The following is a 72,089-nucleotide window of genomic DNA, read 5'->3' as shown; positions in this document are numbered from 1 at the left end:
AGGAATGTTAAATGTCAATAGGCCCAAATTTGTATTATATCGCGAATTTCAAAAATTCTAAATTATTTGATATCAAAAAGACATTCCTTGTATTCAGAATGCAATTTGATATGTCTGATGTGCTCTCATGTCCCACAAAAATACTGTGCTAACGTTGCTATCCGATCCCTTAAGTATTGTACAAATAATTATTTATGAGTTATCGCAATCATTTTAGTGTGTGCGTCCCGATATGCGCAATTGATATATGTGTGGATGTGGTGTAGGCATGGGGTGGGGGTGTTGGTGTGAATATAGTGTTTTACGACGTATATAAGTTGTCAGATACACATTAATGCATAAGAGAAGCAGGAGTTGTGATTTTATACCAAGTTTAAAAATGCTTTCATCTGCTTTTGTAACGTGCAATGCACATACATCAAATATACACATCTTTATCATTGTATAATTATTTTCATGTCACAATTTGCAAAACGTATGCGCATAAATATGAATTTATTATATATGTATATCTTTGATTTCACCAGTAACCGTTGATTGATTTTGTTTTGGTTGTGTGCATGAAAAATTATAATTCCTTACAGTTTGCAAGAGTATTCTTCTGAATAAAATATATTTTTACCAAATATATGGTTTGTGTTGTGTATTCATAAATGTGATGCGATCAAGCAAAATCAGTCGGAACTCGGAAATACTGAATTTTCAGTTTCTTATAGGATAGTAAACAGCATTTACAAATCTGGATTTTGGAGAAAACCCCATTGAAATTGAAGAACCAGTTCCAAAGATATGAGCAATTAAAGAGTTTCCAAAACAAAAGGAAACAAAAGGAAATATTTCCTTTGTATGGCTATATCTCAAAATCAATATGCCCCAGTTCCGACTGATTTTGCTTGATCGCATCACAAATGTCTTTTATTTAGGTTTCAGCGTAAGTCCATTATAATTATGAGCATTGAAAGTCACAGTTAGAAGGCAGTAACGTGCCTGGCGAAAGAATCCTTGTTCTTAGCACTGTTTAAATTAAAGCCATAATTCCTCCGCGTTGCGGATTTTCCACGAAAATCGCGTAATTCGGGAAGAAAAGCGGAAAAAGCAGTTTTGCTAAAAAGAGAAAAAATAAACTGAAAAAAGCCTAAAAGCGAAATTAGTAAAGAAATATTTTTTAATGACTAAATAATAAAATCTGCTTCAAAATTCAACATAATAAAGCGAAATGAAGTGTTATAACTGTTACATAATTATTGTGCATAACTAATTTGACGATACAGTTCACTGGCAGTTAAGGATTTGAAAATAAATTGGTCAGTCGAAAGAGGAATTGTCTCCGTACCACTTGTTTCACTACCATGTCCAATACGTCTAAATTACATACATTTTTGTAGAGTACACAAAGTTCTGAATAAAGCATTGTAGTTCAATAATATAACTCGTTCAAAAAAGCTCACAAATGAGCAGATTTGAATCAAAGTTCTATAAGAAAATGATGTTTGTAAAATACAGCAGACGGTACTTTTAAAAGTGCTCAAGGTTTAATATTATGCATATTATAATACGCTTGGTTTTAGCTTTAGCTTATACCTAGATGTATCACATCTAGTTCGTTTCTCTTTCGGGTTGGTAACATAGTCATGATGATGCATCAGAGAGGTACAGACATCATAAAAGAACCTTAATATTAGCACGCCTCGATTCTCTTGTCGTTTTGTTTATCACAATCATCCATCTCATTTTAGAAAGCCGATGATAACTTTAATTATAAACGTCGCCGGAGATGAAAAAACTACTTTACTTCCGTGCTAAATTTGTCACATCGTTTTAAGCTTATCATCACAATCCTGGTAATGTGTTGGTAAATGTTCGGTTACGTACAATACTTCACCTAGAAGAGACCTCTCAGTACCGCCGATAACGCTCGGAGAAAAGATACCTTATATATTAAGGTTTCGGCCAATGAAGGCATGCTGAAATATGATATGGAGCAAAGATACATCCCACTAATAATGAAAACCTTTTTACAACCTAAGATTCGTTAATGCCTATAAAGCAGGTGCAGTCAATTCATAGGGAGCACATAGGTATCGAGAACATCAATTGTTTCAAATCAAATGCTTTTATTTGGTAAGCATATTTTGTGATTAAAAACAACATATAAAACAAACATCACTGAATCGTTGATTAGAAATAAGGGATTGGGGCCCACGGTTACCAGCCACAAATATATTTCTTTGTGCCTTTGAGATCGAGGTAATGCGTTGCCTTCTTTAGGTCTAGGCTTTAAAAATCTATCTACGGCATTCCAAGAACAATTAAAGCATGACATACTGTCACCAGATCAAAATTTCAATATTATGGTCAAGTCTAATGCTGATCATCATAAGATATGCGTTCGTGTCATTCTCATTAATACAACATGTCTAGTTTTTCTTTAACTGTTCTTAGAAATTCTTAGAATGCCATAGATAGAATTTGAATTTTGTAAAGCCTAGACCCAATGAGCGTAACACAATCCCCGGCTAAAGGCACAAAGAAAGGTATTTGTGGCAATGATAAGCTAAAACGATGTGACAAATTTAGCACGGAACCCAGCAAACACAAAAACGTTTCAAAAACGTTTTAAATAAGTTATATTTTGGATTTTGGTTTAGGTAAAAACGTTTTAATAACATTAAAATGTCGGGTTATATAAAGGTCATGATAACGATTTAAAACGTTTTGTATGAAAACACACTACAACAATATTTTTAAATGTTTTCAAAAATGTTATTGTAAACTATTTTTGCAAACATTTTTGCCAAATATTGTGTCAATACTTAAATAACATGTTAAAATATTTGAACCCAGCAAACACAGAAATGTTCTTAAAATGTTTTTTTCAAAACCTTTTAATAACATTTAAATGTCGGGTTATATAAAGGTCATGAAAACGTTTTTAAAACGTTATTGAAAATATTTTGGGCAAACATTTTTCGCAAAATATTTTTTCAACCCCAAAATAACATTTTGTTTAGAATGTTTTGTATCAAGTTTTCAAGAATGTTTTTGGAATGTTATTAAAACGTTTTTATACCCTTTATATAACCCGACATTTAAACGTTTTTTGTAAACCATTTTTGTTTGCTGAGCAGTAGATTATCAAAAAATGTTTTTTAAGGTTATGACAACGTTTTATACTCTTAATATACCCTTTATATAACCCGACATTTAAACGTTTTCTGGCAACCTTTTATAACCTTTTGCGAATGATGTCGAAAACGTTTTGTGTTTGCTGGGAAGTTAAGTAGATTTTTCATCTCCGGCGACGTTTAGGCTATAATTAAAGTTATTATCGGCTTTCTAAAATGAGATGGGTGATTGTGATAAACAAAACGACAAGAGAATCGAGGCGTGCTGTTATAAAGGTTCTTTTAACATTGTTTGTCCTGAAAGGGACCTCTATTATCGCCGATGCTGGACTTAAAAAACATACCTTATGCGTTGAGGGTTTGGCCAATGAAGGCAGATGCTGAAATATGATATGGAGCAAAGATACACGTGACATCCCACTAACAATAAAAACCTGTTTACAACCTCAGATTCATAAATGTCTATAATGCAGGTGCAATCAATTCATAAGGAATATGTATCAGGGATATCAGTTGTTTGAATTCAATTGCCTTTCTTTGGGAAGCTTTTATGACAAAAAAGAACTTACAAAACAAATATTACTACTGAATGAGGGATATGGGCTTACGGTTACCAGCCACAAATAAATTTCTTTGTGCCTTTGGGGTTGAGGCAATGCGTTGCCTTCTATAGACCTAGACTTTAACAAATCTGTTTATGGTACTTTAAGAACATTTAGAGCCATATAAAGCATAACTATATGTTTGTATTGAGCCGGGGTATTGAGCAGAATGATGAGAGTACATTATCTACCAAAACACGTTTCAAAACGTAAAAAGGGGCCAAGTTTAAAAAATCTTTCCTGTGTGGCTTTTCACCCTTTTTTAAACTTGGTCCCATTCAGTAAAGTGGTACCGTAATAACATGAAGAATGAGTCCTAATTTCTACATGCAACAATTAGGTTTAAGACTGTTCGAAAGCGGTGCAATATGACGTAGGCTTGATTATCAAAAACATTTGAAGGTTTATGTTTCATTATATTGCGTGTTCATAAAGAGTAGGCCTAGTAGAGTATTATATATACTTAGCAAATTGACTGTCTGTCAACCTGTTACATATTATAGGCCCTACATCTGTACATAAGGCGCAGGATCGCACAAGACGATGAAGAATTTAACAAAGTGAGTATTTGCTACTTTTGCTTAAATCAAAATATATACATTACTAGAGCGGTTCTCGGGCTTCGCGGTTCTCTGCTTTGGTGGTTTGTTTTGGTACTGAATGGTACATGTGTTTGGGTGATCATTGATGGTGTTTGTGATTGATTGGTTTAGGTTGGGTGATGTATGTTTTGTTTCTGTTCAGAACCTTGTGGGGATTTGGCGAGTGGATGGGTGGGGGTAATTAGTTAAATGTTTGTAAGAAGGGAAAGTGAGAGGTTAGAGAGTTAAAATGAGGTAGACGGTAGAGGTTTGTAAAGGTTGAAGGGAAAACATAGGAGCATGGACACTTGGCCTGGTGAAATAGTTGTTGAATAGAAGTTGAATGTATAATGTTTGTTGATGAATGAGACCGATTTGACCGAATTAATTACACGTCTGTCTGCAGTGGATACTTTGAAGGGAAGTGACGGCCCGGGTTGGCAAAAGATTTCAGCCCGAATTGCGGGTCAAATAATCGAAAAGTCGCCCAATTTTTCTCTTTACCATTGGTTTCTATGGGACATGAAATGATCGGAAGTCGCGGGAGCCAATGTTGAAAAGTCGCCCAATTTTTTTTTCTTAACCATTGGTTTCTATGGGACAGGAAATTGTCAAAAGTCGCGGGAAAATCTTCAAAAGTCGCCCAATTGGGCTACCAAATCGCTGGTTTGGCAATCCTCACTCACTGACGGGCGCATGTGACGCTTTCTTTGGCGTGGTGTAAACAAAAACATGGAATATAGCATAGGCGTGCGCAACATCATTTAAATTAATTGGTGTGATCCGTGAGGAAATCACATCTTTGTGATCCGACCAGGTGCATCTTGTTCGCACTGAACAGGCGTAACTAGGTTGTGTTATATTCTATAATTTTCCTGGTGTGTTAACTGTGATTACATCTAGACACCAGTTTATTTTTGAATTTAAACGGGACCCTAATTTAATGCGAAAAACGCCAAAAAAGAGATGCACATCAGTCATGACACGAGTGGCTTTTTACGCATCATTATTTGTTTTCAAAACACAGCTGCACAAATCGAAATTGGAAGGGTTTATGCTATTTTGGACGCCTGTTTGAGAGAGCTTATTTATCGTTTAGGCAATCATTCCTTGTGATGGCTTAGTCTCTGGCCAGACTGTGTGTGGCTATCCAGAACAAACATGTTTGTAATAGGAACGGCGGCTTTGTAAGAGACTAGTGCTGGCTCTAAAAGTAAACACAATTAGCACTTGATTAAGTTTATAATGTTTGCGCTGGGTTAAGGGCTGGGGTATGAACGTTTGGACAGTATTTATTTTGGGACATTAGAGCACATCAGACATATCGAATTGCATTCTGAATATGAAGAATGTCATTCTGATATCAAATAATTTTGATTTTTTGAAATTCGCAATTTAATACACATTTTATGGCAAATCATTAAAAATTGATATTTTTGATATTTAACAGTACTTGAAGTAAACTTTATAAATCTGATGATTTATACTTAAAGTGTATGTAGGTGGGATGAAAAGCCGACGATCAATTGAAAATTTTGACCTTTCGTATTGAAGATATGGATTTTTTCCCCAAAACACCAACAAAAATTAGGTCTCATTTGGGAAAAATTTGAAAAATATCAAATTTTTATAATTTGTCATAAAATTTGTATTATATTGTGATTTTAAAAAATGAAAATTATTTGATATCAGAAAGACATGCTTCGTATTCAGAATGCAATTCGATAGGTCTGAGGTGCTCTCATGTCCCACAAAAAATACTGTCGAAACGCAATAAACGCTCATTTTGGATCCCTTTTAAGGGTGCATGAATGTTAATGGTTTGTGTATACCGATGCTATTAAAATAGCATCGGTAAATATGATAAGGCCGAGTAAAAAATAAAACTTGTTTCTCATCCCCTCCCGCTTCCTTTTTAGAGACCGCTTCAAATTTATTTTTTTGTTTAAATACCTACCAGAAGAATACAAAAACTGCTTCTTCTTTGAGGCCGCTGCAAATTAATTTAACTTTTTTAAATACCTAAACAATAAAAAAGTCCTTTTGCACCTATTTTTTCGATGAAACATTAAAATCCTCTTTTTTTTAAAATCCAATATGACCAAACTTTGATATGACTCACACCGTTTGTTATTGTAATAGCATTAGTTGATATGATAAGGCCGAATAAAAAATAAAACTGTTACTGGTCCCCGTCCGCTTCCTTTTTTGAGGCCGCTTCAAATTAATTTTTATTTATAAAATTCAGTTATAACATTATTTCTATTTATTAAAATTTTGAAAAAAGATGTCGGGGAAGCTGAGATATTTTCTATTAATTAATTATTTTGTATTATTTTTAAATTGAGTCATAACTTTATTAATTTCTATTTTTTTTTAAATTTTGAAAACATTTCTTGAAGGTTCTGTGATCATTAGAGGGTATACCAAGAGTTATATTTACCAGAAGAATAGAATTTAAGAAGAAGCTTTTTTCATGTATTTTTATACGCTAAATACAGGGTCTAATAGGACCTATGGGTATTTGCACCTATATTTTGCGATACAAAGTTTTTAAAAAAATTTAAAAAACCTTATCCTGTTTTCTTTTTCTGTTTTTTTTTTTTAACCTGGACGAGAAACATGTTTTTATATTAATAATTGGTCCAAGAGTTGTGTTCTTTTAAAATAGGCCTAAGTTGTAAAGGACTGCCGACTCTACGGGGATAAACCTGACTTCAGTTGGTCACTGAACTGACATTGTAATGTCCATTTGCTCTAAAAAGTAAAACATTTCTATTAACATGATTAACATTCGGCAAATGTTCGGTTTCATATTCTTAATTTTGTCACAAAAACTTATTGCATGCTAACTTGCTCCATAAGATATTTACTGTTTGTAGTCTTTATTAATTGAATAATGACAAACAAGAAATGTCTTTAAAAAGACAATGCCACTGATGAAGACCATGTTTCATAATTTACATTGGTAGTCCATGATATGCTGGTGTTTTATGTGTAAATTAATTTCCGGATGGGACATATGGGTATTTATTGGTAAATACCACAAAGAATATAGGAAATACAAATTTACTCTTAAAATGTGTGCTAAGCATATCTAATTCAGAATTGTATAACAAAAATCTCCATGCATATCAATCCAAGCAAGTTTCCTGATAATCCGACAATCAATATTCAATTGACCTCAGATAACCTGGAAAATGTTCCCCACTGAAAGATGATAACACCCACCAAGTTTCATTACCGTCCAACAATCCAACAGCAGACCTCAGATGACCTTGACATGGCCTTGAATATGTTTGGCGCTTCATGGTGATCACATCCACCATATTTCATGAAATGCTCAATTAACCACATATGACCTTGACATGACTTTAGCAAAAAAAATCATGAAAATGTGAAATGTGTATGATGATATACATGTACACTTAAAGTCTGCACAAAAAGAAACGCAGTTGTTATAAAAACGACTGTAGCGTCAGAACTAATAATTGTTTTCACAATATTTCAACATAAAAGGAAGGATGATTTATTTACGCGCATTTTGATACCCGATTTGTCTAATTTTGTTCAATATCAACTATACAGCGGTGTTTTAAAGAGAAATACCCAAATTTAAAAGTTGCAGAAGATATTAAATGACGAGCTTTACGTGCAACCTGGCATAATAACTATTGATCGCTGTAAACTGTAACTTTTAAATTCGGACATTTTCTTAAAGCACTACTGTGTTGTTAATGTTGCACGACATTTAATAAACGGGTTATCAAAATGCACGTCCTTCCCATCATCATCATCATCAGTCGGCTGCGGAGCAGGCGACTACAAGCTTTCTCCAACTGTTGCGATCTTGGGCAAGCGAAACAATTTTGTTTGGCTGCAGCAACCCTTCAGTATCCCCCAGGAGGTGCTGTGCATACTGTAAGTATAGTGTCCGCGGCCGTCCCGGTTTCCTCTTCCCATGTGGTGGGATATACAGGGCATATTCTTTCACAGGCTCGTCATCTTCAAGACGCAGTATATGGCCGAGAAATTTGAGTTGATGAAAAGATTTTAAATCCATGTGTTTAGCTGCGCGCAAATCCTTTTTACCGTTACTGTCATCTTCAAATCAAACTACAGGGTGTTGCGCCCTCTTTTTCTTCTATTTCTGAAAAGTTGATCTAATATATTTTGGTATGTAAAGAAGCCTTGAATTGTTAGCTGTAATAAACCAAAACAATTATATCAATCGGCTCACAACTTTTGAAGATATATACCCGTTTTTCACTCTGTCCACGGAGAAGGTTTGGCTACTTCAAAGATTAAAAAGGAGTACACATACCATGCATGAATATCAAACATTCTTCAATGATAACTTTATAAAATAACTTTATTATGGAATGGGCTTTACCGGTGGGTTTATGGGCAATGGATTTTGTTAATAGTGTCATTAGCTATTTGTGGGTAAAATGGATGTCGAATGGGACTTCTTTTGCTTTACTTGCAATCACTTATTTTTCTTGGTTATTTTTGCCTTTTTGTTTATTTATGTTTCTTACTTTCTTGTTTCTTGCTTTCTTTTTTTATTTACAACATAAGTCATTTCTCTTTTTAGGATAAAAGGTAGCCCTAAAAGGACGGTTTGGGTTTTCTTTGGTTCTTTTGAAGTGACTTTACTGTGCTGCTCTACCCTCTACCTGGTTGCCTCCTTGGCCAATACAGGTTTCAGCCCTGGTCCTCATTAAATCAATTGCGTTGCGTACCATCCTTGTGCGCCGGATACTTGCGAATGCATTCAGTAATACGTTTGCGAAGATCTTGGATTTTGCCACAAAGGAAAAAATCAAGTGGTGTGAGGTCTGGTGGTCGTGCAGGCCACTCCATAGCATGAGCCATCACAACCACTCTGTTTGCTATCCGTGGACAGAGTGAAAAACGGGTACTTTTATTCAAAAGGGCATATCTTCAAAAGTTGTGAGCCGATTGAAATAATTGTTTTGGTTTATAAAAGCTAACGATTAAAGGTTTCTTTACATACCAAAATATATTTAATCAATCTTTCAGAAATAGGAGAAAGAGAGGGCACAATGAGGGGCCTCTTGTTTTTGGGACACCCATTATGATGTTTCTTGCATTGGTTAGTCCAATTGCACAGTGTGATAATTTGGTTCGAGGTTTAGGCTTGGAGAGGGAGTCAATAAGGTGTCATTATCCAATTACTTAGACAATAAAGAGTCGAAACACATCGTGTAGATTTCCATAATTATCTTCATAGTTCATAAATAATATCAATGCATAAACACTGATCTTAATATTCGATGTGAGTATACGTGAATCTTCAATGTTCACTTCAGCTAATAGCTGTTTATAAAAATACGTGACTGCTCTCCTTAAACCCGAATCAAAGAATGCTCCTTTTTCTTTCACTCAAAACAATTAGAATTTATTCCAGTCGCGTCTCGCTTGTTATACTCACGTAAGCTTAGACACGCTGGACGCTGAAAGACCACGCAACAAATGGCGCGATTAAAAACGCTAGATATGTGGAGCTATTGATCAATTTGATTGATCATGACACACAGGCAGACAAACAGGGCCTATAGATTTAAAACACATCAAATACCACAAAGAAAACAATACACATTCGGATCACACAAGGTTCTGAACAGAAACGACACATACGGGCCAAAACAGCACAAAGATATAAACCAATCAATAAAACACACCATCCAGGATCACACAAGGTTCCCCTACCCTATACCACAAACCCACCGAGAACCGCGAATGCTGAGAACCGCCAAAGCCGAGAACCGCTCTAGTTATTATTTACCGATACAACATTGTAGGCGTTTCAATGTACAAAAACTTGTGTCATAGCGTTACGTAATCGCTATCATCATCATCAATTCGCTCAACACGATGAGTCATTCATCAAGTCAAGTACCAATTTCCTTGATGTGTTTATTATACAGGTTTGGGCAAAATCGATTTTTCTTTTATAATATCCCGTGGACGGCAATGCACAAAACGTACTACGCCATAATATAAATAAGGCTAAATAAAAATAAAATGATGTTTCCGGTAACATGCTCTGAAAAAATTGGGACGGAAGGAAGGAAAAAAATTATTTACACATACTGAAATTTCGACCCAATTTAACACTTGAAGGCTAGCCAATAGAAAAACAGTATGACTCAGGGTCTCAATCGCAAAAGCTCTTCTCATACTACACAAGTGTGTCGTACTGTCCAATATCATTTACCTACTCTCTGTCATTCACTGTTCTTGTCTATATATAAAAGCTTTTTCTGTTTGTGCAATTATAGAAAACTGCTACATACAATTTGGAAATTTATGCAATACAAAACACTAAACAGATAAAATAATATTTTGAAATGACCATAATTAGGGGTAGAAAAAAGTAAGGAGTCCAACCCTCTTATCTTAAATCCAAAAAATAGGGGTCCATAACCAAACTTTTGGGATCCAAAAATAGTCAAATATAATATTAACTTGTAAACAGTTAATGACTTGAACGTGAAATCAATAAGTGTAAATCAAACCAATTTTTAAGTTTACCTGACTTGGGGATCAAATCTCGACAGAGGTTTCTTGCCAATACAACATTTTACTAATTTGACCTCAGATGACCCCTGGTGACCCCCAAATGACCTTACCAAAATATGGCTCTAAATGGTGACTGTATCCACCAAGTTTCATGCCCATATGACAGTTTTTACTAATATGACCTCTGGTGACCCCAAAATGACCTTCAAAAAATTTGGCTCTAAATGTTGACTGTACTAACCATGTTTCATGCCCATATGACAGTTTTAACTAATTTGACCTCAGATGATCTCTGGTGACCCCAAATGACCTTCAAAAAATTTGGCTCTAAATGTAGACTGTATTAACCAAGTTTCATGCCCATATGACAGTTTTAACGAATATGACCTCTGGCGACCCCAAATGATCTTCAAAAAATTTGGCTCAAATGTAAACTGTACTTACCAAGTTTCATGTCCATATGACAGTTTTAACTAATTTGACCTCGGATGACATAATGGTGACCCTGAAATGACCTTAAAAAATTTGGCTCTAAATGTTCACTGTATTAACCAAGTTTCATGCCCATATAACAGTTTTAACTAATTTGACCTCAAATGACCTCTGGTGACCCGAAATGACCTTAAAAGAATTGGCTCTAAATGTTGACTGTACTAACCAAGTTTCATGTCCATATGACAGTTTTAACTAATTTGACCTCAGATGACCACTGGTGACCTCAAAATTACCTTCAACAAATTTGGCTCTAAATGTTGACTGTATTAACCAAGTTTCATGCCCATATGACATTTTAACCTAATTGACCTCAGATGACCTCTGTTGACCCCGAAATGACCTTCAAAAAATGTGGCTCTAAATGTTGACTGTATTAACCAAGTTTCATGCCCATATGACAGTTTAACCTAATTTGACCTCAGATGACCTCTGTTGACCCCTGAAATGACCTTCAAAAAATTTGGCTCTAAATGTTGACTGTATTAACCAAGTTTCATGCCCATATGACAGTTTTAACTAATTTGACCTCAGATGACCTCTGGTGACCCCAAATGACCTTCAAAAAATTTGGCTCTAAATGTTGACTGTACTAACCAATTGTCATGCCCATATGTCAGTTTTTAATAATTTGACCTCAGATGACCTCTGGTGACCCCAAAATGACCTTCCAAAATGTTGGCTCTAAATATTGACTGTACCCACCAAGTATCATGCCAATGTGATGTGACAGTTTTACTAATTTGACCTTTGGTGACCCCTGAAATTACCCTCCACAAATTTGGCTCTAAATATTGAATCTACCCTATCAAGTTTCATGCCCATATGATAGTTTTTACTAATTTGACCTCAGATGACCCCTGGATGACCTTGACCCATTAACCAATACAAACTTGTTCTGTCTCGGGTCATGATGAACCCCCATTTAACATGTGCTTAATATCTGTATCATCCAAGTATCCTCATCTTCAATGCAACGTTCACTATTTATCGCTATGGAATTATATTTACATGTTGAAAAAGGTAGGCCTAGGGTTGAGTATCTGCCAGGTTAGTTATTTTAATTTTTATTATATCGGTGCTGACAAAATGCACAACTTCCTCAACGTTTATAAATTGAAATGAACAGTCTTTTATTCATACTTGATAGGGGTTTATCGTTGAGTGTCTAGGACAAGGAAGATTACACACTTTTTCGGCCTACATCATTTTTAGCATTTTAACTTTTTTATTACTTGCTCTTTTTAATACGAGCTTTATGGGAATTAGTTCGACAACAACACCGATTTAATGAGCGTTAGGCCTTTGTCTTATAGTGTTAGGCCTACTATTACCGTTTTATCAAATTTTTTGCGGACACAGACAAAATACCCAGCAAACACAAAACGTTTTCGACATCATTCGCAAAAGGTTATAAAAGGTTGTCAGAAAACGTTTAAATGTCGGGTTATATAAAGGGTATATTAAGAGTATAAAACATTTTCATAACCTTAAAAACATTTTTGATAATCTACTGCTCAGCAAACAAAAATGTTTTACAGAAAACGTTTAAATGTCGGGTTATATAAAGGGTATAAAAACGTTTTAATAACATTCCAAAAACATTCTTGAAAACTTGATACAAAACATTCTAAACAGAATGTTATTTTGGGGTTGAAAAAATATTTGCGAAAAAATGTTTGCCCAAAATATTTTCAATAACGTTTTAAAAACGTTTTCATGACCTTTATATAACCCGACATTTAAATGTTATTAAAAGGTTTTGAAAAAACATTTTAAGAACATTTCTGTGTTTGCTGGGTTCAAACATTTTAACATAATGTTATTTAAGTATTGACACAATATTTGGCAAAATGTTTGTAAAAATAGTTTACAATAACATTTTTTGAAAACATTGAAAAATATTGTTGTATTGTGTTTTCATACAAAACGTTTTAAAACGTTATCATGACCTTTATATAACCCGACATTTTAATGTTATTAAAACGTTTTAGCTAAACCAAAAGCCAAAATATAACTTATTTAAAACGTTTTTAAAACGTTTTTGTGTTTGCTGGGTAGTTCAATAGTTTTTCAATAGTTGTAGGCCTACTTAATATTACGAGTCCTGCTGCACGCTGTTTTCATAAATAAAATAGTTGTGCATAGGCCTAGGCCTATATCGCGATAAATATTATCTATCAATTCAACTGTATTTCTTTAATCATTGAATGGCAGAAAGTCGGGGGAAAATAAAATAATGTGATTTCCAACAATATCAGAATTTCGACACGGACGACTCTTGAAAATTTTTATTTTTTCCAAAAGTGGCATAAATTATTTTTTTGCGGCACCAAAAAGAGGGCGGGCGGGTTACCGGAAACCGAATTTTATTTTAGTAGGCCTAACAAGATGAGTCATACATCATAGTTTATTGGTATCACATTGATACAACCTGATTGGTCCCCATATTTTACTGCTAGAAAGCCGATTGGTCAAAAAGCCACTTGAACATTTGCCCACACATTGATCAGCCACTTTGACCTTTTTATCACGACTTGATCACGCGCCACGATTAGTGTCAAGTAGGTCTATTACTAGTAGGGATTTTACGATTTCAATATTACATTCGCATGGACGGTCATTTTTTTGCGGGGTCGCTAGGATTCTAGCGAGTAGATTTCTTGCAATATTTGGCTTATTTACCATCCAATTTATATCCTACAATGTACCTGTATATCATTAGCATATCAAGCGCGGCCCAACAAAAATAGTTTTTTGCGGTTTCTGATCGTCACGCTGAAACACTTTTAAGGACACAATTTCCTCCGTTTTCCCAGCCATTTTGTTTACTCGTTGAGTCGTTGTTAACGACGTAACTGATTAGTCTCGACCCCAGAGTGCAACGTGGCTGTATCGCGAACATGACTTGAAGACAGAAACCGGCTGTAAAAGAGGTGGGTCATCTCGCGAGATCTTGTGACTTGCATTGTTTCATCTCGTAAGGTCGATGGCTCAAAAATTATCTTTGAAGTATCACAAATTCCAAGTGTAAGGTACTTGGATACATTAAACAGGATAATTATGATTTAGAAATCAGATATGTGAGTACCAATTTTATATATATTGACTCAATTGCAAAAAAAATGTTGCTACGTTTGTATAGATCCCAATGACACACACAGTGGCATAAGCCAGTCTCTGTGTACAAACGGCGTACACGAGACTGGCAAGTCTATACCACATCGTTACGACTCTAAAAGCGACCGAGTCAATGGGGGATATACTATCATGACTATTGGGCAACTTCCACTTGATTGGCCCTCAGCCAGTCTGAGATAGAAGTATAAATTCGTAACCAATGGCAACGGTAGGCAAAACCGGCTATGCACGACTATGTGCACGACTATATGGACCAACCTCTGGTTGGATCGCACGGAATACAGAGTTGCCAATGCAGATTAATAAGGTATAATATTGGGTGACTTTGTGAACGTCCAACTAAATTAGTACAATTCTGAATACTTCGTTATTCTTTTTGTAGATGTCGACTACCATTCAAATTTAATAGGTTTCATCATTAGCACACACTTGACATATCCTGAAAGTGTCACTGAAAAAAAATACTTCGTTTGTCTGCTTTTTTGTATACAAGAAACACATGAGACATCTGTTTGTGTGGACTTTGTGCAAGGAGCCCAAATCCCCACAATAACGTCTTTACGGAAAAACTTCAATCAAGCACGAACATTAATTAATTTACTCTACAAAATGAACACTGACAACTAAGAAAACAAACAAGTAACCTAAAGATGACTTCGTATGGGTCTTTAGAAACTTTCATAAATGGGACCAAATTTAAAAAAGGGTGAAAAGCCACACAGGAAAGATTTTTTAAACTTGGCCCCTTTTTACGTTTTGAAACGTGTTTTGGTAGATATGAATTCTTTTTTTGAGGTAAAAAGATATTGCGCGGTAAGTGGTTCTTTGTAGCCATGCGAGGCGAAGTAGTTGGATATCCATATTTCGCGGTTAATGGTTCTTTGTAGCCCTGCGGGGCAAACTTGTTGGATATCCATATTTCGCGGTTGGATATCCATATTTCGCGATGAGTGGTTTTTTGAAGCTTCGAGGGGCAAACTAGTTGGATATCCATATTTCGCGGTTAGCAGTTCTTTGTAGCCCTGCGGGGCAAACTTTTGGATATCCATATTTCGCGGTTTGTGGTTCTTTGTAGCCCTGCGGGGCAAACTAGTTGGATATCCATATTTCGCGATGAGTGGGTTAGCAGTTTTTTGTAGCCCTGCCGGGGGCCTATGTTCGATATCCTCATTTCGCGGTTAGTGGTTTTTAAACGACCCGTAACCACCATTATCAGCTGCATGGGGTAAAAGAATTATTTAAAAAAATAATAGCTGAACCCTATAGTTCAGCCAGGGACTGGAAACGACATAATGATGACTATATATAGAGTGTATTCAATAAACCCAAGCGGAACGAGAGCTGCTAAGTAACCGCTATCCGAACCATAAACACATGCATTATCAGACAACGAGTGTTCCATTTCCTCATAGCTTCTCACGTTGTACACACGTCAGTCGAATTTGGCGGTGTTGGTGTGTTAGCCCTCCAAGTTATAACATCGTTCACTTTGTGTTGAACATTTTATGTGGGCCGCACTGTAATAACATAAAGATCATTCTGATCAGTGTGATGATATCATTTCAAGAGGTCACTTCCCGATTAACATGATTAAGCTAAACAGCCTATGTGGAAGAATTTTATGCATGAGCATTGAGCAACCACATCAATGATGTAGTAATGAATACCCTCTATTGTTATCGGATTAATTTTTACGACCTTCGATTACATGGGAGTAGCAACGAGGACACGGTGTTTGATTTCACTCACATAATAGATCAATATTGAACTTCATCCAGCAAGGATCAGCCAAGCACTACAGTAAAGGTTTCTTGTTATCTCTTCAAGTATTTTTTACCTTAAGGTGGGCTTACACGATGAAATTTCCATTGCAAGGCCCATTACTTAGTGGGTGAGATTATGTGCTCACTGACCATGAAGCTGTGCAATTGATCAAAATAGACGAAGCAATGTTCGGCCTTGCAATTCCTTGAGCGTGGCCATAGGTTTGGGATATACTCAAAACATAAGTAGTGGTTAATGATTTTCGTATTAATATCAAAATGGCTCATGTGTTGTCCTGAAAGCAAAATATTGCCATCCTCTCCTGTATATCTATACAATTTTCCATAAATAAAAGGCTAAGGAAAACTAAGATCAAAAGGGCTAAACACCACCAACAAAAACAACATAGGCCTACAAGTGTATTATAATGTAGCATGTGCACACATTTATCATGTTGTGGATGGTGAATCAAGCTGGTCCCTACACATTCCCAAATGAATGCAGTGACCAGCCTGTGTTCACTCAGCTGATTGGCTGAAGGAGGTTAGATTGCATGCAACAACCTTGAAAGTAGAGCATGTCTCTACCTATTTGCCTGTTGCTCGGGGGATTAATTCCTTGCAAATTCAAAATACACGGAGCAATCTTTTTCCAAGGTCTGTGCAACAGGCAATTGTATGGAAAATTGCATCGTGTAAGCCGGCCTTAAGGTCTATAATCATAATGCAGGCCTAAATCCCGGGCCTAAATTAAGTGTACTGTTCGAGTAGGAGGATTTGTTTGATATTATTCTTGATTTTGAATAATATTATAGTACCTGTTTGTTTCCATATATCGGTTATTAAAATTACAATTCACCACATACACATTCCAGTTTGCGAGAGGTTTATAATGAATAAATGAATAGGTGTTATTATTTCGAACCTAATAAAGATATTTTGATAATTGAAAATAGTCTGTATCATAAATCGTAGAGGTTGAAAGAGTCAACAAGCGTCAGAAATTATAATTTGCCATGGAACTTAGGTCATATTTTATTTGAAATATAACTGGATGCTACACTGACCTTTCCCTAAAACTATTAAGCAGCAAGTTGTGTATCACACCCATCATGGGTTCGAACCCCTTTATTGTAGTGTATTGTTAAACCTGAATAGCGTGATTACTTTTGAATGAGCGGCAGCACACATAATTATTTTGTTTGAGGATAGCTGGATCTGTCTCCTTTTCCTCACATCTTCTAGTGTTTAGACAATGTTTACTCAACCATTGCTATCAATGGATGTTGCCATTTTTGACGACTTCTAACTTTTGAAATGCCCAAAATGAATCAATAAAACCGTGTACAAAATATTTGCGGGGATATTTGGGCGCGATTACAAAAAAATTAGAAAACAAATGGGCACTTCTGGGTTGGGTATAGGCCCTGCATGAAATTATTGATTGGCTCCAAACAAAGAATTTGAACCGGTGTCCTTCACCGTAGTTATGGCGGAGTACAGTATTTGGCCAAATAGTGGAATTGAACTTTTATTGCCAATTAGAACTAACTAAATGGTTAGGATTTAGCTATGTTTCATTTGGCAAAACAGGATAATATTTTTTGTATCCCACAAAATTAGTGCTGCATTTTTCTGGGAGTAAAAAGCGTGGTAAACGAGGAAATAAATCTGTCAAAGAGAGTCCAACATAAACAATTTTAGCAGTTTAATTGCTCCGCATGTTTTCTTTCCAGACTAAGATAATACATAATCATTTCCGAATTGGAGTTTCGGCATAAAAAATCAAATAAAATATATCAACTTATTTTTCTACAAATGTGTTTTATCCAGGAGAAAGACCCGTGTAATAATATTGTGTTACTTGTATTGTCTGCTAGATATATCGACAAGACATCAAAACGGTAAAGTCGAGTTCCTGGGGGACATTACGAACACACTTCGATTGGATTTGCTTTACTCATATATATAACTTTATATTTTGCGGCAATTCACACTCAGCTCTTTTGGACACTATTTTTATTGAACCTTTCAATGATGTGATGTGAATTTTATATATTTCCCTTTTCTGGCATTTAATAATTTAGGATGCTCTTTAAAGTCTTCGAGGAATAAGTATATTTATTCTGCCTAGTATACGTTCGGTGGTTTCTGAGTTATAAATACTTTATCTTTTAAAATCCAGTAGTTCTGAAAAGGTAAAACCCTTGTAGCTGGTTATCTAAAATGTAAATGGTTATGTAAAAGTGCTGCAGATCAGATGGCTGCCGTGTGTTACTTACTTCCATTTGACATCATCATCAACATGGTCAATGTTGGAGATTTCTTCGGTACGCGCGGGGTACGCAGCCCTATGGAAATACAAGGGCAGCTTTATAGTACATGAGTGAGCCACTGAATCTTGATCATTGGACTATTTTGTTAACTATATCCTTAGATTCTTTACGCTGTACATTTTAAAGTATTACATAAGGCAGTTTTGCATATACAGCTTGGCCAATGAAAAACAACTCATCTTCTTACGGGGAGCAGACGACAGGCCATATCAAATATCTTACCTGTCGTCTGCTACGTCTTGGCCAAAGAGCCCGCCAAAAAGTCACGAACGCGACGTGATATATTCCTTTTGAAAGGAACGTGGCACAACTGGCACAGAATACAATCATGTGATGTCTTATAGATAAATGTGTAATATTAAAGATATCCGAACTGAGTCAAACTATTGAACCTATTCCAATGTGAATTTTTTTCAATGGTCACCAAATTTGTTATTAAGAGTATAAATGTGAGAACATACTGGAGAAAATGAAAGGTCTGAAAAACAAAGAAATAAAAATAGATGATTATTTCTGCTCTATAGGTGTAAGGACGGCTGTTGCCAGAATTGTACTGTCTTCAGTTACAAGGCACAGTGTGGTTAGATCATTTGCTATTATTGTAACCGTCATGCTAATGGTTGAAATCAGGTGGCCTCTCACTTTCCCTAAAGCTACTTGCAGTGTGACATTTCCTTTCCTCTGTTGCTTCTGCGTGTAATGCTGTGGTATAAAAAACGAATCTTGACAAACAATGGCTCTGTGAATTTCTTGGTTGCGTTTGATCTGTTTTTCTTTGTCTTATCTGTCTTACTCTTTTTTCTGGTGTCTCTTTATCGCATGTAGGGATGGGTGGGGTTTAGCTTGATGGAGTAGGGTGGATGCGTGTGTCTGGTGTGTGGGGTGTGGGTAGCCTAATCGGTATAAATCTACGTCTACATCTACGGGCTAGGCTACTGAAAAAACAAGGGACCCATAGGCCAAAATAGCAAGGGGGCCTTGTCATCAATTGCTGACTAACTAACAGCTTGAATCCAACCACTGGTTGATATGATGCGCACTTTATAATACACATGTCTTTCTTGATAAAAAAAACCCGTCTGTTCTAAAACGAAATGCTTCGGTTTTATATTATGTTCTGGCACGCTTCTCATGAAGCTATGATCATCAATATAGCTTTGGTTCAAATAACACCGGGGTTGATCATCAATACGAGCAATTAGAGAGCATCCTTTCTCGAATTCCATCAGCGGCATGACATAGCATATTCTTCGTTGAAGATTCGTTTTTTCTTTCTCTCTTAATTCTCGGTAGTAAAGTTTGAAGTAACGGTTGAGCAGCATTAATTACAATGCAGTGTCTAAAGATTCGACATGAAAATTCAGAAGGTACACCAAATGAGGTAATACAACAGTTGAACAATATAACGAATTCAAAGACACAGTTCAAACAAGTTTAAAGAGGATTTAAAGCTATGTAGTAACATTTCCATAAGAAATAGAATTAGAATTGCATTTTTTTTCATAAAATGATAGTTTTTACTGACAGATATGTCCTCTTATAATTTTGGCCCAAACAGATGAGGCAATACAAAGAAAATTGCATATTTTACCAGCGCATATGTCGCCAATGCGAATCACTCCTGCGAACGTGAATCTGGTCGGTTCTTGTCATATGTTGACTGTCCCGAAAGTTCCCGAACGCCATGTAAGTACTGTGTTATGAACATCGCGTACGCGTTCAATCGTAATAGTTAAACGTCTTGTTGAAGCTGTTTATTTAAAATCTAGTTCATTACAATTGTGTAAAAAAACAGAATTTTGAAAAAATATTGAGGGCGTCCTCCTCAGCAAATGTTACAATACAAGTCAAGTGAAATGGAAAGGTGAATTATCTTACTGTTTTGAGCTTTTCCAATGTGTACATCAAGGAAGAGTAACATCAACTGAGCTTTACAAATGCTATGTTGACCCATTACTCAAGCGTCTTCAGGGGAAGAAATATGGGGCCAGAATTGGACAGTATTGTGTTGGAGCACCAACTTGCACAGACGATATTGTTCTGGCATCCAACAGTAAGACGGAACTCCAAGATATGCTTGATGAGGCAGCCATCTACTCACAAAGAGAAAGATACTCCTCCATCCACAGAAGAGTTGGTAATTACTGTCAAATCTAAACTCCCTTTCTCCTTCTGCAATGAATTCAACCCATTGTCTCCATCAAAAGCAGCCTGGAGAATCCTCATAAACTCTGCTGTACTTTCCTTCTGGAAAAGTTAACTCAAGGACGATGCAATAGGGATATCAAATCATCCCTAAAATATCTCTCAACTTTGATGGTTGTGATATTGGCAAGACACATCCAACATGGGAAACAGAGAGATGTCTACAGAGCATCTATAAAAGCAAAACTTCTGACCGGTACTTACAATTTACAAGGAAACCGAGCAATTCAACATCAACCCTATGGAACAAGGGAACTCTTCCTTGTCTGCTGTTCTGAACTTCACCAAGAGACCCATTCCTCAAGCAACTGAAGACATAGTGTGTGAGGGTTTATATCCGGGAAGCTGGGACCAGCGAAAGAAGAGATGAACGAATCATCTCAAGAGTCACTGAGTCGTGATCATTTGAATGAATTGTTAAGCATCCTTGAATTTTTTCCTCCGATTTTAATCCGATTCCACGCATTCCTACACCTAATGGCAGCCATTGATGGGGGCCTCCAACCTGAAATGTGAAATGATGTAGGCTTTGCGGGAATTTTAAACTGTGTTCCATAACCCGTGTGATAAGGATGCTGAAAGTTTTACAATGCAATACAATAATAAGATTGATTTTGAAGCAGGGCTTTTCCACCCAATTGGGCAGTTCCTACTTACTACACCAGTTTGGTGCCGATGCCCCCCCCCCAGTAATGGCGGAATGAATTCTGACCAACACTTGGCTCGTCGGATTAGTGTACATACATTTATAAGGATTACATAGGGCAGCGGCTGCATATACAGTTTTGCTCATGAATGTCTCAACTTCTTACAGGCAGCAGACGACAGCCCATATCAAATATCTTTACCTGTCGTTTGCTGCGCCTTGTCTAAAAAACCATATAAATGGAAAAGAACTGACACCGAACACAGTCATGCTTTATAGAAATTTTGTTAAAGCTATATATAATATCAAAGCTATCCAAACTGAGCCAAATTAATATCTGAACATGTTCCAATGTGAATTTACAAAAATGATCACCATAGCTGAAAAATCGGTTACATGCAAGATTACTCTCCATGATAAGGTAGGAATGGATTAAACTTAACTGGCCTCGAGTATGAAATGTGAGAAAATGAAAGGTCTGAAAGGTTATTATAAAGAAATGAAAATAGATGATTGTTTCTGTTCTGGGGGTGTGAGGACCAATGTTGCCGGAATTGTACTGTATTCAGCTACACGGCAAAGTGTGGTTAGATCATTTGTTATTATTGTAACCGTCATGCTAATGGTTGAAATCAGGTGGCCTCTCACTTTCCCTGAAGCTACTTGTAGTGTGACATTTCCTTTCCTCTGTTGCTTCTGCGTGTAATGCTGTGGTATTTCTTTGTCTCCATCTCTCTCACTTTCTTTTCAGTCTGATTCTATCGTTTTTACAAGGTATATAAATGTGTTTGTGCGCATTTATGTAGGAGTACGGTGGGGTGTGTGTTCGTTGGGGTGGGTGTGTGGGTGGTTTTTTTGGTTCGGTGCTCCAATCATTGTTGGGTTTTGGTGAGGGTGTATTCGTATATGACGTTGGTATAGTGTAGGGTGTAAGACAGGCGTAGGTGTGTTTTTTTACTAGCACTATGTTTAAATCTTCATTTCTTGGTAGGAATTGATCAAGTCATCTTACCTGTCCCAGCAATACATTGCATTAAGTGCTGCAACTCTACTTGAATAAGGTTACAGATTTTAAAAATTCCGAAAGAAAAACACGTTTCCGCTGTGTTGTACTTCTATTTACATTACCATTACTGCACGGTTTGTTTTCATTTCCTTTATTTCCCTAGATCTTGATGTTATCAGGAATTGGCCCCAAGCTACATCTAGAAGAACTAGGCATAAAGTGCATAGCAGATCTACCCGTGGGCCAGAATCTACAGGTAGGTAACTACTTTGTATGCTTATTTCCTACGTCAATAGGTCACTGTAAACTAAGAATTACACGTCTTAATAAAGCTTCTGTCCCAAGCCAGATGCACTGAACCAGTGACGACAATCGGAAACTGTGACGAGAAACAAGATTGACTATAAAGTTTTAAACTGGATAATATCTCCAACAAACGTGAAATGAACAAACCTGTTATAGTGATACAGAAAGTTAAATAGTTACTCAAAGCTTAATTTTGCTCACCCGAGAGCTTTCGGATTATATCACTTTTCCTTGTTCACTCGGTAGATGGACTGGACAGAGGCCGTCGGACCGTGACGTTGGTCACATATCTGGCACTGACGCAGTAAGGAGTAATAAGTTCCCGAAAGTTTATGGCACCCCTGGCAGTAGCGTATCCAGCGGGAGGGGGCAGGGGGGGCAGAGTGCCCCCCGACAAAAAAAATGAAAGAAAAAGTGCCCTCTGACAAAAAAATGAAAGAGAAAATCAGGAGGGCAAAGGAAAAGAAAAGGGCAAGGAGCCCTTTTCTAGCAAAATTCAGGGCCAAAATAGTGTAAAATACACAAATTTTCCCCGCTACGCGCGCACATTGTAACAATAAAGCCCTTTTTTAGCCGGATAATGGGCGAAAGTAGTGTAAAATACCATTTTTTTCGCGCTACGCGCGCACATCATCCCAATGATGCAACTGCAATTTTTTTCGTCTGTGCCCCCAAAATTTTATTTTGCCCCCCCCCTGACCAAGAAAGCTGGCTACGCCCCTGACCCCTGGTCCCGGTTTAAGTCACTTTTGTTAGAATGCATTGTGCTAATGTTATACTCGGCTCCAGGCAGATAAATAGCACTTGAGATATTTTCAACTGCGTGGGCAACAACACTAAGCTGCCCACATGGATGAAAAGAATTTTCCACTTATTATTTACCTCCCTGCTCGATGCATGCTCGGCTCCCACAATTTCCAAATCGGAACTTTTCGGAAGGGGTACTTTTTTGAAGAAATTTCATTTCATTGATTCCTTACCTATTGGTTCTATGCAGCACCCCATGTTAGAAATGTTGCTTGTTGAACAAGACATTCTGACACGATTTCAAGCATGGGACGTTCATCAAACATGAGAATGTTGAACATTGTGCAATATATAGATTTTCTGATTGCAGTCTAGTACAATTCAAACTGATAGTAAATATCGACTTTCAATAATGTATCTGAAATTCTAATCACAATTCAAATCGTCATAAAATATCTGAGCGGCTCAATTTTAAATGTAACTAAAGCCGCATAACCGAGGAACAAATAAACAGTACGAATAATCACCTGATTGGAATGTTGGCATTATGCCAATAATCTCGGCTGGTTTATTGATTCTATAAAACATTATGTATTATAGCGTCATTTTATATATATTGTCCCTCATTGAAATACAATTTTGATTTTACTCTAGGAAAAATTCCAATAGAACAATAGAGCACCTGTTATGTCTGAATGGTTTCCCTTTGGCATCTATATATACAATACATTACGCCACTGACTCCTTTTACAAATCGGGCATTATTATACCAAATAGCTCATTCAACAATGCTTTATGACACCTGTCAACATTATTTTGACAACCAATTGCCTGATGTGAAGGTCACTTTCTGGAAAGCTGGACAGAACATGGTCATCTGATGTAACTCATTCCCCATGTGTCACGCATTGTCCTTGGCTACTATGATGATCAACTAGCTGTCATCTAGTCATCTCAGGGATAAGGAAGTAATTCATTTGGGAACTGAAAGCTATCAAAAAGAATTGAAATGGACCTGTAGAGCTCTGTAGCACAATGATGTGTCTTACCATAATCAATCGCATTGTACAAATGAGAATATATTAACGGGTTAGGCCATTTTTAATCGACTTTCGAAAAGTTTTTTGATACATTCATTGATTTCTCAAAAAGTAAAAATCGCAGTTTAACAAATAACGGTTCAAATGAAAGCCATTATTGGGGGCTAATTGTTGTATCACTATGAAAGGCCTGACACCAATATAAACACTTATTTCGGTGACCCAAGTTCATGGTCATTTCTGCTCACGCACTTTTTTACATATGGCCTAGAATTTCATATTTCGGTTTCAGCGATTGCCCGAAAAAGGTGGTATGTTTTTGAAAAGCGTTTCCGCTTGGAATGTAGATAGTTGTTGTTGCTATTACTGTTCGCGATTTTAATTTATGCACTTTTTTAGCCGACAATTTTCAATGCATTTTACATAATAGAAATGTCGCTGGCATAAATACCGATATTTTTAACAGTATCGTTTTTTTAAACCAAAATATCATCCAAAAGAGTTCCCAATACTTTTATGAAACCATAGATACCAAATCGGACTGCAGGTGATGAACAGATTTTGAACTAGAATTAAAAAGAACCAGCGTAGGCCTTCTCAAAATGTACTTTCTTTAAATATCGAGTTGTTTAATTTTGGACTGCTTTTTCCTTGTTTTTATAACAAGAAAATGCTTTACATACCCCAAACTTCTCACATAGTCTTGGCTAAGTGTCCGTTACTGGTTGATATTATTAGAATTAAACGATTTTCATGATTAACTTACTTTTACCGCAATGTTTTCCCTCGCAATGTTCAAATATATCCCCAAAATGGCGTTGCTTTCATTCTCACATTAATGACAAGGTTATCCCAAGATGTGTGAGAGTTTCTGACACTATATTCACGGGTATTCTATAGCTATTCAAACATATACAAATTTGGCTGGTTTGCGATAAGCTATACCATTTTCACCCTGATGTGGTAGACTGGATCCTTCAGTTTTTCAACAACTACGCACGGTCATCGGGTTGTGCTGTTGGTGAATAAGGCAACGTGACGGATTGTGGGTAAATAAAAGACGCCGTCATTAGAGGCCAGAAGGATTCAGGCTACTGATATGGCAGTAACATCAGCACTGTATGAATTTCATTACACTCCCTAGCGTTCGATCAAAGCGCTGATGTACACTCGCACACGCTTAAAGACGCCGCATAGATGCGCGAGCGAAACAGCTGCTTCAACGTGTTGACGTCACTGCCACATCGGGGTGAAAACTGGTATAGGTCAGGCTTCCTCAAATAGGTTTGTTGAAGCGCCACATGAAATAAAGACTGAAAAGCGCCACTCAATGGCTGCGAAGCAGCTTTCGCGGTGCTTTAGCACGGCCGGGGGAGTCAGAGGGGTGCCCCCCTGTGAAGTTATCGTTTTGTTTTTTTAAGTTGAGGTGCAAATGACGCCATTTGGTGCAATGTTTTGCACTATTTTAGCCTGTCTTTACACGGAGAACATGGGAATTTATTTATTTATTTATTTATTTATTTATTTTAAATCTAAACGGCGCCTCGCGCCACTCGGGAAGCCACGCTATTTGCGGACCCCTGGTATAGGTAATAGATGACTATGAAAACTTTCCGCTTACGAATATGGGTTTAGCCCATATTTAATTGCCTTTAGGCCCTAGGATTTATTTTTAGAAAAGAAAGCCTAAGACTGGAGCCTAATCAATTGAGAAGGGAATGGATTTTGTCACAATAATATCAAAATTAATATCGTCCATAACAAGAAGGAATGCATCACGATTTTTTGATATTCAGCTATAGTATTTTAATTGATTTACACTGAACATGAATCTATAATATCTCTACTATATAGCTTCATGCACTGGACATTTGCAGACCGACCTTCTCCATGTAGCGAGTACCACATTAGATTGTGTTTACAAGAAATATATAATAAGCGCCACTTCCACGAAATGTCCTATATGCCAGCAACTTTGATGATAATATATTATCTACAACATCACACCTGTTTTTCAAGAACTCTCTTTTATCTATTCACCTCAAAGAAAGGATTAGAATTATTATAATAGAATCCCTGACCTGATGCAACGCATTTTAATGAGTTGCTGAGGGACTAGAAATCTTTATGGTCGAATGAACAACGTATGACCACTACACAGGTCAATGGCCTTATTGTGTTCTGGCGGGTTATTTAAAAGCACAGTCCCTGAATTTTTCCAGACAAGGAACAATAGGAACAAATTGCCTGGCAATGGGGTCACATATAATCCCAGTCTATAGTGTGATCAGAACATTATAGGCAGGTAATCATTATAGTATAATCAGTACGAAAAGTCCAATGCGATTTTTAATGTATTTTAAAAATTCAAAGAACCACTTTTTAGCGGGAATTTTTGCAAGTTACACAGCTGAAGTTGTAAAATGGTTGAAATACTACAATATTACGGCGTAAACAAGAATATGTTTGTTTGGTCTTTGTTCCTATAGCCACATCCCTTGTGGGATTGAATTCAATCTGTGTTACTCTTCCTTTTATTTTCAGGATCATATAGGTATACAAATGAAAGCCACTACCAATCCTGGGTGTGGCGTAATAACACACGAAGCCTTACAAAAGAATGAAAATGTAAGTGATGCGAGCTTTAAGTGAACAATACTACTTTACCTATATACAGTAAGCCTGTATATCCTAAATAAAGACAGATATGTCATAATTGGAACCAGCAGCCAATAGCTGCATCTTTTAGCTCGAATTTGAGACCTCATTCGTTGAAATTGTTCAAAAAATAAAGACACGACGATCCAAAAACCCAAGGAAGATGCCAATTTAAAAGTTGTAGTTTGCTCATATACATGCGCTATTGATTTGTAGACAAAGCATTTGTGAACAACAGAACAAGCGCCGTGCTTCCATTGATCAGCACGTTAATACTAGCGGCGTGCTTTCATTGATTAGAACACAAAAGTGCAACTTTTGATTTCGTTTCTGTTTTAGGTTTTAGATCACTGTTTCTTTAATTCTCAACTAATTTCAACAAATAAGGTCTTAAATCAGAGGGAAAGAGTACAAGTATTGGCTGTGTGTTTTAATTTTGACATAAATGTCTTTATTTAGAATATACAGGGGTGAACACAACTGGTACCTTAATTCTTTGGCTTACTGTATTACCAAACTTCGACTTTAGTTTGCATGTCTGTCTGTTTGTTTGACTCATATCTTATCATATTAAAGCAAGATCGTACATTATGTCTTTAAGATTGTTATAGACATGCGCATTTAAAATCTGTGTAGTCAACTGCACGATCTAGATTAACAAGATACCCGTACTCCTGTTTGCCTAGACTTGTTTTAGGGCACTTAATTGTTGAGTGTAATTTGGTTTATCATGATGAAGAGTCAAACATATTCATTGCGACATACTGAGATCCCTTGCAATAGGAGATAGGAAAAGTCTAAGTGCGGGAAACCACTAGTCCAATTAAAAATGCAGCATCTGCCGATAACTTTAAATGCTGTTTCTTAACATGGGACGTAGGTGTGTTTGAATTAGTCAGCTCCAAAAGTGAAAATGACGTATCTTCATGTCAATAACCTGACAGCTACTGTCTTTATGAAGCGAATATTTTGGAATTGGGCTACTTCTAAGGTAAAAGGCAACCTTATTACTATGCATTGGTATTGGATGCATTTTCTAGAAATAAGGAAATGCTTTGAGCATGTTTTAAACAGATTAATTGAGTAGGGTAAAGTACACTGATCAATATGCCTTTTGTTTGAAGCAAATCGGACATACGGTTTCTATACTACATCAAATTATATTTTCTTTGTATCTTATTGTTTTTATCAATAATCAATATCGTTAATGAGCTAAAAGGACTGTAAAGGCTCATTAATATATAATTTTTGCCAATATTTTGCTAAAAATCAATGCATAAATGTTCATGGTACTTTTATTTTGCATACTTTTGCCCTGAAACTTGGTCAAAGTGTTTCTAATATGTTCTAATGTATTATATAGTGAAGCCGCCCCCTCATTTGCATATTTGCATAATTAATGAGCTAATTTGTATAAATGCTAATTAATTATGCAAATTAGGGCGGCTAGCTCATTAATTATGCATAAATTATCTGGAAGTCATTAGGAACACTTTGACCAAGTTTGAAACCAATATTCTGTTAAATAAAATGTTATGAACATTTATGCATTGGATTTTAGCAAAATATTGGCAAAATTACATATTAATGAGCACTTTCCAGTCATATTAGCTCATTAACTGTATTGATTATTGATAAAAACAATACAATACAAAGACATTTAAAATGTATGTATTATGAAAACCGTATGTCCGATTAGCTTCAAACAAAAGGCATATGGATCAGTGTTCTCTGCCCTACTCAATTAATATGTTTAAAACATAAATAGAGCACTTCCAAAATGGGTCCAGAACCACCTTAATGGTGCTAACGTATGGGCGCAGATCTGCATTCGGATCGGAAAACCAAGAAATAATTAAAAATCAACAACGGGTTGTTATCGACGAATATATGACTATTTTTACGGTATTATTTTAACACCCTATAGATTCGAAGTGTAAAATATTATGCATTTTCTATAATATTCTTGAAATTCACACTTTACACCTGCATGATGCCGTGCTTCTATATCTGACAATCCTACTACTAGACCAAGACGTTTAAAGAGATATAATTCTAATATACCGAGTAGTTCTTTTAAAGCGATAGACAACGTACATTGTATGCCTATACATAACTCATCCCTTGCCTTTTGTTTTAAAAGAAATCTTTTCTTCAGGAATTTTGACAGCTCTTTTCTGACTCGAGCCACCAGTTTAATAATGCATACAATAATATTCATTCTTAATAGTTTTTGCTCGAATAAAACAGAAAGATCCGGCCTCGTATAATAATAAGAAATAAGCTCTTTTCTGAGCCACCATAAACAATACACAATACACATAATAATATTCTTTCCTTAGTTACCTTTCCTTTTTGTTCCAAAATCAACTTTCCCAGTGAAAATTGACCCCACCCCAACCCCACCCCACCCCTAATTGAAATAATCGTTTTTCCTTTCACCTGTACAATCTGACCTAAGTTTTATTTGTGATTTATCTATTTTACAGAACATAAGAACAAGCAATATGCTGGAAAGTACAGCTTTCATTCAAACGCCTTTAAAAGAGGTTTGTTAATCTTATTCTATACATCATATCATAATATTCGTCATATTGTAGTTGAAATTATTTACTTTGATTTGACTGAGTAAGAATTCTATAAGAAATAAATAATTGAAGACTACTTCTTTACATGATGCCATTCATCAGCATGCATAACTCACTCTCCATACACTGTAAAAAATATTTTACTCAACATTGAGTAAAAAGGTCACAGCTCAACAGTTGAGTAAAAAATTACTCAACATTGAGTAATTCTTTACTCATTTGTTGAGTTGTGACCTATTAATGAGCTCAATGATGAGTAATTTTTACTCAACTGTTGAGCTGTGACCTTTTACTCAGTGTTGAGTAAAATACTTTTTACAGTGTACAAATACCAATGTTTTACTGTTGCAGCCCGATATAAATTGGCCAGAAATTCAAGTGAAATTCATGCCGACATTCTATCCTTACGGACTTGACGAACCGGAGCTACATGATTTGAATTCCTCCAAGTAAGTCTGAATATATATATGCTATGCTTTTTCTTATCCATCTACCGGGATTTTAATTCCTCAATGTAAGTCTGCATGAATATAATATGTAACGCTTTTTCTCGTACATCTACTGGAAGCTTAATTCCTCAAAGCAAGTCTAAATATTTCACACCGTATAATTATGCGTATTCTTATCCATAATCTTAATCAACAAATCCCAGGACAGACAGAAAGCATGTTTTGTATTTGTTTAGATCATCACCTATATATTCTGTACTTTTAAAACTATTGCTTCTCTCTGAATTACTTAGATTGAAAAATCAACTTAAGCGATTGCGATCAGGAAGAAAACTTGGGTTTAAACATTTAAATCGAATTAGATTGAATTGGTAATATTAAGGTTTCTATTTTGTAAGCCTTTTTGGAAATGGCACAAATGCTCTTTGTATGTATTGTATTGTATTCTAATATATCAGAAATATTCAACCTAATAGAATTCAATTTTATTTTTAATCTAAGGGATTAAAACTCGCTTAGAATGTGTTTTAATCCATTTCGATTCAATCTATTTAATTCTATTTTAAAGTAATTAAAAATCGCTTAGATTGATTTTAGATTGATCGATTAGCTTACTTGTTCAGCTAATATACTGAGCTCAAAAAGAAACTTATAATTTTTCACAAGGTCATATCTTAAAATCCTGTCCATCAAGAGTAGGTGGAATAGTGTGGAACAAGATCTGTTTCTTGAAGAATGTGTGTGAAAAGAAAAAAGCAGCACCGTTTCATCATCTGTGCCAGGATCGTGTATGCATTTTTTGTGCTGGGTGCCAAATGTTGGGCTGAGAAAGTGGTCCAGGAAGCTGTTCCGTGTCAGTGCTTTTTGCTGTTGTGTCAGTTGGACAGCTGCTTGGTTACTGACATATGTTTTGAGTAGAGTATTGAAGTAATCCTGGGTGTAATTTTGGTTCATTTTGATTGACAGGATTTTAAGATATGACCTTGTGATTCACAAGTTGTGAAAAATTGTAAGTTTCTTTTTGAGCTCAGTTTACTTGTATGTACGTTTCTATCTGTTACATTTCCTGTTGTTGAAGACATGTTTAATTGCAAAACATTATCGCTTAAAGGCTTGCCAAGAGAGTATTAATGAAAGCAAAATTTTGGATTCTGGTACAAAAACGGTCAGTCAACAAATGACAATTTTGGGAAGGCCGTATATTTCATTTAGAAATTGACTCTCTCCTGTAACTGTTCTATATTGGCCATATAGATGACACGCCTTGACTAATACTTCACATTTTGACAAGGACCAGAGATGACATTTAAGCTGAATTTATACTCAGTCAGTCGCCGGCGACAAGCAGTGAATATTGACGCTTCTTCAATATTGGGAAAAACGTTTTGTTAATTGCTCAAACATCTATCGCTAGTCGACGACGACTGTAATATAAACTCAAATCTAGGTTACGGTTAACTTTGATCTCAATATTGATAACCTATGGTGAATGATTATGGTTTCACTTCCTTCGCCGAAAAATCAAATTGTGAAACCGAAATCGCCAACTTAGCAATAGAAATAGGAATTATTTTCTATCTATTTATTTGTTTTTGTTTTTTTTTAGTTTTTTTTTTTTTTTTATTTATTTCATTTATTTATTCATTTATTTATTTATTTATTTTTTTTATTTATTTATTTATTTATTTATTTATTTATTTATTTATTATTTATTTATTTATTTATTTTTTTATTTTTTTTCTTTATTTATTTTTTTATTTGTTTATTTATTTATTTTTAATTTATGTATTTATTTATTTATTTATTTATTTACTTTTAGTTATTATTTAACCTAAATTCCTAAGATTAAAAAGTTAATCTATTCGATTTCGATGAGGAACAAATCCAAGTTTAGATTAAAAAATTCGTAATCTAATAGATTAAAATTGAGCTCATCTGCATAAGATTACCATTAGATTAACATTAGATTGAATGTTTAATCTTAATTTGGATTAGTCCTTGATTAGCATCTATTTTAATCCAAGATTAATCAATGCTAATATTTTAATCTTATGAATTTGCATTTTAGTCTATAAGATTAAAATATCATAATTCAGATTAGTTCAATTTTAATCTATTATATTAAGAATTGAACTGAAAAGATTAAGAATTGTCCCTTTTCAGTGAACGGCTCTTTTCAGAGCCACCAAACGTTTTACATTAGCAGATAGGCGAGGTCTGCTTGTTCTCTGCTGACAAGGGGAGTCTTCAGTGAACGGCTCTTTTCAGAGCCACCAAACATTTTACATTAGCAGATAGGCGATGTCTGCCTTTTCTCTGTTGACAAGGGGCAGTGAACGGATCTTTTCAGAGCTACCAGTAGGCAGAGGTGGCCTACATGTCTCATTCTTAGGTTTTGTCCTGAAGAAGTCAGAGCTACTCCTGATGAAAGCTTGACAGTTCTAAAATTGTCCGACGGCGAACCCGCTAAAAACTTACTAATTGTTATGAACTCCCGTCGTAAAAGCCTATCCCACAATAAGATTAAGAATTTTTAATCTGAGCTTTGATTTGTCCCTCATCGCAAATCGAAGACGAAGAGATTAACTTTTTAATCTTAAGGATTTAGATAGTGGATCATTCAATGCCAGACACTATTTTCCCATGATGCCCATGGTAGGGTGCACAGACAGCCATGCGTTCCCTTGATCGGAACTGGATGTGAGGTCTTTGTCATTCACTGCGCATTTCAAATGCAATAATATATTTTTGATATTTGCCTCCACCGGGAATTGAAACGGGGATCTGTTGCACCAGACCACGCAGCTCTCACAATTCAATTTTACCAATACATTTCTTGAATTCTTTGATAATTCAGTTGTGATTAAAGAAAAATAATAAAAAGGATGAATCGTTTGTGATTACCATATTTTATTTTGATCCTGTTTCCCCTTTCAAACTCAATATACTGCTGTATTTATCTTCAGCTTTCGCGCTATATCACTTCGCTTCAAGGTTCTTAACCTTTGCATGCATATCGCTTTAAAATCTTCATCATCTCTGATCTAGTTTCTTCTTATATTTACTTTCTTTATCATATAAGTCGGATCGCTTATGCATTATTTCCCCGGTAAATATAATTATAAGGCGAAGATAATACAGATGTCTTAAAGGTCACAGAAATCCATTTGCGATGGTTTGTTTTCAACTTAAGGTTAGACGAGGTATTGTTGGTCGAAGCAACCTAAAAATCGATTTCCATTATCTAGATCAATATATTATTGAAAATTAACAACTTGATGTTTTGCAAAAGTTCATTCTACAAATCGTATACGTTGCAAACTTGCTTAATTTATTGTTGTTAATGAGTTATGTATGTTTTACAAAAGTGTTGTTGTTTCAGCCCTTTACAACGTAACTCAAGAACCGCAGCACCTATAAAAGTTTATCTGTGATATTTTAATTCTTCTACACGCTCGCTATGAATTGAGCAATGCAGATTTTGCCAAACCTCACTACCATTCGTAAGATGCTGTGAACTACCAAATCACAACAGTTTAAAATAATTAATAACCTTAATAAGATTATTAATTCTTTTTATATAAAAGTTCAAAATATCGCTGAAAGGGTTGGATTTTGTTTCATACACTTACATGCCTATTAGCTCCTATTCTGTAGATTGTGTTAAAGGGAATATATGTTTTGTTGAAGTGGTTTTGATGATGTACATTGATGAAATTAATTTGCTATGTTAAAAAGCATAATGCCGTGCTGCGCGAAGTGGATAAATCGACTCTTCTAGAAGAAGCTGTTTCAATCAAAACCTAAAAAGGTACCGCCTTTAGCATTTTACACTGATATGAATAGGAATATTAATGTAATTGACATACGCAAGGCAAACTTGCAAATGTGTATTTTTATATCCCCGTGTCTTCCCTCCTCTCCGTCTATTAGTACGAATGTGAATTATTTTATTGGCAAATTGCTACAGGGATATAATGGTGGATGGTTCTAAATATTGCATGCATGTAAGACTTTACAAAGCATGTATTCAAAGATTGTTATACATCCCTGTCGTCATTCCCAGCTCCTCACCACATATTCCTTACCTCACTCTGCTGCCTTGACAATATAATTTAATTTCATAGGCTAATCATGCTAATATAATCATACTAACAGTATTTAAAATCCTTTTAGATTAATGGTGTGATCTGTATACAATAGGCCTACATGCTTATCTCCCAGAAATTCATTTCACCATCAAAGTTCAAAATCTGACCTCCTTTAATTTCTTTTTCCAAAATCTCTTTCAGATTTTCGCCTTTAATGGGATATGACACACCAAAAGAAGTACGCATGCGTAAAGAAGGAGTGACGTTTATCCCAACCCTATTGCACCCGAAGAGCAAAGGAGAAGTCAGGTTACGCAATACAAATCCTCCACTCCACCAATTATCAATCCACATTATCTACAAAGTCCGGATGACGTCAAAGTTCTAACAGAGGTATGATGATTAGTCCGATGCATTTGCTAGTTTTTTATGGAAATATCTAAGGTGTTTTTAAAATTAAATTCTGAAGAAAAAGAAACACGTTTTCCCCATCATAAATCGAATTCATCATTGCATGTTTTCAAGTGAGTTTGTGGTTCAAATCAGTAACATGTTGAACATCGACCAATATTTAGTGGGAGAAGGATACGGCCTGTGCAGGAAAAACCTCGTATGTGCATTTTCACTGTGACCAATTTGGCAAATATAGGGAACAGTTACAAAATATAGGTAGGTTTTGTGCCCCCCCTGCAGGCCTCGAAATAAGAACAAAAATCCAAGGGTCCTCTAAACCCTTGACTTTGAAATTTCAAGGGTCCTCACCAATTTTCAAGGGTCTGATCCCGGACACTTGCCTTTGAAATTTCAAGAATGAGAATGAACTACGGCGATCCGGGTTGAAAACTTGATGGAAAACTGAAATGAAAGTCTACGTACGGAGCTGTACGTATTATGTGAATAGGATTTTCAATGGAACAACAAAACTAGGATTTTCTGCTCTTTGCTTGGTTTAATTTTTACGGGTCACGCGGACCCGTACCGTCGGAAATTTGCGGGTCCGCGCCTACTTTCACGGGTATTTGACGCAAGGACGCGCCTTATTTCGAGCGCTGCCCCCCTGTATGTTTAGTCAATGTGACCTATTCACACTGCCATGCACATAATAGGAGGTTTTCCTGCCCAGCATTAACTATACGTAAGTCTCTGTAGAATGACTTGCTCTGTAACTTTTAAACAACAATTCATCCCCTTAAGAAGCAAACTCCCTTTGAATTATTTTATAGAATCATCAAGATAATAGCTCTATTTTACCTATTCAATTGATGCACGTATCGGACTATTCAAGAGATAAATGTAAGATACTTTATTCACGTGAATGTAACGTGAATCATACAGAATACATACTTATATAAGGTTGCGGGTTCGAGCCCCGGCGACGCCATCGTGTTGTACCCTTGAGTAAGGCACTTTATCTCGATTACTCCTCTCCACCCAGGTGTTTAAATGGGTACCGGCATTCTTAAATGCTGGGAAGGTAACAGACTCACTGTAGAGGAGGTGTAGCGATCCCCCTATAGCAACATTACATGGAGGAGTCTGGCCCAATCGCCAATGAAAGAGAGATGGGCACTCCGATCACTGTTTATACAGGATCGTCTCCTTTACCTTTACCCTTAATCCTGCGTTGAATCATTCATAAAACTAAATTATCTATGGTGCAAATGAGTATAGATCAAACCCCGTTTCAAGATCGTCAAGCTCACCACTTTTCTGCAAATCACTTTAAATAACTGTTAACTTTAGAAAACAAAATGTTGTTTTCGTCTATCGTCATGACTTTTCGTTTTCTTTTTTGTTTTTGTTCTTTCTTTGTATTTCAAACAATACTAGGGTATGCGATGTGTCAAGAGACTTAGTGAAACCTCAGCACTGAAACAATATGGGTAAATGTTACCAAAATAGTTATGAATAATTACTGAATAATTTCATATGAATGCATAGAAAATAGAACAGAGAATGATAAATATTTATTGTCGTAATTGTATTTTAAATGCAATGTAATGTCAACGAGGACAATGGGGAGGTAAAGCTTACAAAATACATTTCAACACCGTTGTAAGAGTAAAGTTATCAATATCCCAAAATATAAACGGGTGCATAAAATAATGATCAACTTGCGGAAACTTTAAGATAAGTAAAATCTCTTTCACAATTAACCACCAATTAAGTAAAATCATTAATCATAAACAACTCTTCATCACTTAAATTAAGGAATGGTGGTACTTTTTGCTTTATATTACAGTTTGCCAATATAAGTTAATAATTGTAGCTGCTCTATAGAATGTTTCTGCATTTTTACATCCTTTGAGCATATAACTAGATACTTAGTGACAAGAAGCAGCTATTGGAAATGTGTTGCTCCAAACTAACAAGACGTATTTTGGTCGGATACTATCGAAACATATCGTGTCCCATATCCTGTATCCATTTTAATGTAAGTTTCTTATTCATTTTAATGTAAGTTTCTTATCCATTTTAATGTGAGTTTCTTATTCATTTTCTTTTCATTCTTATTCTTATAAAGCATATATCTATTAGACGTTAGAATGCCAGAGAGCAGCCACGATCCCTGGTCAGATGAGAATTTAGAGCAATACATACGTCACTTTGCGTTAACTCAGAGCCATCCTGTGGGTACATGTAAAATGGGTGCTCCTAGCGACAAGATGGCAGTTGTTGATCCACACCTTAGGTACGGTAATGAACAGAATAGATGGCGTTTAAGGGGGTACTACTCCCCTGTCTAATTTTGTGCCTATTTTTGCATTTTTCTCAAAAATTATAGCGCATTGGTGACAAGTAAGATATGTATATTATATGGGCAAGGCAAGGACTACAACTACTGCACTGGAAATTTTATTTCGCAACAGACAGCAGTTGTGGGGTTGCAGTCAAAAATGAGGGAAAACCCGTATTTGATCAATAAATCAATAACTACTTGCCTTGAGTTGCTGAATTTTCAGAGCAAAAGTTGTAGTCCTTGCCCCTACAACATGCATATCTTAATTGTCACCAATGCGCTATAGTTTTTGAGAAAAATGCAAAAATAGGCACAATGGCCAGGGGTGTAGTACCCCTTATTTTATACAAGTAATATTCTGAAAAGGCTTCAAACACGTCAATGCCATGAACCTTTTGTGTAGTTATTAGGTATTTAGTATTCATATTGTCCAATGTTGCCTTACATATTTGTTAAACTTTTAATGTTAAATAAGAAAACAATAGCGCAATGATTACATAGCAGAGAATGTGCTATTCAATACATGCAACCAATGTAGTCTTTCTACATACTGGAACACCCCTGAAAACACTTCAAGCTACTTTGTTGAGAGATGGGATGATGACGACAACGATGATGATGACGACGACGAGGACGATGATGATGATGTTCATGATAACGATGATGATGATGATGATGATGATGATGATGATGATGATGATGATGATGACGATGACGACGATGACGATGATGATGATAATGATTATAGATCTTTATTTATTTACATGCCAAAATAATACTGATCATGCATGGTGATTATGACAATGACAACGATGAAAATGATGATGATGAAAATGGATCCAAGTATGTACAGGGTGTATCAAAATGATTGGTATCCATCAGTTTTGTTGTCTATTGAAACGCCTGCTTCTTTCAAATTCAACATTATAATCCTCTCGGGCTGCCGTTTATAGTTCTATGACCTTTTTATTACATAAATTCCCAAATTAGGTAGATTGTGTGCTGCATTTTGATGTGGCAGTCTTGTCCATGCTCACTGGATATTGATGGGTACCAATCATTTTGATACACACTGTATGCTAATAAAAATAAAAACACATGGTTCAAATTTACAGCATGTGTATTGCTTACCACATATTGGTACGCTACGCAAAAAAAACTTATTTTCTCGATATTGACATACTACTGAGGATGATTGTAATCGATGATGGTGTCTCTATGCATGTTATGTAGGTAGGTAGGTAGGTAGGTAGGTAGGTAGGTAGGTAGGTAGGTAGGTAGGTAGGTAGGTAGGTAGGTAGGAGGTGGTAGGTAGGTAGGTAGGTAGGTAGGTAGGTAGGTAGGTAGGGAGGCTGGTAGGTAGGTAGGTAGGTAGGTAGGAGGCTGGTAGGTAGGTAGGTGGGTGGGAGGCTGGTGGTAGGTAGGTAGGGAGGTAGGTGGGGAGGTAGGTAGGAGGCTGGTAGGTAGGTAGGTAGGTAGGTAGGTAGGTAGGTAGGTAGGTAGGTAGGTAGGTAGGTAGGTAGGTAGGTAGGTAGGTAGGTAGGCAGGAGGGAGGGAGGGAGGGAGGAGGAACCTCGGGGAGGGTCAGCTTAATGCACTTTTGTTTATAGAACTTCAGCGAACTTTTGGGTTTTCCTTAATTTTAATAGTTCAATTTTGCAGCAAGTGTCAGCTTACCACATCCCGGTACGCCACGCAAAAATATTTTTGACATTTGTGAATAAATTTGGTTGAATTTATGACGATAGCAAAATATATTTGGTTCAACATGTGCAGGAAGTACAAATTGACCATAACTATGCTAAGAAAATATTTCATTATATTGTTCAATGAGTTTTAAAAAGTATGAAGAGCTTGGAGTCAATAACTCTCGGTCAAAATTAAATACCCATCTTCCAATTCAATTAACTGATAATAAAAATAGGTAGCTTCTCAAGAGCTATAAACAGATGTACCTGCGTGACCCAGTGTATCGAATTAACCAACATTGGACTTATAGATCAAGTTACATCATACATGTTACTATTCTGAATTGCCAATAAGTCAAAAGGTATATAAAGTTCAATTGCAATATAAAAAGAAATTGTAACCTGAAGCAAAGACCTTTCACAATGATGGCGCTAGAGCAACAGGCAAGGGAATTAGCTGCTTTCTTCTTTACCAATCTTAAAATTGAAATTATTGATAAGAATAATTTTTATAGTGTCTATCTAAGTGGAGTTAAATGTATTATAGTCCTTTTGTCAGCAAAATACTCTCTTTAATTGGCCGATTGAAATATTTCAACCTTTTAACGATTGATGATAGGAATCAATCTTAATAGCATAGGCGTATATAGAACCCGGGGATGGGGGTGGGTGTAAATCCCCAATATGGTCCATTCACTTCCCCCCCCCCCCACACGTTGACGCCTGTATGTGGGTTTCTGACCAAATTAACTTCATATTTGGCCAGTTTAGCCCCAAAAGTGCCAAATTTTGCGCGCTTCGCGCGAATTTATTCCACTTTTGAACCATATTTCACTAGTTTTGCTTCAATATGGCAACATATTTCGCGCGCATTTGTACCATACACTTATTTTGTCGCCAAAAGGTGCTGGATTCACATTACTTCAAGAAAATTTTTCCATCCCCCCCATATCAACAAAAATATACGTCAATGCTAAATAGATTGAAATGTCTTTTTGGTTTGACTCTTTTTGTAGACTGTTTTCGCTATCCAATCATTTGTTACCCTCCTTATGTCTTGCTAAATGTATATATTGCATAATATGTTTGGAATGAGATTTCAAACCTTTTTAGAGTGAATATTTACAATCGCAAATTTCCAATTTGCGAGTGTTCTGTTTTTGGTCAGTTCTTCTTTCTTTCTTTCTTTCTTCTGTCAAACTTTTAACGAGCCATCGTAGCCATATGCTTTAAGCCAATGTGACCATATTTGGTCATAAGGACCATTGGGTGGGGGCACAAATGTTACATGACCAACTCGGGGTCAAAGGTCATCCAAAGGTCATTATGGCCAAAATGTGATTTTCACTAAAAATGCTACTTCTTCCACAAATTACATAACACAATGTCGTCACTTGCATACCTGCATCGCCTTTAGACAGTGTCTAAAAGTTGTACAAAGAATTGGGGTCAAAGGTCATTAAGGGGGTAAAATCTTACAATTGCATTATCTCAACATCTGTAAGGGGTATGGGGCTCAAACTCAGTGACAACAAATCTCATAACCAGGGGAACATTTTACAGGGGTCAGGTCAAAGGTCATGCAGAGGTCAAATTTAAGAAATGCATTTTCTGTACATCTGTAATGGGTACGGGACTCAAACTCTGTGACAACAAACTTAATGACCAGGGGAATATTTTGGAACACTTTGCAGGGATCAGGTCAAAGGTTATCTGGGGTCAAATCTTATAATTTCCTTTTCTGGACATCTGTAAGGGGTATAGGGCTCAAACTCGGTGACAACAAATCTCATGACCAGGGGAACATTTTGCAGGGGTCAGGTCAAAGGTCAAATTTTAAAAATGCACTTTTTGGACATCTGTAAGGGGTACGAGGCTCAAACTCGGTGACAACAAACTTAATGACAAGGGGGAATATGTTGGAACACTTTGCAGGAGTCACGTCAAAGGTTATCTGGGGTCAAATCTTATACCTTAATTTCATTGTGTGTAAGGGGTATGGGAGCTTAATTTCGGTGACAACAAACCTTGTGACCCGGGAAACATTAAGGTCAAAGGTCAGGTCAAATGGCCATCAAAGGGTTACATGCCTTGCGATTGTCTGCGCTCTGTGAGCGCAAATTATCTCTAGTTACCTAGCCGGGGCTCTCCTGGCTAGGGTTTGTTTTCCTACTCGGTCAACAAATTCTGGCAACAAAATACACACTTTTTGCTCCAGCTCAGACATGCTTCGACCGATTTTGACCTAACTTGGTCACAACCATCATTGACCACGACCATACATGTCACGTGACTTTGAATGGGTTAAAGGTTACAGAGGGGTCAAATAGGCCATAAATGTGATTTGAGCTAAAAGTGCTTTTCCTCCTACATGCAACATCCTACAATGACGTCACTTGCACATAAGCATCTGCTATATCCACTGTTTATAGGGTGCACACAGAATTGGGGTCAAAGGTCATTAAGGGGCATTACCGGTATAAAACCAAATACCTGTAAAATGCTTCTTGTGCCACAAATTACATAGTACAATATATTACTTCCACATATAGCATCGGCTATACCAAGTGTCTAAAGGTTGTACACAGAATTGGGGTTAAAGTTCATTAAGGGGTCATTTCCGGTACAAGTCTAAAAAAGCTTCAAAATTTATATCTGCTACATGCAGCATAGTACGTTGATGCCATTTGCACTGATACATGGCCCATTGACCAGTGTTTGGGGAGAAATGTTAATTTTTTGAATAGCCACTCGTTAAAGTGCATATTTGAAGTAATTAAGCCATTTTTGCTAACATTTAGACACCTCAGGACACCTTGTAGATATGAAGCACAGCTGGCTATTGCTGGAGATCATCCCTGACACTAGTATACTTGGGTAATCACAGCCACAAAGTGCAATTTAAGGTGTGTTCAGACATGGGGTATTATAGTATTCAACTCGAGCAAATGGGCAGGCCTATTTACCTTGAGTAAAGTGTCCAGTCGGGGTAAGCTTGTGATGAATGTTGAGTTTGTGCATGTCTGGACATATTTAGCTTCCCTTTGCAATTCCAAAGCTGGGTGGGGCAAAATTTGAGGATTTCTACATGTAGTAGTGTGGACATAGGAATAAGGAATCACAATTCTCAAGGATTCTATCCTGTCTGAACATGATTGGATTGGGTGGCGGCGAGTGGGTAATAATTCACACAAGTTGTACATTTTTTGGCCACATCGATATATTTATATGTTTCTTTGGCCAAAAAGATATAATGATCTGTTTCCCATTATAATATGAATACGGAAAAATAAAGTCTTTAACTGGTGGTGGTGGTGGTGGTGGTGGTGGAGGGGGTGATGATCCGTTGGGTACGTAGTATGAAGCCAAGGTCATCTGAGGTAAAAGGTCAGGTCAAATTCAAGGTTGCTCCAATGGGGCTGTAACTCGGGGGGGGGGATGAAACATGACACTTCACATGCCCCCTCCATTAGAATGGAACAGTGTTTCCATTAGGCATGTCTATAGTATAGATCTCAATTCTTAGAACATGTAGGCCTATAGTATAATATAATCATTGTTTAATAATACAATATTGAGTTCTCAATGTGAGATAGATGATCCCTGAAAGGTGTAGTTTACCATTGAGAGTATTTTTTATTACAAACAGTTAAATATATCTGGAAAGTTAAAGTTCAGCTGTGTTGCCGAAGCAACAAGAAATGATCATAACAAACTTTTTGTAATATTAATCTTAATAGAGTTCAATAGGTCAGGTGGTGCATGTATATAGCTTTGAATTTTGGTCATTGTATACAGGATACAAGGCATGGTCACTAGGATCCCCAACATGCTCATCTATCAGGGGAACAGTTCTTAAACCCCAATACATTTGTACATTCATTGAATGACCTTTGAAGATTTGGGTCCAAAAACTCATACTCTGCAAACTTGAGGTCAAATTTTGCACTATGATTATGTAGTTGAGGTTATTGGAATATGCCATTGGGATGAGGCTCTTGTAACCATAGTGTGTAAAAGAGTTTTGTTAGCAGCATCTTCCACTTGGAGTGAAGGATAATATTATTAAGGATTTATGGAATATCACTGGAATATAGTTCATGTTGTAATCTTGGATCAACATGTTGCAGAAATTCTTGGACATAAGTAGGCATTGGCAGCATAGTTCCTAAACTGGAACGTATAGTAATTTCATCCAAATCTGAGTAAATACACATATTCAAATGCAATTGCTATTTTAATAGTGGGTCAGTTAACATAAGGAGTTGTGCATAATTATGTGTAGGCCTACCCCGGAGTGGTGAATTCTCAAAGAGGTCTGCCAAAATTGCTTGCCCCCCTTTAGCCGTGCCAAAAATCTTTGCTCCCCCTTTAACATGCCAAAAAATCTTTGCCTCCCCCTTTCGACGTGCCAAATAATCTTTGTCCTCCCCCCCCCCCCTTTACAGTTACACACTTAGATTTAGGGGAACCCAAATATAAAACCTTAAATTGTCTTATCATATATAATGCGAGTGCAGCGAGCAGGAAATTTTGCATATTTGAACGTGTTCCTAATGTTTTCCTACACCTTTTTAGGGCGTAATATAGAAATGGTGCCCAAAACATCTGTGCCAAAAATCGCTTGCCCTCCCCTTTCGACCTGCCAAAAATCGCTTGACCCCCCCCCTTTCGACCTGCCAAAAAATGCTTCCACCCTTTTGGCCTGCCAAAAATCTTTGCCCCCCCTATAATTCACCACCGGGGTATACAAAATTATTGCACCACCCCTAAGTAAAGCCCGATTTACCCTTAGAAAAATTATCAGACTATAATTATAATAATTATAATTGATCAAGGGAAAATTACATAACTGTATAGGCCTATATTTTATTTACAGTCAATGATTATTTAGTTTACCTAGGCTTAACATACATCATGGCAACCAGTTTTTGGACATGAACTTACATGTATATTAGTAGGGCGTACTGAAGTGGAAGGAATGTGCTCAATGCTGTTAAGGGGTGGGACAGTTATAATTATATGTAGGGCCTACTACCGGGGTGGTGAATTATAGGGGGCAAAGATTTTTTGGCGGTTTTGGCATTTCAAAAAGGGGAAGCAAGCAATTTTGGGCACAGATGTTTTGGGCATCGTTTCTATATTACGCCCTAATAGTAAATAAGGTGTAGGCAAACGTTAGGAACACATTTAGATGAGAAAAAATGTCTGCGCTCCTTGCATTCACATTATATAAATTTAAGGTTTTACATTTGGGTTCCCCAAATTCTTGCATGTGTAAAAGGTGGGGGGGGGGGCAAAGTTTTTTTGGCACAAAGGGGTGGGAGGGGCTGCAAATTTTTGGCAGACAATTTTGACAATTCACCCACAATGGGTGTAGGCCTACACAAAATGATTGCACATTCATGTTATAATCTTCAACATGTTTCAAAGTTTGAAAAGTTTTTAAAAAGTGTATGGGCATGAAACTTAGTGAACCTCCAAACCACATACGGCCCGGCTAGGTTTGTGGTCTATGACCACCATTTGCCACTAGTTTCAATCTGTATTTCAACTGGAAAGGACTTGTCTCTAATTCGGGACGGTAAAGATTGAAAATTCAATCTGTTTGATTGAATATTCAATTGGGGAATATAAGAGTAGAGAGTAGATATAAATGTGATTATATCCTTGGCCTTAACTAAAGACCACCAAAAATATTTATATCGAAAAGTTGCTCTTGCGTTTTAGGAGTCGAAATTAATGGCTCTATATCCCTTCAATGAGAGCTAATGAGGGAAAAGCCATTCATTATGTGCAATTTTAAATCCTATCATTTTCCTGACGATGATAATTAGGCCTACATTTAGTTGCATCATTAAAGCATTTTTGAAATATAGCGGGTATAAAAGGAGAGGGCGTACTGTGATTTGGGTAATCTTTTGTCAGCTGTTCCTTTTTTTATTTATTGATGTATTAAATATTTTACCAAGACATTTTCTGCATTATATTACAGGGTGCGCGGCATCGATAGGCTCCGTGTTGTCGATTCTTCTGTGATACCCAGTGTTCCTTCAGGTGGCACTTTAGTACCGTCCATTATGATTGCCGAAAAGGCAACCGACATCATCAAAGAAGATGAAGCTATATTGCAAACTCAAACTGTTCCAACTGTGCCTACTGTTGACTTATCGAATGAAGCCACCAACTCGCTAGCGAATCGCCATCGACACCGATCGGCAGAAGACGTCCCTGAACATTTGAAAATGACACCACTTTGGGCAAAAATGTCCTCCTGTCCCGATTTACTACATACGCGGCCCCGGTCCAGAAGTACCCCGCCGCCTATGACAATGCTTGCCTTTACGTCCATAGACGAAATTCCGAACCCCGACCCGGCCGAATAACGAATACCCGACCCGACCGAATAATAACGATTACCCGATCCCCGACCCGACCGAATAACGAATACCCGACCCGACCGAATAATAACGATTACCCGATCCCCGACCCGATCGAATAACGAATACCCGATAATGAAGACAACAGAAGTGTTAAAAGCACTATCGGTGATTCGCTGAATCAGAAAATTTCCAAAAAAAATCATCGAAAATTAGATTTTTGCATTTTTGTAATGAGTATTAAGGTGTTTCAACATACCCTGCAAGTGATCAAACCGAACACGTCCTAATACGGGTATAATGTCATATTTTAGTCAATGTTGCAGGGGCGTAGCAAGCGGGGAGACAGGGTGGACGAAGTCCATGGGCCTGAGGGTTCAGGGGCCCCAAGCAAAAAAAAAAAAAAAAGACAATGAAATAAACGCTAAAACGCTTACTAAGACATTTGCGCGAGAAATACGTTTTTACTTATTTTGCTATGTAAAGGGTTAGCATGATATGCGCGAAGCACGCAAAATTGTGCAATTTTACCATATTTTGGTCCAAAACATGGTGTTGTCGGGCTAAGAGGAACATGCACAGGGCAATTTTGGGGGCCCTCTGGCCCAATGGTAAATCTGGCCCTGCTAAAAGGGCCCCGCACTGTTTCTTGTCCATGGGCCCCCGAGGATCTTGCTACTCCCCCCCCCCCCCTGTGTTGGAGATGTATGCGCGGCACTTATGCAATTGAATTTTCTTTTGCCAATTCTTTTCATTTATTATACCTATAAAAACACCCAATACAATTGCCATAATATTGACTGTTTGCTTTTTTCAACTCAAAGTGTTTACTTCCTTAGGCCTAATGTTCATTTGCTTGTTTGTTTCTTGTCTTCTCACTTATCCGTTGTTGTTAATTTGGTATTATTTTATTTGCATTAAAACTTATGTTTTTTTAAAGGTTTTTTTTTTCAAAGGTAAAATTTGCGCCAAAAAAATCCTCATTTTTGGAGAAAATCCAAAAAAACTTATTTTTGTACCCACATTTTTTCGGTCAACGTAAAAAAAATCTTGGGCAAAATTTTTTTTATTGATTTTTAAAAACTAGATACAAATATTTAGGAACCTTTTGTTAATTTTGACCAACTTCTCCAAAAATATTTGAAATTCGGGCAAAAATCAGGCTTTTTTATGATTCTTTTGTAAATCGGGCATTTTTTGACCATATTTGGTTCAAATTTCTCAAAGTTGGTCAAAATGTGGGTGTGTGTGCGTAGAGGAGGGGTGGGATGTGTTGCGTATATGAGCCCTGGGTGAATGGCGGGCTTCAGGGACGTCTTCTGCCGATCGGTGTCTTGCGAATCGATAGCGTGTTGGTGGCTTTTACATTTGTAGAGAACTGCAAATGTTGATCTTGATCTGACTTTTTACTGCATAAATGGGGACACATCTGCAACTGAGGACGTCTATGGCTGTAGGAATCAGCCTAAATGCAAAGCAGCGATGGTGACCCACGGGAATTGCAGTCCTCCCCATTTACCAGGACGTGCCCGGTTGGCCCAAATTGCACGTTTCAACAACATGAGTTCGCAGTTACCCGGTACTATAGGACGGTCCCCGGTTGACTGGTGATTTCTCAAATGTGGCCTGGTTGGATAGTTAAATGTGTGTGTGTCCCCGGTTGTATGGTGTTTTCACAGACGGGGGTGTGTGCGTCCCCGGTTGCCAGTAGTGTGAGTTTTATATGGGATAGGGTGGGGTGTGGGTGCACCGTAAACATTGCTCCACTTACTCAATAAATTGAGGTACACTGGTTACACTTATTTTATTAAAGCCATAATGTACGATTTCCGTCAAACTTTGATTTTTTTTTATTCTTTTACTGTTAGGAAGGATTTCTGTCCATTTAAAGCCGGAATAATGAGATAGGCTTATATGAAATAAACACCCAATGGCTATTCGGCCGTTAGTTCTATATGGAGGATTTAATGTGGTCCCACAGTATGTTAAACTTGCTCTGATGACCTACAAACATAACTGCGAATTTGGTTACTTCCATTGGGCCATGTGGTAACGTTAATATGCCAAAATTAAGTTTAAAAATCAAACACTCATTTCATATTATAAGATCGTAGGCCTACATTATGGCTTTAAGCATGTATAAGTAACCATACCCGGTAATTATTTAAGTTGTCCTTACACCAACAGAATGCTGGATAATATTTCAAATTAATGATTTTTTTTTCTCTGTTAATGTAACATTATGTATATTTGATTTACTCAGAGGCATAAAAATGCAACAAAAGCATGTTATGCTTATACAAGTATATAGTAAGGCCATCGGCAATGAATTCATAGTTTCCTCTTGGAGATCTTGAGAAGGGACCGAGATCACATTTCATTATTCATTATTCATTATTTTGCATCATTCATTAATCATTATTTGCTATTTAGGGTTATATACACATTAAAACAATAAAACATGTTTCGAATGAATTACTGCAGCATATCAAAGGTTCACTTTGTGAAATCAAAATCTTTTAAAATAAATTACTATTATTGCATCGCATCTAAAAATGCTCCGGAAAGGGACGAGGGATTCTAAAATTTCCATTATTTAGCACATGCTCTACCCCTACTGCTTCAAAACACTGCTAAAATGCTTACAAGAATGGGACAGACATAACTGACAAGTAAACACTTTCATAATGACATCAACTTTTAAGAAAATTGAGATTTGAATGAAAATAATGAAAGTATCGGCCAGTTTTGAAAAATGACGAGCGCTCCAAGAAGAAACTATGAATTCATTGCCGTTGGCCTAATGTCATTTTAAGTGTAAAATGAGCATTATTTCCTCGTTTTTACAAATTTATTTCTAACTTAATTTATTCATTTCCTAAATTCTTAAGTTTTGGGGAAATTGTATATCTTCAATACGAAAGGTCAGGAATTTCAAATGATGGACGGCTTTTCCTCCCAGCTACATACACTTTAAGTACACATCATTAGATTTATAAAGTTTACTTCGAGGAATGTTAAATGTCAATAGGCCCAAATTTGTATTATATCGCGAATTTCAAAAATTCTAAATTATTTGATATCAAAAAGACATTCCTTGTATTCAGAATGCAATTTGATATGTCTGATGTGCTCTCATGTCCCAAATACTGTGCAAACGTTGCTATCCGATCCCTTAAGTATTTTACAAATAATTATTTATGAGTTATCGCAATCATTTTTAGTGTGTGCGTCCCGATATGCGCAATTGATATATGTGTGGATGTAGGCATGGGGTGGGGGTGCTGGTGTGAATATAGTGTTTTATATAAGTTGTCAGATACACATTAATGCATAAGAGAAGCAGGAGTTGTGATTTTATACCAAGTTTAAAAATGCTTTCATCTGCTTTTGTAACGTGCAATGCACATACATCAAATATACACATCTTTATCATTGTATAATTATTTTCATGTCACAATTTGCAAAACGTATGCGCATAAATATGAATTTATTATATATGTATATCTTTGATTTCACCAGTAACCGTTGATTGATTTTGTTTTGGTTGTGTGCATGAAAATTATAATTCCTTACAGTTTGCAAGAGTATTCTTCTGAATAAAATATATTTTTACCAAATATATGGTTTGTGTTGTGTATTCATAAATGTGATGCGATCAAGCAAAATCAGTCGGAACTCGGAAATACTGAATTTTCAGTTTCTTATAGGATAGTAAACAGCATTTACAAATCTGGATTTTGGAGAAAACCCCATTGAAATTGAAGAACCAGTTCCAAAGATATGAGCAATTAAAGAGTTTCCAAAACAAAAGGAAACAAAAGGAAATATTTCCTTTGTATGGCTATATCTCAAAATCAATATGCCCCAGTTCCGACTGATTTTGCTTGATCGCATCACAAATGTCTTTTATTTAGGTTTCAGCGTAAGTCCATTATAATTATGAGCATTGAAAGTCACAGTTAGAAAAGGCAGTAACGTGCCTGGCGAAAGAATCCTTGTTCTTAGCACTGTTTAAATTAAAGCCATAATTCCTCCGCGTTGCGGATTTTCCGCGAAAATCGCGTAATTCGGGAAGAAAAGCGGAAAAAGCAGTTTTGCTAAAAAGAGAAAAAATAAACTGAAAAAAGCCTAAAAGCGAAATTAGTAAAGAAATATTTTTTAATGACTAAATAATAAAATCTGCTTCAAAATTCAACATAATAAAGCGAAATGAAGTGTTCTAACTGTTACATAATTATTGTGCATAACTAATTTGACGATACAGTTCACTGGCAGTTAAGGATTTGAAAATAAATTGGTCAGTCGAAAGAGGAATTGTCTCCGTACCACTTGTTTCACTACCATGTCCAATACGTCTAAATTACATACATTTTTGTAGATTACACAAAGTTCTGAATAAAGCATTGTAGTTCAATAATATAACTCGTTCAAAAAAGCTCACAAATGAGCAGATTTGAATCAAAGTTCTATAAGAAAATGGTGTTTGTAAAATACAGCAGACGGTACTTTTAAAAGTGCTCAAGGTTTAATATTATGCATATTATAATACGCTTGGTTTTAGCTTTAGCTTATACCTAGATGTATCACATCTAGTTCGTTTCTCTTTCGAGTTGGTAACATAGTCATGATGATGCATCAGAGAGGTACAGACATCATAAAAGAACCTTAATATTAGCACGCCTCGATTCTCTTGTCGTTTTGTTTATCACAATCATCCATCTCATTTTAGAAAGCCGATGATAACTTTAATTATAAACGTCGCCGGAGATGAAAAAACTACTTTACTTCCGTGCTAAATTTGTCACATCGTTTTAAGCTTATCATCACAATCCTGGTAATGTGTTGGTAAATGTTCGGTTACGTACAATACTTCACCTAGAAGAGACCTCTCAGTACCGCCGATAACGCTCGGAGGAAAGATACCTTATATATTAAGGTTTCGGCCAATGAAGGCATCTGAAATATGATATGGAGCAAAGATACATCCCACTAATAATGAAAACCTTTTTACAACCTAAGATTCGTTAATGCCTATAAAGCAGGTGCAATCAATTCATAAGGAGCACATAGGTATCGAGAACATCAATTGTTTCAAATCAAATGCTTTTATTTGGTAAGCATATTTTGTGATTAAAAACAACATATAAAACAAACATCACTGAATCGTTGATTAGAAATAAGGGATTGGGGCCCACGGTTACCAGCCACAAATATATTTCTTTGTGCCTTTGAGATCGAGGTAATGCGTTGCCTTCTTTAGGTCTAGGCTTTAAAAATCTATCTACGGCATTCCAAGAACAATTAAAGCATGACATACTGTCACCAGATCAAAATTTCAATATTATGGTCAAGTCTAATGCTGATCATCATAAGATATGCGTTCGTGTCATTCTCATTAATACAACATGTCTAGTTTTTCTTTAACTGTTCTTAGAAATTCTTAGAATGCCGTAGATAGAATTTGAATTTTGTAAAGCCTATACCCATTGAGCGTTACGCAATCCCCGGCTAAAGGCACAAAGAAAGGTATTTGTGGCTAATAACCGTATTTGCAATGATAAGCTAAAACGATGTGACAAATTTAGCACGGAACCCAGCAAACACAAAAACGTTTTAAAAACGTTTTAAATAAGTTATATTTTGGATTTTGGTTTAGGTAAAAACGTTTTAATAACATTAAAATGTCGGGTTATATAAAGGTCATGATAACGATTTATAACGTTTTGTATGAAAACACACTACAACAATATTTTTAAATGTTTTCAAAAATGTTATTGTAAACTATTTTTGCAAACATTTTGCCAAATATTGTGTCAATACTTAAATAACATTATGTTAAAATATTTGAACCCAGCAAACACAGAAATGTTCTTAAAATGTTTTTTTTTCAAAACCTTTTAATAACATTTAAATGTCGGGTTATATAAAGGTCATGAAAACGTTTTTAAAACGTTATTGAAAATATTTTGGGCAAACATTTTTCGCAAAATATTTTTTCAACCCCAAAATAACATTTTGTTCAGAATGTTTTGTATCAAGTTTTCAAGAATGTTTTTGGAATGTTATTAAAACGTTTTTATACCCTTTATATAACCCGACATTTAAACGTTTTTGTAAACCATTTTGTTTGCTGAGCAGTAGATTATCAAAAATGTTTTTAAGGTTATGACAACGTTTTATACTCTTAATATACCCTTTATATAACCCGACATTTAAACGTTTTCTGGCAACCTTTTATAACCTTTTGCGAATGATGTCGAAAACGTTTTGTGTTTGCTGGGAAGTTAAGTAGATTTTTCATCTCCGGCGACGTTTAGGCTATAATTAAAGTTATTATCGGCTTTCTAAAATGAGATGGGTGATTGTGATAAACAAAACGACAAGAGAATCGAGGCGTGCTGTTATAAATACGGTGTCTGATCTCCGCCAAACTCCCCCTTTTATAATTCATATCCCCAAATTTTTAGTTTTCCCCCTTTTTGCGAAATGCTTTCCCCTTTTCAAATATTTCCCTCTTTTAACTTTCCCCGTTTTCAAATAGTTTCCCCTTTTCGACTTTCCCCCTTTTCGACTTATCCCCTTTTCAAATAGTTTCCCCCTTTTCGACTTGCCCCTTTTCAAATAGTTTCCCCTTTTCTACTTTTCCCCTTTTCAAATAGTTTCCCCTTTTCGACTTACCCCTTTTCAAATAGTTTCCCCTTTTCGACTTTCCCCTTTTCGACTTTCCCCCTTTCAAATAGTTTCTCCTTTTCGACTTTCCCCTTTTCAAATAGTTTCTCCTTTTCGACTTTCCCCTTTTCAAATAGTTTCCCCCTTTTCAAATAGTTTCCCCCTTTTCGAATCCCCCCTTTTCAAATAGTTTCCCCGTTTTCAAATTACCCCTTTACAAATAATACCCTTTTTATTTTCACCCATTTTGTAAAATTAATAGTTCCCCCTTTTTTCTTTTTTTCCCCTTTTAACTTTCCTCCCGCTTTTCAGGTTCCCATTTTAAATAGTTTGTCCCTTTTTAAATAATACTCCCTTTTTGTTTTTAATACTCCCTTTTTGTTTGGGTACTCTCCGTTTTCCGTGCGTAGGCTTTACCAGTAAGCCTGGACCCTGGAGAGTACCGTGCACTCACTAGAGCTCATTTCGCTACATCCATTATTGGAAAGGCGTTCTACATGAATTTGGATACCAACGTAGGTAGATTTATAGCCTGTTGTGCAAGCGCCGCTAAATTCAATGGGTTAGGGATCCGTCAACTTTTATGCACGTTTATAGAGGGGCTGTACAAAGAGCAAATCCGATATGATTGATAAACCAAATGATGTTCAGAATGTTAAACGGGTGAAATGGCATGCATAAATATTTATGCTGGTCAAATTCATAGCAATGATGTTTGAAAGTCTGTGAAGAACTTGTCTATAAACAGGGATATGTCAGAGACAACAAACAACTGGCTGCCATGCCATTGTTACAGAAGCCTAGATAATAAGAATTGTTTGTGCTATATAATTATTCAAAAGGTTTTTTTTAAAGTTAGCACCAAAGTTTAAAACAAGCGGTCTTAACAGTGAAATGACAATAAAAGCACATTTATAAAACGGGCCTGGACAAAATGGGCATTGCATATTTATGACAAGTGTGGCTGTGTGATTTTATGCAACTTTATTTTTAAGCCAGTTCCGAGCAATTTTCGCTGTTCTTTGTTTGTCAACAAGTCCGTTAACAATAAAAATGTGCTTTCTAATCAAAGGCTCTATGGCGTATATTCAATTGACCAGACAAATGAACCAGGGACTTCGGTCAGTGGTGCACGCCTCAAAAATCCAAAAAGAATTAGTATGCCCTATATGTTAGATGAAGAATTAAGTAGCAATTATAGGGTACTACACCCTGCCCAATTATTGTGCCTATTTTGCATTTTTTCTCAAAATTATAGCGCATTGGGGACAAGTAAGATATGTATATTATAGGGCAAGGACTACAACTACTGCACTGGAAATTTTATTTCAGCACAGCCAACAGTTGTGGAGTTACAGTCAAAAATGAGGGAAAACCAATATTTGATCAATAAATCAATAACTACTTGCTTGGTGTTGCTGTACTTTCAAAACAGTAGTTGTAGTCCTTGCCCCTATAATATACATATCTTACTTGTCACCAATGTGCTATAATTTTTGAGAAAATTGCAAAAATAGGCGCAAAATTGGACAGGGGTGTAGTACCCCTTAAGCCTAGTCTTTTTAAAGTCGAGACAAGTCCAAAATAATAACGATTAATAAAAGCCAATCTAATTGATTCGAATTCCAATCTCCTGGCCTTTTCCTGGGTCTTTATTTAGTTGCATGATATAATTCAGATTATGATTTTTCTTAAATGTAGATCTATATCCTATAGAATTCATAAATTACATAATAAGTATCATTTTATTCATTTTATTTAGCTCAAGAATTTGTATCAGACAATCACGTGCTTTCAACGTGTAGGCCGGACCTATTTCAATATCGAAGTACATGGGACGTGAATGCACGGTACTATGGTCCGTGCCTACTGGTAAAGCCTACGCATCGTGAAAAGGGAATAAAAAAAGGGAGTAAAAAAAGGGAATAAAAAATAAAGGAGAAACTATTTTAATGGGGGAAAAATCTATAAAATGGTATTATGTAAAAGGTGAAAAGAAAATTCGAAAAGGGGAAACTATATGAAAAGGGGGATACTATATGAAAAGGGGGAAATTCGAAAAGGGGGAACTAGGCCTATATGAAAAGGGGGAAATTCGAAAAGGGGGAAACTATATGAAAAGGGGACATTCGAAAAGGGGGAAAAAGGGGGAAATTCGAAAAGGGGGAAACTATATGAAAAGGGGGAAATTCGAAAGGGGGAAACTATATGAAAAGGGGGAAATTCGAAAAGGGGGAAACTATATGAAAAGGGGGAAATTCGAAAAGGGGGGAACTATATGAAAAGGGGGAAATTCGAAAAGGGGAAACTATATGAAAAGGGGGAAATTCGAAAATGGGGAAACTATATGAAAAGGGGAAATTCGAAAAGGGGGAACTATTTGAAAAGGGGAAAGTCGAAAAGGGGAACTATTTGAAAAGGGGGAAAGTCGAAAAGGGGAACTATTTGAAAAGGGGAAAGTTAAAAGGGGGAAATATTTGAAAAAGGGGGAATGCATTTCGCAAAAAGGGGGAAAACTGAAAATTTGGGGAGATGAATTATAAAAGGGGGAGTTTGGCGGAGATCAGACACCGTATATAAAGGTTCTTTTAACATGTTTGTCCTGAAAGGGACCTCTATTATCGCCGATGCTGGACTTAAAAAACATACCTTATGCGTTGAGGGTTTGGCCAATGAAGGCAGATGCTGAAATATGATATGGAGCAAAGATACACGTGACATCCCACTAACAATAAAAACCTGTTTACAACCTCAGATTCATAAATGTCTATAATGCAGGTGCAATCAATTCATAAGGAATATGTATCAGGGATATCAGTTGTTTGAATTCAATTGCCTTTCTTTGGGAAGCTTTTATGACAAAAAAGAACTTACAAAACAAATATTACTACTGAATGAGGGATATGGGCTTACGGTTACCAGCCACAAATAAATTTCTTTGTGCCTTTGGGGTTGAGGCAATGCGTTGCCTTCTATAGACCTAGACTTTAACAAATCTGTTTATGGTACTTTAAGAACATTTAGAGCCATATAAAGCATAACTATATGTTTGTATTGAGCCGGGGTATTGAGCAGAATGATGAGAGTACATTATCTACCAAAACACGTTTCAAAACGTAAAAGGGGCCAAGTTTAAAAAATCTTTCCTGTGTGGCTTTTCACCCTTTCAGTAAAGTGGTACCGTAATAACATGAAGAATGAGTCCTAATTTCTACATGCAACAATTAGGTTTAAGACTGTTCGAAAGCGGTGCAATATGACGTAGGCTTGATTATCAAAAACATTATATATACTTAGCAAATTGACTGTCTGTCAACCTGTTACATATTATAGGCCCTACATCTGTACATAAGGCGCAGGATCGCACAAGACGATGAAGAATTTAACAAAGTGAGTATTTGCTACTTTTGCTTAAATCAAAATATATACATTATAACGTCTTTACGGAAAAACTTCAATCAAGCACGAACATTAATTAATTTACTCTACAAAATTAACACTGACAACTAAGAAAAGAAACAAGTAGCCTAAAGATGACTTCGTATGGGTCTTTAGAAACTTTCATAAATGGGACCAAGTTTAAAAAAGGGTGAAAAGCCACACAGGAAAGATTTTTTAAACTTGGCCCCTTTTTACGTTTTGAAACGTGTTTTGGTAGATATGAATTCTTTTTTTGAGGTAAAAAGATATTGCGCGGTAAGTGGTTCTTTGTAGCCATGCGAGGCGAAGTAGTTGGATATCCATATTTCGCGGTTAATGGTTCTTTGTAGCCCTGCGGGGCAAACTTGTTGGATATCCATATTTCGCGGTTGGATATCCATATTTCGCGATGAGTGGTTTTTGAAGCTTCGAGGGCAAACTAGTTGGATATCCATATTTCGCGGTTAGCAGTTCTTTGTAGATTTGCGGGGCAAACTTGTTGGATATCCATATTTCGCGGTTTGTGGTTCTTTGTAGCCTGGGGGGCAAACTAGTTGGATATCCATATTTCGCGATGAGTGGTTTTTACAGCTTCGAGGGTAAACTAGTTGGATATCCATATTTCGCGGTTAGCAGTTTTTTGAAGCCCTGCGGGGGCCTATGTTCGATATCCTCATTTCGCGGTTAGTGGTTTTTAAACGACCCGTAACCACCATTATCAGCTGCATGGGGTAAAAGAATTATTAAAAAAAATAATAGCTGAACCCTATAGTTCAGCCAGGGACTGGAAACGACATATTGATGACTATATATAGAGTGTATTCAATAAACCCAAGCGGAACGAGAGCTGCTAAGTAACCGCTATCCGAACCATAAACACATGCATTATCAGACAACGAGTGTTCCATTTCCTCATAGCTTCTCACGTTGTACACACGTCAGTCGAATTTGGCGGTGTTGGTTTGTTAGCCCTCCAAGTTATAACATCGTTCACTTTGTGTTGAACATTTTATGTGGGCCGCACTGTAATAACATAAAGATCATTCTGATCAGTGTGATGATATCATTTCAAGAGGTCACTTCCCGATTAACATGATTAAGCTAAACAGCCTATGTGGAAGAATTTTATGCATGAGCATTGAGCAACCACATCAATGATGTAGTAATGAATACCCTCTATTGTTATCGGATTAATTTTTACGACCTTCGATTACATGGGAGTAGCAACGAGGACACGGTGTTTGATTTCACTCACATAATAGATCAATATTGACCTTCATCCAGCAAGGATCAGCCAAGCACTACAGTAAAGGTTTCTTGTTATCTCTTCAAGTATTTTTGGGTGGGTGCGGCGTGCCGCACCCACCCTGTATTCTGTGACTATTGACCTACTTTTTCACATGCCGCAGTGTTGAGAAAATATTCGTGCCGGTTATATCCAAAACACCCACAGAGGTGATAGTTTACGGCGAGTTTTGTAATTATTACTTGATTTTGATATGTAAGTAATACGATAAAGTCGTCATAGGCAGTAATGTGTTTGTATCAAAAGAAATAACAAAAATAATTATTTAAGTAATAGAAATACTATTTGGAAATTGCAGCAAGATTTGCAGATGTTTTTATTTGAACAGTACCAGTTCACCAGTTTTGCTAGTTTTCCTAATCTTTGGGCTAAATTAATAGCATCGTGAAGGTCATATATATCATTTTATACTGACAGCTTTGGCATGTACTTAAATACAGCTTGTATGTGCATTGTGTTCAGTGTGTACATAGGCTATTTACTTTTCAAATCTTTGGTGCTTGTATAAGGTATTATAGACAAATTATTAGAATGCATGTGCACCAGTTGAAATGGCCCAGGTTGAATAAAATAAATAAACATATGAATGAATATTTTATTCCCTGGATTATTTTTGTTGGGACAAAATAATGATATAGTTTGACGCTTTGAAATACAGTTATGTTAATCATGATAAAGTTACAAAGTTAAAAAATAATATCGAAATATTGTAAAATCAAACATTTCCCCTCATAAGTTGCAATACAACATATTGAGGAAATTGATATGACAGATTTTTAAACTTTGATATGTAAATGGAAAGATACCCCAGCCCTGTTGTCTCACCAGAGAAGATGAGCAGAAGTCTTTCTAGGGTACATGCCACTAAATAGCTTTCCATAGACTTTACGTGCAAAATAGGGGTCACGTTTTAGGCTATAAGTCGAGTTACGTCTTACTTTGAAATATATATTTGATATCATCTTAATCAGAACAAAATTCTGCATAATATATCTGATATACTTCAAAAATATACTTTTTGAGAAAAATAGCGCTATATAAAAAGACCCGATTTTCCCGTGTTTACGTCCGACTGCTAACCGCGTTTTGACCTCGTGTGTTCATGCGCTCATCATCGTAAACATCACTCAAATTTTCGCGTTTTCTGTTCAAATTAGTAGAGATCACATTCACAAATTCTAGCAAAACACGATTTGCAACACTAAAATTGTTAATATTGTACCGATTTTGCACATTTTTATGCAAAGTTGGGACTATAGTCGTGATAAACTTTTACCGGAAACCGCTTCACATGCGGATTTAGTGGTATGAACCCTCTATCTGATGATAAAAAAACAACTCAAGGTATGATTACGAAAATGTTTTAAATAACTATTATCTACAAACGTTTTATAACCATGTTTTATATAAAATGTTAACATAAAACGTCTTGTGTTATGATGTGAAGGGTTAAAGGCCCTTTCAGTGATTTCACAGGAACATTAAAAAAAATGGAAATGTGTCAGAGTTGCTTAGAAATAAAGAATAAGTCTACAGAATTTCATTAAACCTCTTTTCCCCTGAATACATCGACAAATTAGTCAAAAAACAGAAGTTTTAGAAAGGTTTTCTACTTCAACTCAGATCGACTCGTGAAAATCGAGATTTTCGTACAGTGCGCCACCAATCGACTGGAAAAACTTCCTAGTCCAGTGTTTCTAACACGGGGAAGTAGAGTCTAAATTGATTTAAAACAGACGCTTAATTTTGTAGTAGAAAACAAAATAAGCAATTAAAGGTCACCGAGGCAAACTAACGGTCAATTCAAATATGAAAAACAGTTAAAATTGTGTATTTTGTTTAAAATAGTAGCTACTGATGTAATAAGTAGTAGAAACAATACGCAACGCGTGTTGGTACGTGGAGAGTGAGCTTCTTTCGATCTCGAGTCGGACTTTTGTACTGTCAGTATCAAAAGTCCAGAATCATGCAAATGCTTTATTTTGTCTAAAATACACGGCTTTCGACCGAACCACTAGCAGGCTATGTTAGCACATCTATGCCAATTACAAAGGTACCAAAATCTGAATTTTGATGATTTTTACGATCGTCCGGATGAGCAAATCACTGAATGGGCCTTTAATATAAAAACAGGGAAAATCTGTTCCAACTGACCAGCAGAGAACAAAGGATAAGCAATAGATCAGATTAAAATCAGGGAAAATATGACACAACCTCCAATGGGGAAATAACAAACGTAGCCTATAAACGTATAAAGTTAAAAACTCTTTTAACTTTGTTTATACGTTTTGTGTAATTCCCCTATTGGAAATCGATGTTGTGTCATATTTTCCCTGTTTTTAATTGTGAACTTGACTTACTCATTCTTTCATTTCTCTTGACAATTTTTCATTTGCCCACCCTATTCCTTTTAAAGGAATTTTTATTTACCTTAAGGTGGGCTTACACGATGAAATTTCCATTGCAAGGCCCATTACTTAGTGGGTGAGATTATGTGCTCACTGACCATGAAGCTGTGCAATTGATCAAAATAGACGAAGCAATGTTCGGCCTTGCAATTCCTTGAGCGTGGCCATAGGTTTGGGATATACTCAAAACATAAGTAGTGGTTAATGATTTTCGTATTAATATCAAAATGGCTCATGTGTTGTCCTGAAAGCAAAATATTGCCATCCTCTCCTGTATATCTATACAATTTTCCATAAATAAAAGGCTAAGGAAAACTAAGATCAAAAGGGCTAAACACCACCAACAAAAACAACATAGGCCTACAAGTGTATTATAATGTAGCATGTGCACACATTTATCATGTTGTGGATGGTGAATCAAGCTGGTCCCTACACATTCCCAAATAAAAATGCAGTGACCAGCCTGTGTTCACTCAGCTGATTGGCTGAAGGAGGTTAGATTGCATGCAACAACCTTGAAAGTAGAGCATGTCTCTACCTTTTTGCCTGTTGCTCGGGGGATTAATTTGCCTGATGCTTGGGGGATTAATTCCTTGCAAATTCAAAATACACGGAGCAATCTTTTTCCAAGGTCTGTGCAACAGGCAATTGCATGGAAAATTGCATCGTGTAAGCCGGCCTTAAGGTCTATAATCATAATGCAGGCCTAAATCCCGGGCCTAAATTAAGTGTACTGTTCGAGTAGGAGGATTTGTTTGATATTATTCTTGATTTTGAATAATATTATAGTACCTGTTTGTTTCCATATATCGGTTATTAAAATTACAATTCACCACACACACATTCCAGTTTGCGAGAGGTTTATAATGAATAAATGAATAGGTGTTATTATTTCGAACCTAATAAAGATATTTTGATAATTGAAAATAGTCTGTATCATAAATCGTAGAGGTTGAAAGAGTCAACAAGCGTCAGAAATTATAATTTGCCATGGAACTTAGGTCATATTTTATTTGAAATGTAACTGGATGTTAGGGTCTGCATGCATGGTATGCATAGTATGATGATATACAGACACTGACCTTTCCCTAAAACTATTAAGCAGCAAGTTGTGTATCACACCCATCATGGGTTCGAACCCCTTTATTGTATTTTATTGTTAAACCTGAATAGCGTGATTACTTTTGAATGAGCGGCAGCACACATAATTATTTTGTTTGAGGATAGCTGGATCTGTCTCCTTTTCCTCACATCTTCTCTGTAGTACAAAGCTGTCTTTTTATCTAGTGTTTAGACAATGTTTACTCAACCATTGCTATCAATGGATGTTGCCATTTTTGACGACTTCTAACTTTTGAAATGCCCAAAATGAATCAATAAAACCGTGTACAAAATATTTGCGGGGATATTTGGGCGCGATTACAAAAAAATTAGAAAATAAGGCTAGCTTCAGACTCCGTATTGTACGTACAATATTGTATGTACAATACTTTTCGTGACGTCAAAAAGTATTACACGTGCAATAAATATACGTGCCACGACGAGTTGAATCAGATTAAATAACGCGCTATAACCCTGACGGTTCATTGTTTGCTAAATCCAAGCGAGGTCACCAGAAAATCTATGCAAGAGAAATTTCTACTGCTGCTGATGAAAAATCCTAGCGTTTGGAGGTTTTTTCTGCACTTTACCAGTAGCCCTGATAAATTCATATGTAACCGACACCAGAATGGCTGGTCTTAATAATAGGAGCATAAATGTTTGGAAGATAAAGAAAGAATAACTAATTATTTACTATGGTGGAACCTGGTGAAAAAGTTTGTTTATTTAGAATAACCAATATAGAGAATACAATAGACAGTTAGATAATAGTGTTAACAAATATATAAGAGAGAGCAAGTGAGGGAGAAAACTTTTTAGGACTTAATTTAATAATGTTTACTGAAGGACCTTAGTGAATAGGCTGGGATTTAAGGTATAGTTGCATTTTGCTTATCTGACAACAATAGGGCTTTATTTACTTTCTGGAAGCTTCTCATCTCTACCATCTCTTTTACAATATTTTAAAGTAGTTTTAATATGCATTATATTTAATATGTTGGGGATTAGAGATTTCTGTTGAAGAGTTTGAAATTTAATTTTGTTTATCTGGGTTTGTGAATATACAAGGCACTTCCATCTGAGCCTCCAACTGCTCAACATCAACACCAACTTAGTCTTAATATCATATTATCATTAATTGCATCCATCTTCACGAATATTGTTTATACTTATTATTATCATATTAAAGCCGGAGCACTAACATCGTATATCTACAAGTTTTCCATCGTGTCTATTATTTATTTATTGCGTAGCGGAATTTTTCCACCCCGTTACACATAAAACAATAAAAATCAAATAAATATTTAGGGCAAATGTTTTTACTCACTGCTCATCTGATTCAGTTTCCCAGGAAACTAAATACCGATACTCCTTAGTTTTTCCCTGACTTTCCAGACATAATTATGAGTAAACATCAAATTTAATGTTTACAAATCAATCAAATATATATACATTCTTTTGCATTTTGTACATAAATATTGATATCAATAATGTAGGCCTACAAACATTAAAAAAGGGGGGCCTAAGAGTATGTCTATTTTTAATCATACTAATTCCGCCATGCCCAAACATATCTTATTATGAAATCGTGTAATGGAACCCAAATTCCAATCAAAAATAAAAACAAATTTGTTATCAAATACACTAGGCCTATACATTGTATTATAGGAATTTAATAGATGGTACATTTTAATAAATAAATAGATTAACACGGGTAATGGACAAGAAATATTTGGCAATACCTGATTTACCAGAGAGCCAGTGGATAAAGAAATTAATTAAAATTAAAACAAATTAAATGAGAAAATGAAAGCAAGGACATTTGGCGAAGTATTGTTTTAGAATTCGAAGGAGTCCTAAATGTTATCCTGGCCCCAGGACTGATTAATGTAAATTCGACCCATAGTTATTTTATCTGCTTTTGCCAGCATTCAACCTGTTCAATGTGATTTATGCCTATTTTTAATAAAATTCCGAAATCTGACGTATCAACGTTGTATCGTGCACAAATTATGATTCGAGACTATTTCATTTGACACGGTTGTATGGATTTCAGAAGATCGGTCCTATAATAGATATCGATTAGAGAATTACAGCAAGAGGCTTTGAGGATGCCGTAATCCTCTTGACCATCAACCAATCAGAGAGACATATTTCAGGGTCAGAAATATATTCGTAGGATTGAAACTCTTTCAACTCTGAAATATATATTTCAAATAATCTCGTTTCACACTTTGGCTTGCAATAAAGCCACGAAGGGGCGGTAATGTTAATATACGATTTCAGTCAAATATTGGAGCAAATATACGATTTCGGTCAACTATTTGGCTATCCTTTGCCCAAAATTATGAAATGTTTATTAGTAACAACAACTCTTAGTAGGAGGGTTTTCGAGTAATTTTAGCGAAATAATGAGGTTAAATAAAACCCACTTACAATTTTGGACGCTTAACTGTGGTGTTCTAGGGGAATTAAAATTAATTCACAATTAACATGTTTAATTCAAAATCGTTGTCCTACAAGCACATGTTCAGATTGTGTGAACATTACAAATACAAACAATAAGGTTGAAAAATAAATAAAAAATATTTAAAATGATTTTAAAAGATCGTCTATTTTGTAGCTTTATGACACTGAATAGGCCAAATATCTGCCTCTGACGAAAAAAAAATGTTTTCCATGCTGACAAGTACCGTATGTCATTTCAAAAAGAAAGAAAAAAAGGCGGATATTACTTTTTAAAAACTCAACGCATTACTATTAATACGCCTATAATTAATGAATGAAAAAGTATAGAAGGCGTTGCATCCGGTTCTGATGATGGGGTGGGGCACAAGCCGTTTTCGGCAGTTTTTCCTATGGGATTTTCTAATATTTCAGATCAATGGGGGGGGGGGGGGGCTTCCGTGCCCCTAACGTTACGGTTACTGCATTAACACGTTTATGGATGTATTGTGATGATCATAAGTAGGCCTATCATAACATGCCTCAACGATATCAATATGTAAAAAGGTGTTGCAAATTCATAACACAGCGTGTTATAATGTAACGAATGCTATGCCAAAACTTAAAAATTAACAAAAATATCAGTATCAAAAAAATCAGAACCAGAATAAATACAAAGGCCTACAAATAATACTTTTAAACTTTCTAAATCAATATAGGAATCTCTAAATCAATTAATCAATCAGTTATCAATCAATCAATCAATCAATAAATAAATAAATAAATAAACAAATAGGCCTAAATAGATAAATCTATAAATAAATAAATAAGATCTGAATGTGCCATTTATATTATTATTACAATTTTAATATTATTAATATTAGTATTAATACGACGTATTATTAACTTTAAAAGGTGCCTATTGATTATATAATAATTCAAGTAGTTAGTTGAATCATGGTAGGTGTTATGATACCTACCATGGTTGAATACAAGAAGACATTAAAAGATGTTCATCATTACGTGCACTCACTAAATTTAGAACTCTTAGAAATTTGGCAACTCCGTATCAATTAAGCAACCAATGATTGTAGCAAAATATATATTTTCCCGGTACATACTATTTATTGCACGTGTAATACTATTTGACGTCACGAAAAGTATTGTACATACAATATTGTACGTACAATACGGAGTCTGAAGCGCGCTTAAATGGGCACTTCTGGGTTGGGTATAGGCCCTGCATGAAATTATTGATTGGCTCCAAACAAAGAATTTGAACCGGTGTCCTTCACCGTAGTTATGGCGGAGTACAGTCCATTCAATCAAATGTTGTCATCAACCTATTTGATCGTAGTGCAGGGTTATGTGTGTGAGACGAACTGTCACGGTAGATTGCAATCATGCTTTTGTTGAATGCATTTGAGTAGTCTGCCATATTTACGGGATGATACGTCACATGCAATGCCTCTATAGATTCTATAGAATTTAAGTATGATATATTTTCGATGGTAATATATTTTCACTTTCAAAGTTTGTAGTTTTCATAATTGCAATTTCTGAATATTATATAAAAAGCGGGAATAAGTCTATCAATGTAAGAGTATCGGATCATTTTGAATGTTAATAAATACGAAACGCCGGCGGTAGACACCAGCGATATCAGGGATTGCCGCGATTCTTGCAGTAGCTTTTATGAATAGAATACAATAGTGGATACAATAGCGGATACAATAGCGGAACAATAGAGCTCTCTTACGGGCAAATAAACCTCGTCGCGTTTTGCTAAATTTCGCTTCTTCTTTTTCATGAACTAACCGTTATTTCATTAAGTAACCGTTATTTTTAAAACTTGGCAAAACCTCGACGCGAGGTTTTTAATTTTTAAAACTTGGCAAAACCTCGACGCGAGGTTTTTAATGTTATGATAATTTCAAATATCGGCATTAGACCATACAAGACAAAAATCTAGGTATTTTGAAATGAAATTCTTCACTGGCTTGTGAGAGTATTTCCCATCCGTTCAAAATGTGGTGTTAGTTCTTAATTATAATTATCTTCATGGTGTGCGCATAGTGCCGAATATATTATCGTCCCTATTATGGCCTATGAAGCTCTATGAAGAAGACCAAGCACAACAACACGGTTACGTTGCCCTTTACAGTCATTATAATATAAAAGGGTAGGTTTCTAGTTGTCTTGGATTTGCCAGTATGCAGTTATAAAGACGATATGTATGGTATAGAAAATTAATATAATGACTATTTCCTCATCTGCTGAATAAAAATCAAAAGACTTTATAGTAGCAGATCCGAATTGTACATTGAAACAATAAGATACTATAAATATAAATACGTGATTTTAAGAAATCAAAGTTAAAGTAACGCATTTCTCTCTTGAAAAAGAAAACCCATCAAATCGTCGTTTGCATGAAAAATACAACACTAATTTTTGGGATTCAAAAAATATTATCAAGTACTGCCAAATTAAACATAGCTCAATCCTAATCATTCATTTTGTACTAACTGGAGATAAAAAAAAATGTTTATACTAATTTCTTGAACAAAAAGAGCCAAAAACATGCATCTTTTCCAAAAATTAGAATGTATGAATTGAATTAGACTTATTGCAAGTCTTTAGACTTGATTGTCACAACATGTGCAAAAACGCCCAAAATGCACGTTTTTGGCCCTTAAGGTGGTACTATACCCACTGATAAATGTGTGACTATGTTTGCATTTTTCTCAAAATTTAATAACACACTGGTAACAAAAGTTATGTATATAATAGGGGCAAGGAACCCAGTTACTACACTGGAATTTCAGTGACTCAAGACAAGTGGTACGTTATTTATGATAAGAAAAGAGGTACCGCTAGAATGTACCTCATTTCGTAACATATGTAATGAACTACTTGTCTTGAATCACTGAAATTCCAGTATAGTAAATGGATTCCTTGCCCCTATAATATACATAACTTTTGTTACCAGTGTGTAGTTATTTCTTGAGAAAGATGCAAAATTAGTCACAAAATTTATCAGGGGGTGTAGTACCACCTTAATTCATAAATTTGGCCAAATAGTGGAATTGAACTTTTATTGCCAATTAGAACTAAATGGTTAGGATTTAGCTATGTTTCATTTGGCAAAACAGGATAATATTTTTTGTATCCCACAAAATTAGTGCTGCATTTTTCTGGGAGTAAAAAGCGTGGTAAACGAGGAAATACATCTGTCAAAGAGAGTCCAACATAAACAATTTTAGCAGTTTAATTGCTCCGCACGTTTTCTTTCCAGACTAAGATAATACATAATCATTTCCGAATTGGAGTTTCGGCATAAAATCAAATAAAATATATCAACTTATTTTTCTACAAATGTGTTTTATCCAGGAGAAAGACCGGTGTAATAATATTGTGGTACTTGTATTGTCTGCTAGATATATCGACAAGACATCAAAACGGTAAAGTCGAGTTCCTGGGGGACATTACGAAGACACTTCGATCGATTGGATTTGCTTTACTCATATATATAACTTTATATTTTGTGGCAATTCACACTCAGCTCTTTTGGACACTATTTTTATTGAACCTTTCAATGATGTGATGTGAATTTTATATATTTCCTTTTCTAGCATTTAATAATTTAGGATGCTCTTTAAAGTCTTCGAGGAATAAGTATATTTATTCTGCCTAGTATACGTTCGGTGGTTTCTGAGTTATAAATACTTTATCTTTTAAAATCCAGTAGTTCTGAAAAGGTAAAACCCTTGTAGCTGGTTATCTCAATGTAAATGGTTATGTAAAAGTGCTGCAGATCAGATGGCTGCCGTGTGTTAGTTACTTTCCATTTGGCATCATCATCAACATGGTCAATGTTGAAGATTTCTTCGGTACGCGGGTACGCAGCCCTATGGAAATACAATGGCAGCTTTATAGTACATGAGAGAACCACTGAATCTTGATCATTAGACTATTTTGTTAACTATATCCTTAGATTCTTTACGCTGTACATTTTAAAGTACTACATAAGGCAGTTTTGCATATACAGCTTGGCCAATGAGAAACAACTCATCTTCTTGCGGGGAGCAGACGACAGCCCATATCAAATATCTTACCTGTCGTCTGCTACGTCTTGGCCAAAGAGCCCGCCAAAAGTCACGAACGCGACGTGATATATTCCTTTTGAAAGGAACGTGGCACAACTGGCACAGAATACAATCTTGTCTTATAGATAAATGTGTAATATTAAAGATATCCGAACTGAGTCAAACTAATGAACCTATTCCAATGTGAATTTTTTTTTTCAATGGTCACCAAAGTTGTGAAGATTTAAGTTTCTGAAAATTCAGTTAAATGCAAGATTGCTTTCCATGATAGAGCGGGAATGGGTTAAACTTAACCGGCCTCGAGTATAAATGTGATAACATACTGCAGAAAATGGAAGGTCTGAAAGGTTATTATAGAAAAATAAAAAATAGATGATTATTTCTGCTCTATAGGTGTAAGGACGACTGTTGCCGGAATTGTACTGTCTTCAGTTACAAGGCAAAGTGTGGTTAGATCATTTGTTATCATTGTAACCGTCATGCTAATGGTTGAAATCAGGTGGCCTCTCACTTTACCTAAAGCTACTTGCAGTGTGACATTTCCTGTCCTCTGTTCCTCACGTGTGTACTGCTGTGGTATAAAAACGAATCTCGACAAACAGTGACTCGGTGAATGTGTTGGTTGCGTTTTTAAATCTGTCTTTCTTTTTCTCTATTTCTATTAATTTTTTTCCAGTGTCTTTTTATCGCTTGCATGTATAGGTGGGGTTTAGTTTGGTGGAGTAAGAGGGTGGATGTGTGTGTGGGTAGCTTAATCGGTGTACTGAAAAAAGCAGCGGGCCCATAGGCCAAAATAGCAAGGGGCCTTATCAGCAACTGCTGACTTGCTGACAGCTTAAATCCACCACTGGTTGATATGATGCGCACTTTTTAATACACATGTCTTTCTTGATTCAAAACGTCTGTTCTAAAACGAAATGCTTCAGTTTTATATTATGTTCAGGCACGTTTCTCATGAAGCTATGATCATCAATATAGCTTTGGTTCATGAAAATGTGAAATGTGAAATGAACACAAACTGTGTTCCATAACCCGTGTGTCAAGGATGCTGAAAGTTTACAATGCAATACAATAATAAGATTAATTTTGAAGCAGGACTTTTCCACCCAATTGGGCAGTTCCAACTTACAACACCAGTTTGGTGCCGATGCACCCAGTAATGGCGGAATGAATTCTGACCATCACTTGGCTCGTCGGATTAGTGTGTACATTTATAAGGATTACATAGGGCAGCGGCTGCATATACAGTTTTGCTCATGAACATCTCAACTTCTTACAGGTAGCAGACAACAGCCCATATCAAATATCTTTACCTGTCGTTTGCTGCGCCTTGTCCAAAAAACCCTATAATGGAAAAGAACTGACACCGAACACTCCCATACTCGTAGCGCAGTCTAAACGAGGAGACAGAAAAACATAGTGTGAGAAGTGTGTTTTGGTGTACACACTCTACATACAAAACGAGGAGTTTTCACAGGAATGTGAGGAGGTGTGTGAGGAGAACTTAGCACAAATACAATTATGGATCTCCTCGAATTGAAGGCAAAAATGCCAGAAAAAGACGTCCTAACCCCCCTATAGGGTTCTCCACTTTGAGAAGCTCCTCAAATTACTGCTTTTTGGGTCTAACCTCCTCGAATTCCTGTGTTTGTAAACACTCAACTCCTGGTTTCGCACGCGCTACAAACGCAGTCATGCTTTATACACATTTTGTTAACTTGGCTATATATAATGTCAAAGCTATCGAAACTGAGCCAAATTAGTATCTGAACATGTTCCAATGTGAATTTACAAAAAATGATCACCATGGCTGAAAAATCGGCTACATGTAAGATTACTCTCTACGATAATGTGGGAATGGATTCAACTATACTGGCCTCGAGTATGAAATGTGAAAATGAAAGGTCTGAAAGGTTATTATAGAGAAATACAAATAGATGATTATTTCTGCTCTATGGGTGTAAAGACGACTGTTGCCGGAATTGTACTGTCTTCAGCTACAAGGCAAAGTGTGGTTAGACCATTTGTAATTATTGTAACCGTCATGCTAATGGTTGAAATCAGGTGGCCTCTCACTTTCCCTAAAGCTACTTGCAGTGTGACATTTCCTTTTCTCTGTTGCTTCTGGGTGTAATGCTGTGGTATAAAAATGAATCTCGTCATACAATGGCTCTGTGAATTTCTTGGTTGCATTTGATCTGTTTTTCTTTGTCTTATCTGTCTTACTCTTTTTCTGGTATCTCTTTATCGCTTGTAGAAATGGGTGGGGTTTAGCTTGATGGAGTAGGGTGGATGCGTGTGTGTGGGGTGTGCGTAGCCTAATCGGTATAAATCTACGTCTACATCTACGGGCTAGGCTACTGAAAAAAGCAGCGGGCCCACAGGCCAAAATAGCAATGGGGCCTTTTCAGCAACTGCTGACTTGCTGACAGCTTAAATCCACCACTGGTTGATATGATGCGCACTTTTTAATACACATGTCTTTCTTGATTCAAAACGTCTGTTCTAAAACGAAATGCTTCGGTTTTATATTATGTTCAAGCACGTTTCTCATGAAGCTATGATCATCAATATAGCTTTGGTTCAAATAACACCGGGGTTGATCATCAATACGAGCAATTAGAGAACATCCTTTCTCGAATCCCATCAGCGGCATGACATAGCATATTCTTCATTGAAGATTTGTTTTTTCTTTCTCTCTTAAATTCGCGGTAGTAAAGTTTGAAGTAACGGTTGAGCAGCATTAATTACATTGCGGCGTCTAAAGATTCGACATGAAAATTCAGAAGGTACACCAAATGAGGTAATACAACAGTTGAACAATATAACGAGTTCAAAGACACGGTTCAATTGACAAGTTTAAAGAGGAGTTAAAGCCATGTTGTAACATTTCCATAAGAAATAGAATTGCATTTTTTTCATAAAATGTTAGTTTTTACTGTCAGATATGTCCTCTTTTAATTTTGGCCCAAACAGATGAGGCAATACAAAGAAAATTGCTTATTTTACCAGCTCATATGTCGCCAATGCGAGTCGGTTCGGATTGTCGGAATCTGGTCGGTTCTTGTGTGTGTGGGGTGTGTGTGTGGGGGGGGTGTGTGTGTGTTCTTTTATGCTGAAAACTTAAATAGGCCTTTTTGCAATTTTTATTTTTGGACCTCGTGTTACTTAAACATTCATATCTTTTCTCAGGAGTGTCGTAGGGTAGTGATGTCAAAATGCGCAGGACAATCACCCGCATGCGATTATTTAGCAAACGTACAAAATTAGTCGCTAGATTTTAATAATAGTGGGTAAATTTCCTAACCATAAAGAAACTTTTTTTGCGTAGTGTAATTATGTGCTGTCTATTTCTGATGAGAGTTTTGATTATACTGTCTACTGTTACTGCGAGTTTACTGTTACTGTGATGGCAAAGTTGCCGTCTACTGCTAATGATGAGAGTTTATAGGTATAATTATGCTCAGTGGCGGCACCAGGAATTTTTCGAGGGGCATTGAGAGGGGGGAGGGCAAAGTGAATTGGGGGGGGCAAAATTGACAATTTTGTTTACGTAAATGGGGGGGGGGGTTCCCTCAAAAGTAAGGGGGCAAACTGGAGGAAAGAAAAATATTTGGGGGGGAAATGCCCCATTGCCCTCCCCCGTAGTGACAAAGCTGTCTACTGTTGATGAGAGTTTTGAGGACAAAGTTGCTGTCTACTGTTGATGAGAATTTGGGTGCCATGTAGTTGGTATGATGTATTTTGTTGGTGAGGATTTTTGATGTCTAGTCTACTGGTGATGAGAATTTTGGATGACACAGTTGGTATGAGAATTTTGGATGACATGGTTGGTATGCCGTCTACTGTTGATGAGAATTTGGTTGACATGGTTGGCATGCCGTCTACTGTTGATGAGAATTAGGATGCAATATAGTTAGTATGCATAGTGTTCAAAAGTGATGAGAATTTGGATGACATATTTGGTGTGATGTCTACTGCTGATGAGAATTTGGATGACATAGTTGGTATGCCGTCTACTGTTGATGAGAATTTGGATGCCATATAGTTAGTATAGTGTTGATGAGATTTGGATGACATATAGTTGGTATGATGTCTACTGCTGATAGCCTATAAAATTGGATGGTTTGAACCCAATACTACAAATTTATTGGTCGAGCTATGAGTTTTAAAAAAACTCATAGCGAGACCAATAAATTTGTAGTATTGGGTGAAAAAAAACATCCAATTTTATCATTATTATGTTTTCAGAATCTTTACTTGTCTTAAATCTCTTTATGGATAGTCAGTGTGTTTATCGTAGAACTCTACTAGGTTCGAAGGCATGCAGCTTCCAAGTTCATGGCCAGCAAAATACAGTACCGGTGCAGCTGCAATATTTGAAGGATTTACCAATGCTAGCAGTAGAGTCAAGCGGTAGAAGGTGATGCATGAGTTTTATATTCAATTGCTCCCACGTACATATTTATAGACCTGGGCCTGGCAGCTGCAAATAGGCCAGCATTAGTAGTTAGAACTAAACAGAGACATTGGGCTGATGAAGGCCTAGAGGCTAATTTGATTTGATTTGTTCGGGTTTTGACAACCCTGGATAACCCAAGAAAGCCTCTATTGAAGCTTATTTCCATTGGGGTCCATTTGAACACCGGGACGGGTTGGGAACAGTCAGGGGTTAACACCCTACTCTTTTCGAAACTGGCTGCGAGATACATGTACAGGTATGGCTCTTACACGGGACCGACGGCTTAACGTCCCTCCGAAGGACGGAGTACTTTCATGATTCATTTACCCAATTCTAAATGAACCATGGGAGAGCGGAAGTCTGAATTTAATCTACAGAAGTTGCCAATTAATTTCAGACTTTTTTTTCCAAGTCAATATCCCAGCAAATCGCCACCGCCGGGAATCGAACCCGCGACCTCATGCACTAAAGGCAAGTACCCTAACCATTGCGCCACGCTCTCCCTTTGTGATGTCTAATCATCTCTAGAATTAAATAGAATAAACCTACCTTTCTAGCTTCACACAATGCAAATTGCAAGCACATAATAAAGCATGCATGTCTTGTGCAACTTCCAAAATAAGCTTATTGAAAAGTAAGGTTACTTACCTTGGCCTTGACTTCCTGCTCATGCATTCTACGTAACTCTATAACATGAACAATCTTGGCAAATTACAGCTCAAAACACTGGCTGTCATCTTTTTTCTACTTTAATTTCTAAAAAAAATGATTTTTGAGTTAGAAATCTACTGGGAATTATGTCCCTGCTGCACTGCAGTTCACTCAGTCACACACAGCCAAATCAGTTTTCAGTTTGGTTGTTGCCAGTGTTGCCAGATCTTGGTGAGTATGGTGCCCAATTGGGTGTAGATTGTTGTTAGCATGGTTAGTACCTGATATGGCAATATTAAATCTCACAGAGAGTATTGCACCCAATTGGGCTGTAATTAATGAATACAGTCCAAGTGTTGAATCCAAGGAGTCCAAGTGTGTGAAA

At 36.3% G+C, this 72,089-nt stretch overlaps 1 protein-coding gene across 1 annotated transcript; it reads left to right on the top strand.

The window, feature by feature from the left end:
- The first annotated feature begins 22,523 nt into the window (after positions 1–22,523).
- LOC140165745 (ecdysone oxidase-like) lies at positions 22,524–45,525 on the top strand. Its single transcript, XM_072189063.1, has 8 exons — positions 22,524–22,702; positions 27,084–27,167; positions 29,687–29,746; positions 30,137–30,234; positions 34,527–34,718; positions 36,156–36,208; positions 36,850–37,017; positions 44,749–45,525. The coding sequence occupies exons 1-5, from the start codon at positions 22,616–22,618 to the stop codon at positions 34,711–34,713; spliced, it is 516 nt and encodes a 171-aa protein (XP_072045164.1). The 5' UTR covers positions 22,524–22,615; the 3' UTR covers positions 34,714–34,718; positions 36,156–36,208; positions 36,850–37,017; positions 44,749–45,525.
- The last annotated feature ends 26,564 nt before the right edge of the window (positions 45,526–72,089 follow it).

Source organism: Amphiura filiformis, chromosome 12 (genome assembly GCF_039555335.1).
Source record: "Amphiura filiformis chromosome 12, Afil_fr2py, whole genome shotgun sequence".
In the NCBI taxonomy this organism is placed as follows: domain Eukaryota; kingdom Metazoa; phylum Echinodermata; class Ophiuroidea; order Amphilepidida; family Amphiuridae; genus Amphiura; species Amphiura filiformis.
This window is presented reverse-complemented; position numbering and strand designations above follow the sequence as displayed.

Coding starts and splice junctions, on each gene's coding strand:
- LOC140165745 (XM_072189063.1), top strand. CDS start 22,616: ATGTTATCAGGAATTGGCCCCAAGCTACATCTAGAAGAACTAGGCATA. Junction 27,168..29,686: donor CCTTACAAAAGAATGAAAAT/GTAAGTGATGCG, acceptor TCTATTTTACAG/AACATAAGAACAAGCAATAT. Junction 30,235..34,526: donor CATGATTTGAATTCCTCCAA/GTAAGTCTGAAT, acceptor AATCTCTTTCAG/ATTTTCGCCTTTAATGGGAT.